The sequence below is a fragment of the Symsagittifera roscoffensis genome, chromosome 4, assembly GCF_963678635.1.
Source record: "Symsagittifera roscoffensis chromosome 4, txSymRosc1.1, whole genome shotgun sequence".
Classification (NCBI taxonomy): Eukaryota; Metazoa; Xenacoelomorpha; order Acoela; family Convolutidae; genus Symsagittifera; species Symsagittifera roscoffensis.
In genome coordinates, this window is record NC_087065.1 from 61,914,683 (window position 1) to 61,975,630 (window position 60,948).

The 60,948-nt window shown below is 34.7% G+C and overlaps 3 protein-coding genes across 5 annotated transcripts; 1 reads left to right on the forward strand and 2 right to left on the reverse strand.

The window, feature by feature from the left end:
- Positions 1-2,171: 2,171 nt before the first annotated feature.
- On the forward strand, positions 2,172-34,003 carry LOC134845205 (uncharacterized). Of its 3 annotated transcripts, XM_063862103.1 has the most exons (10): positions 2,172-2,355; positions 14,310-14,372; positions 18,080-18,184; positions 18,299-21,389; positions 21,697-21,720; positions 22,607-22,684; positions 23,008-23,082; positions 23,400-23,624; positions 27,684-28,047; positions 32,582-34,003. In XM_063862103.1, exons 1-10 carry the CDS (start codon positions 2,284-2,286, stop codon positions 33,312-33,314), a joined length of 4,830 nt encoding a protein of 1,609 aa, XP_063718173.1. In that variant the 5' UTR covers positions 2,172-2,283; the 3' UTR covers positions 33,315-34,003. The 3 variants fall into 3 exon arrangements, with proteins under 3 accessions (XP_063718173.1, XP_063718174.1, XP_063718175.1); XM_063862104.1 differs by lacking the exon at positions 21,697-21,720; XM_063862105.1 differs by lacking the exon at positions 14,310-14,372.
- A 3,796-nt stretch (positions 34,004-37,799) lies between these two features.
- Positions 37,800-43,480, reverse strand: LOC134844020 (uncharacterized). Its single transcript, XM_063860470.1, has 4 exons — positions 42,627-43,480; positions 41,906-42,556; positions 41,388-41,519; positions 37,800-38,169 (listed from the first exon to the last, which is right to left on the reverse strand). Exons 1-4 carry the CDS (start codon positions 42,948-42,950, stop codon positions 37,942-37,944), a joined length of 1,335 nt encoding a protein of 444 aa, XP_063716540.1. The 5' UTR covers positions 42,951-43,480; the 3' UTR covers positions 37,800-37,941.
- Positions 43,481-45,361: 1,881 nt separating this feature from the next.
- Positions 45,362-47,393, reverse strand: LOC134844978 (uncharacterized). Its single transcript, XM_063861804.1, has 3 exons — positions 46,625-47,393; positions 45,904-46,554; positions 45,362-45,517 (listed from the first exon to the last, which is right to left on the reverse strand). The coding sequence occupies exons 1-3, from the start codon at positions 46,946-46,948 to the stop codon at positions 45,362-45,364; spliced, it is 1,131 nt and encodes a 376-aa protein (XP_063717874.1). The 5' UTR covers positions 46,949-47,393.
- Positions 47,394-60,948: the final 13,555 nt, after the last annotated feature.

Below are 60,948 nucleotides of genomic sequence, written 5' to 3' on the forward strand. Positions count from 1 at the left end.
TGAAAACAGCCAGACAGTAATGGAAATGACAGCCCAAATGCTGAGCTTCGGGTAAAAAATCGGGAACTGCTGCAGTAAGTTTCTTTTGTAATCATTCGAAAAAATTGGTGAGAATCGTTTTACAGTTTTTTCGCATTTCAGTGCAAGAACACTCAATAAGAATTTGTAAGATTCTTTGGACTTGTTTGAAAGGAATGCTAGAACCACAGGAATTTTTTTGGTTTTCAAATCATCCAAGACTCGTATAAATCTGAATGAATGACTCTGGCGCAGTTTTGAAAGTTCTATCGGCTGAACCTGTATCGCATTCAGCATGATTTTCAATAAAAATCTGGTTGACATGACAACTGCCTCAAATTCTACTTTTTTTTCAGAAGAAACTGCTTTCCGGATAAAGTTTTGCCTCAACAACTGAACTAAATTATATCTGACACTTTTGCGGTATCTCAGGTATGAAATTGTAAAAAATTTCGAATGTGCCGAAAGTTTTGTAGGGGATTTTGGTCAATTTCAAGAATTTTTTGGACCACATCTTCATAAATTTCGGACATGTTTTTTAAGGGCTCATGTTCGACAGCTGACCAAATTTTTAGGCAAATTTTCGCAGATTTTAGCTAATCGTCGACCGCGGGATGGTTGTGAATAGCTGGACAAAGAGTAAACTTGCTCAAATTAAAATCAAAGACGGTTGTTGCCTGACAATTTTTCTCTACACAAATGTAAAAAAATTTTTCCCGAAACGATAGCCCGCAATTTCTAAATTTTGGGAACCAGTTTTTTTGAAGGAACAAATTTGAACATATTAAGTGAGGCAAGATAAATTAAACGGCTTTCAATTACAATCTCAAGTGAAAACTTTTTAGAATTTTGAATCAGAAAATTTGCCAGCTAGACTTTGCCGCCAAAATAATTGTTTAATTTGCAGTTGCAAAAATTTTGGTGCCAAAATTGAAATGATTTTCTTTGTTAATTAGCGTCAGTTTTTTCCCGCTTTTGGAAAATGCGTTTAAGCTTTTCTGAAACTTTCCAGCCTTTTTCGGCACTGTTGAACGCGCCGCCCCCACTGAATTCAAATTTCTGAAAATGTTTATACGACTGTTCCTGTACATCTTTTCATCCATATAAACAGTTGACCCGAAGCTTCCAAGTTCATTTTTACACAAGCATAGCAAGCATGTTATAGTATGAGCTTTCTTTTTTCCCAAACAAAGTCGCAAATATTGTTGCGATGCAATTGTTGCGACAAAATGTGTTCATTTTGAAAGTGTTCATTATTATCCAGCTATTAAGTACAGCCAATGCTAAGGATATTAACACAGACTATTATATTACAAATAGCACTTTAGCTTCAAGGTATCATGGTTCTGTAGCGTAGAGGTAGGAAAGGAGACCAGCAGCAAAATGAGAGGGTTCGAACCTGGGCACGGTCGGATGTTTTTAATGAACTTTTTCGTATATCAGTTGAAATGCGTCCTCTCTATAAATTGAGGCATGTTATTTGGTAAATTTCTTTTTAAATTGACTGGTACTGTTAATGCATCAATTGGCTTGCGTCACTTAGGAGTTATGGAGATTCATATTTGGCGTGCTTCACTTAAAAAATTTAGTAGACTCAAAGTTTTACTCATTCAGTTTTTCCCAGTAGCGTTGTCGGTCATTTTTTTTGCTTGTGTTTGTGAAGTACAACTTCGCCTCTGTGTAGGTTTTTGTTTCATACATCTTTTGGAGCGCGTATGCTTTAGCTCTAAAGTATTGTCCATTTATGGCACCGCAAAATTTTGAAAACTTTATTGCTTGGATGGTTTTGAAGGATTTGTTTTGGTTTCAATAAGGCTTATTATTTTGAAATATTTCTTCTTCATTGCCATTATAAAAATGTTTTAAAGACATATTATTATTTGAGGCTTAATTGAATTGATCGAAAAAGCTATCTAGTGGACTATGTCTTTAGTGGGCAAATACCTCCAAGAGGCTTTTGTCCTTATCTTGTAATGTTCTATTCATTCTTGACACTTTGTTTGTTCCTTTCAATCAAGCTTCTCTCCTTTTGAGTTACCGCTTGTTATTTACCTTTAGAGAGATTATTGTTTACAATCGAAATGAACTTCGCATTTTGTCCACTTGCTGATCTCTTGTTGCTCATTTTAAATACACTTTAACTATTTTAGTTTTCAGATAGCATGTTTGTTTTTGGAAATTGAGTTTCTATCTCTAAACGGAGAGAGGCGGAGACCTGTTGAAGACCCGAACAGACAAGAGGTAGGAGAATCTGTGGAAAGGACAATGCCCCCCTCTTCTCCTGTTCAAAGACGATCAATCGGCAGTTCCGAGATACAGTTTATTGACCTTACTCAGGTCAGTGCAGTTTACCTCCGAAGGCCTTCAGCAAGGAATTACGGTTCCATTACTATTCCGATAAATGTTCAGATTTTTTCAATCATGGTTTCTGGTTTCGTTCTGTGGTTAAATCTGTCCAATTAGTTTCAATGTTATTTTCAAAAAATAGGAGCTTTTCAACTGTTGCTCCGAATAGTTACAGGAAGCACAAAAGGAAATTTCCACAGTAACTACGTGTTACTTTGATAGTAGCAAATGAACATGAACACAGCTCAGATGCGGATTTGCGTCAAATATATCATCCTTTTTACTTACTGTTTCCACAATATATAATGAGATTGTGTATTTCTTGAGCTTTAGTAAATGATGCAAAATAGTTCCTTTAAAATCTAGGCATAACAATATGTTACTGACTTGTGGCTGACGCATTCCTATGAGTAAATTGCTTGGAAGTGCAATACTAGAATTGCATTGCAGAAAACAATGTAATCCATAGGCACTGCAACTGATTTTGTTCATCTCTTCATGTTAAGTAATGTGGCATGCCGTGCTTTTATTAACAGCGCTTAAAAACAAGATTGAATTGCCTTTAATCAAAAATATATTGTAATTTTGAGCTGAAGTCTATTTTGAACAATGTTTTTTTGTTAAAGCTTCTTAATTTTTCATCGGTTCGAACTAGCGGGCCGCAAGGGCTATTGTGCAATAGTAGTTTTTATCACGCGCATGTTCGGTTGTAATAATTAACAGAAAAAAAGTTAATAACGAAAATGTATGGAGCTTTATATTCGAACAGCTCGTATCAAAACGAAGCCATGAATGTTTTGACAACCCCATCATTTGTCTCAGTCTTTGTTGGAAACAATGAGGATTACTCGTGCCAGGGCTAAATTCTGAATGTCTGAATATTCTAACTGCCCTTTAACGTCTATTAAAAAGCTATTTTGTTTTTTTGAGCCCCCTTATAACGTAAACCCCACACTCAGACAAAAATAGTATCGTTTTAATATGGCTAAATAGCTCGCCTCAAATAATAATACGAAGATTTACTTTCTCGTTGTTATATCAAGTCATAATTAAGCAAATAGAATAAAAACGATTTTGAATGATTTCTGAGTCGGATTAAATTGTCTCTCACCCATTAATAAATCGAAATATATCGAGCATTAATTTCGTTTTTTTTCGAATAGGTGAAATAGTTGTTTGAATTCGAGCCCAGGACATTGATCGACTAAAGATTAAGTTTTAAAAAATCGAAATTTGACTGCAGAAATAAAAACCAGTACAACACAAAAATTACGGCACTTTTTTCTAAAGTCTGAACAATAATTGGGAACAATTAGATGGCTTCTGTTACTTCTGGAGGTGCCGCTACATGGCCGCTAACTCATTAGGCACTATAGAAAAATGGACGTAACTGGTCAAGTTTTAAACTTCTGTTAATTTGCAATAAATAAGACTGCTCGGACATTCATTCGTTAAAATTTTGTAAAAGAAATTTTACCTCTTGCCTGAGAAATTTGAGTTTTGAAAATTATAATGTCAAGTAAAAAAAATGATATAATACGCGCCTAGTAGTGCAATATTTGAAGCTTTTAGCTTAATTATATTTAATTTGGAATGATGTCTAAGCCTTTTTATTTCGCCGCATACACTAAGCGTCAATAGAAAGTTGAAAATTTCCCTCTTATTTATCTCAAATTTGCCGAACTGGAATTTTTTTAAACAATCAAGAGCAGTGCAAAACTTCGGGGTATACCAGCAATAATAGCAGGTTTTCTTTGTTTCTAGTTATCATATTGATTTGATTTATTACACAAGCCGAGAACTATGTTTTTTTTTCCAGCGCATGTTTTGCATGTGACTAGTTGGTGATAGGTTACAATAGGTAATAATTTTGCTTATAGTGCTTGTACTAAATTTGAGAACTATACTGCATTGTATAGTCATTTCATTTTACTATATAGTCATTTACAACATAATCATTTCAATTGTACTACTATTAAGCTAGTTTTGTTAATACTTTACTCTGCCAGATGAAATGCTATTCAAAAACTAAAATTTTACACTTTTGCCAACCTTTGACATAGTGTTCGAGGTCTAACAAAAAGCGATCCAGCTATTTAAATTGAACCTACTACCTATTGTCATATATCACCGACAAGCTTTGTGATGTAGACTTATGAGACGAAAAATTTGCGATAATTGTATTGAGGTCAATCATATTGGAATAATTTACTTTACTCAAACATGATAAATTTTCCCTTTAAATAAGTTTGAAAACTTAACAAAACATCCAAGTTTTCATTTTAATTCATCTCAATAACGTTTAACTGTGACTTTTTGTAGATTGCATTTTTTTCAATTTCGAATGAATTCTGAGAGAGATTAATTCAATGATTACGTGCAGGGTCGGATAAAACTCAGGTCAAAAAGTGTTGCGAAAAATGATGGGCTAAATTTTTGAGTGAAGAGATTCCCCATCTTGTTTTTGCACACGTGAGCTTGCAAGCGAAGTATTATCTGTTCAGTTTATTCCAACCGTATTTGCAAGTTTCGTGGTAAATTTTTGTCGAAATCATGTTTTATGGGAGGCATTTTTGTAGCCTTTTTGACATATGGGCGCTCTCGGCTTGTAAAAAGATGTTAGGCTTGTAATGATTTCGTACAGTTTTGGTAGTTTAAAATTGGGAACTGATCAATATGCCGAATGCGCGTCCCAATAGTTTCCGTACCAGAGTCAAATTTCAATTGTTCTTAAGTTTTTTTATAAAGCATGAGTTTTTGGCGCTTTGAAAACTAATTGGACGTTTTTGGCTTCTTTTTGCGAATGTATCATCGCCTCTCCGAGATCAAGTTTTTTAGAAAGTTATCTTTGAGTTAAAGCCGTATAGTTTTTTTCTGGTGAATTGGTTATTTATTCGCGCTTTAATTTGACTTTGAATTTATTGAGTGTCAAGTAACTAAGTAAAGACACTTATTTCTGGCGTGTTTTTTTTTCCTGAAAAAGTCTTGAGAATTTTCACGTTCAGATTCGATTCTTTTCATGGTTTGCCTTTTTGATTTCAATTTAAGTTGAAATCATTTTCATTTGCAAAATTGAAGAAAGGTCACGCTCTCCAATTACGAAATGCAAATGGCGCGATGAATCGTCTCACTTCTAAGTTCTGGGGTGGATTGTAGCCTTAAGGTTAATTAGCCGAAAAATGACTATATATTGCGTTGTATAGTCATTTCATTTTACTATATAGTCATTTACAACATAATCATTTCAATTGTACTACTATTAAGCTAGTTTTTTTTAATACTTTACTCTGCCAGATGAAATGCTATTCAAAAACTAAAATTTTACACTTTTGCCAACCTTTGACATAGTGTTCGAGGTCTAACAAAAAGCGATCCAGCTATTTAAATTGAACCTACTACCTATTGTCATATATCACCGACAAGCTTTGTGATGTAGACTTATGAGACGAAAAAATTTGCGATAATTGTATTGAGGTCAATCATATTGGAATAATTTACTTGACTCAAACATGATAAATTTTCCCTTTAAATAAGTTTGAAAACTTAACAAAACATCCAAGTTTTCATTTTAATTCATCTCAATAACGTTATACTGTGACTTTTTGTAGATTGCATTTTTTTCAATTTCGAATGAATTCTGAGAGAGATTAATTCAATGATTACGTGCAGGGTCGGATAAAACTCAGGTCAAAAAGTGTTGCAAAAAATGGTGGGCTAAATTTTTGAGTGAAGAGATTTCCCATGTTGTTTTTGCACACGTGAGCTTGCAAGCGAAGTATTATCCGTTCAGTTTATTCCAACCGTATTTGCAAGTTTCGTGGTAAATTTTTGTCGAAATCATGTTTTATGGGAGGCATTTTTGTAGCCTTTTTTGACATATTGGCGCTCTCGGCTTGTAAAAAGATGTTAGATTTGTAATGATTTCGTACAGTTTTGGTAGTTTAAAATTGGGAACTCATCAATTTGCCGAATGCGGGTCCCAATAGTTTCCGTACCAGAGTCAAATTTCAATTGTTCTTAAGTTTTTTTTATAAGGCATGATTTTTTGGCGCTTTGAAAACTAATTGGACGTTTTTGGCTTCTTTTTGCGAATGTATCATCGCTTCTCCGAGATCAAGTTTTTTAGAAAGTTATCTTTGAGTTAAAGCCGTATATTTTTTTTCAGGTGAATTGGTCATTTATTCGCGCTTTAATTTGACTTTGAATTTATTGAGTGTCAAGTAACTAAGTAAAGACATTTATTTCTGGCGTGTTTTTTTTTCCTGAAAAAGTCTTTAGAGTTTTCACGCTCAGATTCGATTCTTTTCATGGTTTGCCTTTTTGATTTCAATTTAAGTTGAAATTAAATTCATTTGCTAAATTGAAGACAGGTTACGCTCTCCAATTACGAAATGCTAATGGCGCGATAAATCGTCTCACTTCTAAGTTCTGGAGTGGATTGTAGCCTTAAGGTTACCCAGCCGAAGAAAATTATCTATCGACCCATTTTTCTCTAATTGGGTTTGATTGACGAAAAACTCAGTCGTTTACTGATTTCAAAGAGCTTACGTTATTGGCGTTTTCTTCGAAGATTGATAATTTTCAGTAGTTGCTCATTGCTAATTTTTTTTGAAAGTTTTTTTGTTGCACTGGTCCTGTTTATTTGCTGAATAGAGAAAAAATGCTCTCCGATTACAAGTTTTAGAATGCTGTGAAAATTGGTGCTTTAGACTTTGTTTCAAAAGGCAATTTTACTTCAAAGGTTTCCCAGATTTCGAATGATGATTTGAAATAACATTGATCCTGTTTCTCTAATTGTGTTCATTTGGATAGAAGTTCCTATAAAAAAGATTCAAGGAGTTTTAACTTTTTCCTTGAAAGTTGATAAATTGTCAACAAAAAGATAAACTGTCAAAAAAAGAAAGAAATGTATTTCGTCGAAAGCTGATAGGTTCTCAAAAAAAAATCAGTCGGCGATTTGGTTCCTTGTGTTCATTGACAATTTTCCAGCTGTCTCTTGGCTAAGTTTATTGAAGGTTTGGTTAGATCTAAAAATTGCCTGTGCCCAAAAATTAACGATTGTTCAGTCAAATATTGCGTTTGACCGAAAAATTTATGTTTCGTCGCGACCTGGCCGTTTCATCTCCATGCTACTGGCTTCAGCGATGACCCGAATTGTCGCTCAACTCAATTGGTCAAATGGTTTGTAGACTTCAGCCAAATCAATTCCTAGTTAAATTCCAAGGAGAGAATGCTTACTGATGTAAGAAAGAGTGACCAGTTGCCGTGAAAGTAGCACAGAATTTCCAATATCTTACAGAGGTAACTCATATTAACTGTGTTAGAGTTTTTAAATTTAATTACTACTAGGAATTCTTAGAAAAGTGCACTTTTGGGCAAAGTTTCCTGCAGGCATAATGATTAGGTTGGTACATTTAGGTTGGCTTTCTGTTTTAACCAGCTGTACTTGATAGTTGAAAGTTTAGTGCCACAAAAGATTAAATCTATCAGAAATGAAATATTTTTTTATCAAGCAATTTGTTCACTGCGTTTTTTGAACGAAGTACTTTTGATAATTAATGTGTTGCTATACTAGGGTTGAGCCAACTTGATTTGGTCCATTCTGATCAGTTCACCGTTACCAATGGAAGACACTATTCTGTGTCTAATCGGTCGTTGATTTATGAACTAGGTGATAAAATAAAGGCGAGTGACCTTCAGCTTGACTTGAGTTTGGAGCTTCGAATGCCGCCATTTCATTGCTTATGAATTGCTGAGTCTATCATACCATGCGACTGACTGCGTTTAAATTGGATACATGTTAAAAACTTGAAGCGCCTTCAGCCTCAGGATATTGAAAGGCCTCCCAGTTTGTTCAAAACCAATGAGTGAGGAGCCTTCTAATTCAATCTGAAACCAAGTTGACATAAGTAACTGCTTATGGAGCTGAGTCATGCCTTGAACCAGTCTAATTCACTTTTGCTGAACAGCTGAGCCGCCTTTGAGAAACCCCGACGCAGTCTTAAAAGAAATGGCTATTTTCATTTATATGGCAGTTTAAAAAAGCTACCCAAAATATACTTTGCTGTAGTAAAAGATAATTGCAAACCAATCCAAAAATATCTTTTATGATATAAAACAAACAAATTCGTAACATATAACAGAAAGGAACCAGATAAAGTATCTGGAATACATGGTAAAAGTATTTGTTGAAGTAAGATAAGCTCCAAGCATAAAAGGTCACTTTTGACAAGAAGTCAAAATTTCTCTGATTTTTCCTACTCGATGAACTGAATTTTAAACCGTCATGAAACTCGTTCACTTCATAAACATTTTTAAATGAGCTAAATTGCCCTTGTAAGTACACATACTCGCAATGTATTAACATTTATTGATCCAAGTTTTCAAATATATTGAGCCTTCGTTAATCGAATTCTCTTCTTGACATTTGCAATAAACAGTTCATATATTCTTCTAAGCTAGCTAGCTACTTAACTCAACATATATTCATTACTTCGATTATTGTTCCGACTTTCGATACGAAAGTAACGGAATATTTGTGCTCAGGGTGGGTTTTTTTTCTTCAGACAAATTTCGACTTTTTAACTAGCCACTTTTGACGGAATTTTTTTATATCATTCAAAAAGTATTGTTGTCTTGAGCTTAAATTTGAAAAGATATTTTACCTGTGATAGTTTTTCGTAAAGTTATGGGGGTTTAAAGATTGGACAATTAACGCGCGATATATTTCGCGCTATTAACGCGTAAGCGGAGATTTAATCTGTCTTAGAAATCGCTCCAAATTGGTTGAACGAAGCTTATTTGCCCTAATTGATTTGTTACAAGGAGCGAAATCTATCCTTTTGTACTTTATATGGCGTGTGGGGGGATGATTTTTGTAAAAAAAAAATCAAATTTTAGAAAAAAAAATTTCATTTTATTTTATTACATTTTATTTTTTTTAGGTTATTACTGTTCCTTAAACGTTCAAAGGCAGTCGGAACATTCAGGGCTTCACCCTGATACGAGCAGTCTTGTTATGTTCTGAATTGAAATCAGAAACACAATTCTTAAATTTTTACCATATGCTATCTTGAAGTTGTGTGTTTGCTCGGTTGATAAAATATCACCAAAAGCAAACATTACGACATATGTTGTCTCTTTCTGATTGGTTTAACCAACAGATGGAATGTTGAAAATATGAAAAAGTACGGTATATAAGCCAAGCGAAAATATACCAAACGATCCCCATCACCATTACTATTACTATCATGTTCTATATTTGATGTGTGTCTCCTATATTTAAAATAATAAACTTATTTACGAGTGAAAGAAACTTTGTCTGCTGAATATGAATAGGAAATTCTTAACAACATTCAGAAAGACCCCTTATTCTAACTAGCTGCGATTTGGTCGATCGCCATAAGTTAAGTTAAGTTAGTTTGGAATAATTAATAGTTCTCTTGAAGTCCTTACCTTTTTAAATAATCTTGGTTCAAATGCAATTCGAGAGACTGGAACGAATATTGCAATACACATCTCTTTATTCGATGGACTTCAACATTGATCCGTAATGTAGCTGAACGTATTATTGTAGGTGTTGAAGTTAGTTTGTCGATCAACATTTATCTTAAGTAAACATCAGAGTTTGGCAGGGGTCCAAAGATTCGAATTGAAGGTAGCTGATTGCTGTTTTGTTTATTTGGTGACTTTAGTGGATGAACTTCACAGCTAGTCACAAGACAGAACATCGTTATGTATGATTTTAAATCAATGGATTTAATCAAGCAACGATAATGCTTTTTCATGGACTGTTAAGCAAAGTTTGGGTTAGTGCTAATGCTTGAAATTCAAGCATGATATAGATAGTCGGTAAAAATCATTTATAAACACTTGCTTAAAAACCATTGGAGTATGTTTTCTGGCCAAACATTGCTATGATGAAGAACGATTCATGTCTTCCCGGCACTCGAAAAAATAGCGGAATGCAAGGGCTTGGGTAAATTTGAGTAATCGAAACAATAGACTTAGCCGTAAGTTTTATGCATTATGGAGAATTGTGATGCCCTGAGTAAAACCAAAAAAGTTTCAGGGATTTTCAGTGTTATGGGAAATTTTACAATTGGCCAATTATTTTTATAACTTTTGAAGAAAATAACGGATTATATATAATTGTGAAGGTTTTTTATTCTGACCAAAGTTTCAACGAAAAGTTTTGCACCGATAAAAGTATGAACCGTTGAATTCATGTAAAAATGTTTTTATTACCTGGAATCAATCTTCAAGTTCTGAGGAAATTGTCAATTAGTCCACTTTCGGGATTGGTTTATGCGCGCTTTTAAGGAGTTATCTATGATGATGAAAACATAAGCGCAATTTTTTCGAAATTGATTTTCGTCAAGCTAATTGTCCTTACTTTCGAAAAAAGTGACCAAATATTTGTGCTTGGAATGGTTTTTTCTTCGTCAGACAAACTTCTACTATTTAACTAGCAATTTTTGACGGGATATAGCTCTTTTTCATCCCCCCACCTGCAATTTGATAAGATTAAAATGTTTGTTCACATTATCCCATGGTTTCAAAACTTGGCATGCTGACTATTTAGGCCATGGCAAACTTAAGTGGTCCTCATGTTTTTTCCTCATGTGGTCCTCATGTTTTTACGCCTAGTTACACCAAAAAGATGACGCTTATGTGAGGTGAGAATAAAGGCAAATTTTTTTCATCTGAAATCTATTGAAATCCTAAGCTCAAATGTAAAAAAGATGAATCACTTTTCAGCATTTTTGTTAAAGTTATGAGGGTTTGATAATTGCCAGTTTAGCCAATTTGGGATAATTAACGCTCGAAATATTCCGTGCTTTTACCCTGTGAGCAGCGGTTTAATCTGGCTCAAAATACAATCCAACTGCATTTGAGGCTAGCTATTTAGAACTACTAAAATGTTAGTATTTTACTTAGCGTGAGGGGGAGTAATTTCAAAAAATCTGAAAAATCAATTATTTTTTGTTTTCGAAATTTTTGAGTTTACTTAGAAGATGACTCAACCAGCGGACCATAAGTGGTAGTCAAAACACTCAGGGGTTTTTATTGGCATGAGCTTTTTAATACTGTTTAATTTTGGCTGTTTGGGGAAGAAAATTTTTTTTTTTTTTTCGAGTTGCCGTTGTAAAAATGTCTACATCCTAATTCGTTAATACTACAATTACCACTCAACAACAATTACCAACAAAAATCACGATTCATACAATCATGAACCGCCCTCAAAGACGTCGATTATGTGAACTCATACCCTCAACATCCCCACAACTAACACCACCACTCAAAATTGCGCGCATTACTCTATCATCCCATTACTCCTCAAACAGTCTTCGGTTATTACAATGGAATTTCATTGTTATCGGTGGTAAGGCGCCTGAGTTTTTTCTCTAACTAGATACAAATAAGATCTACATTGCTTTTCTGGAAAAGTCTCCGTGGCTTACTTCTACATACCTCCGGAATCCTCATACCCTCAAGGCTCTCTAGGGTCTATAAACATCAACTACTGGGCTCAAAAGAACAACACTTGGTGATGTTAACGCTCACAGCATTCTCTGAAGTTCCAAATAACCAGAAGACTTAGAGCACTTTCGATATAAAACGAAATTATGACTTCGATCTATTACCGGCTTAACTTGAAAGAAAAAATCGGTTCACCCACTTGCAACAAACCTTGTCCCGTGACTTTTGTTCTTTCTTGCCGTCGGGAGCCACAAATTTGTCTAAGCTCGGATCAACTACTCGTCTTTTTTTCAGTTGACGCTATTCCTCCGCTCTTAGTTTTCCGATACAAAGCTCCATAAACGCACTACTTACGCTGCAGCCGAAGCCAATTCCCGGAAACATGCGCTCCAGACGAAGCCGAAGACTTTATTAACTAGATTCACTGACCCCACCGACCCTTAGGTTACTGACCTCAATATTTTTTTTCAGCCGAAGAACTAAGGTAAACAAATACTGGAAACTAGTTTTCTCCTTAATCAGTTCACGACCCAAAAAATTCAAACCACAATGTATTTTCCAAGTCCCTCGCACACCCATGTCAATTTAAAACGCTTTTATTGTTCGACTCACCCTCGTCACTGCTATCAAAACTTTCAAAACGGAATTGTAAAATTGTGAGAACTGCTCAACAGCTCTCACTAACAAATGCGCCTGTTTTATAGTGAAAAAGTAGAGAAACGCAAAAATAGCACGTCAATCTTGAGCTTTTGTTACTGTAGATTAACAATATTTCATTTAAAACATCTCAAGGAAACTGCCCTAGAGTACCCTATTTAACTCAACAACGTTTGTGTACACGCTTCGCATTTTCCATTCATTTGGAAACCTTCCCCTTGTCAAGCAGCTAAGAGACCTTACTCTTTCCAATTTTCTTTTTCCACCTGTTTGCCGACTTATTTTATCGAATTTTTCCCTCTACTCAACGAACCAAAAACTCGAAAGGCACCAACACGACTTCCGCGCCTTGCATTTGACCAAAAATATTTGAACTTCCCTCGTGTCAATGAAAAAGGACCCTCAAACAGAACCGTTCTCGAATCCCTAGATCTATCAAAAGCATTCGATTGCGTGAACCATTCTTCAGTGATACAACTTTATCGTTACACTGACGAACCCTTTTCCCCCGATCCTATCAGTTGCTGGCTAAGCAACCAGCTGAACGGTAGATAGACCAGAACCCCATACAGATATCATCTCTCCCCAACACTTTGCCAATATTTTGTCTGCAATTTTCCTTCCCACTCGACATCAAATCCAAAATATCTTGCGCGGAAAATTGAATTGTCAACAATCAAAGCACCTATATCAAAATTTTATCTTCCGCTCTCTACATTTAACTAGACTATTTACCTTCTCTTCTACTTTTAATTTTTTTTAGTCCTCTCATCCAAATGGTCACTAACCCTATTCTTGATTAGACTCAAAAGACTAAAAAACTCACCCAAGCTAAATTTTTAAACTTTTTTTATTAGCTGAATTTTCCAAAATTCAAGGACTCAACTTAAACCCATTCCTGGGATAATCCGTACGCTGCAAGACTCAGGCTATTTGTATCAAAACGCGAAATACATTATAAGAAAAGGCTTCTAATAATGTATAGAGCGTTGGTTAAACATGTCTTAGAATACGCTACCCTAACCTGGTCACACACAGCAAGCTCTACCTCCATCCAAAGACTACTCTCATTTAATACTACGAAAGTTACCATCTATGCAATCGCCTTGTTAGCGACCCCATCTCCAGCCAAATAAACCCTCACTGCAACGACACAAGCGGCCTCCTGTCTGTCTTTGTTGACCCTAACGAGTACACCGAGAATGGAGCCAAAACCAGTATTCTTTAAGTACTCCACAAACGAGTTTGTTCGAACTACATTGGAATAGTCCCTATAATCAAATTACTTGCCAAAAACACCCCTCTAGTATCTCTAACGGAACTATCTCTCAGTCGAAAAACTCCTTATAGCCTCACCCAACTACGCTCAGGCTTCTGCCTAATTCCTACTTGGTGCTTAAATTTCCCGAGTTCTCAAACGCGCCACGCGATACACATCTTTCAAAGTGTCCTCAAAATTTTACTACACCACTACTTTCAATTTTTGGTCCAATCCAGTCAAGGTTTCCTCTGTTTGGAGCAGCCCTCAAGCACATCCGTCAAGCTGGGTGGGGGTGGGGGTAGGGGGACGGGACATTTGGTGCAGTCGAATATTAGTAAAGTGACACTTTGGAATTTATTTACGTCCCTCGCTTAAATAAACAAAACATTTCTAGCTCTTGGTAAACAATTTAATCAGAGAAGGTGCCACTTTTTACCGAGGGATTTAGCGTTAGCCTTACTATACTACTGTGATCATAATTGATGCGATACGATCATTGGCTCTTTGCCAGGTTCAAATGCATGATGTGTCAGTTGTGTTTCAGTCGAGTGACGAGGAAAGTGAGTGTTCTCTTGATGCGCCCACAACGGCCTACCTTAGCGAAGATGTAAGTTAATATACTAAAAAATATACGGAGCATATGTGGTTACCATTTGCGAGATGGTTCTCCATGTATAAAGTGAGACAAAAAAAATTGCTTTCTCCCATGTATCAAGATAGGCTATAATTCTATTGGAACATATGTAGTTCCAGGCGATAATTCTATAGGAACATATGTAGTTCCCCATTGGGAGCAAGTAATTTTTGAGATCGTACCTCTTTGATTGCTTCCGGATAAACTGCCAGTAATTAAGGCAACATCATGAAGGGGAGTAGATTTTGGATATCAAGAAAGTGGGGAATGTAAATGCTCGGGTTTCTTTTTTTATCTGAAATTTTCAGAAGAATTTTTTTCTCTCGGGGGTCCATCTATGGACGTGCGCCTTCTCGCACCACTGTGTTGATCCAACACGACTTTAGTTAGACTGCTCGTTCTATGTAACGCGCTTTGTTTTTGCGTGGTGACTTACCCCGCACTACAAATTGGTGGCAGGACAATCTACTCTTTTCCAAACTACCCTATACTATTCTACCCTATGGCATTATATACCCTATACTAATCTGCGCTACATACCAATCCACACGCCGGATTGTGTCGATTTGCCGCATTACTAATGTAATCTTTCAAGGTGGTAATAAGAATCGAAATGATATCAGCACGTGTTATTTCATTTGAGTCCAAATTTTTAGACTCAAATTGAGTCTTTCACTTAAGCAAATTGTTCCAAAAATTTCAATTGCAGTGTTAGCCTCAAATTCTGAAATTTGTCTCATTTAACAGGTTACAATCCCACTTTTTCAATATAAAGTACAAAAATTAAACAAAAACTAAACTAACTCATTATGTCAATTTTATTTGGATTAACAATTACCAAAATTAGTCAGATTTCTTGGGGTCTAACCCAACAAATGCGGAAATCGCCTGTTACTGATGACCATGAGTGTTCCAAGACACAGTAATCAAAGATATGGAACATTCACTGGAATTATTCGAGGTGGGCTCCCATAAATGCAAAAGAACAGCAATATTAAGTTTTTTCTGGTCGTTTAGCTGCAAGGCTTCTCGTGCAAAAATTGAAACAGGAAATTTGATTAAGTACCAGCCAATAACAGCTTTATAGCAAACTGCCTGCGATCTGTCTCCGAAGAAAAAGCCGTTCAGTTTGCTCTGCCTTGTCGGTCGGCGATTAACCTGGCCCTCAATCGACTCAAGGTAAATGAGAGATCACAGTGCTTCCAAGTGTCGACAGAGTGTTTAAGATACCGAAACAACACGAAGATTTTTGCGTCTTCGATAGCAACATTGAAGATCTACTTTTTGCGTTAGTATCCAGAATCTAAGATTACATCAAGATGTTGGGCTGTGTGACAGAACCTTCAAAGTTTGCCCCATTCAGTTTCATCAATTTTACACCGTCCACGTTAAACTGGCCTGATTTCCCCCTGCACTTATGCACTGTTGCCAAACAAAAGAGAGCACCACCTATACAAAAAGCTTTTAAGGGCTTATCAGTCCTCATCAAAAACACCAAGCCTCGCCACTTTCGATCTCGACGAGAACGAGAACTTTTTGATCTCGACGTTAACATCGTCCAAAAACTTTATGAGGTAGCATCATACTTCCAACGCACCTACATCAAAGGCGAAACCATTGAAAGGAAATTCTCGCAAGCCTGTTTTCGAGTAAACCTCTGGAAAGCTGCCATCAATTTACACCTTATTGGAGCACATTAAATTGTATACTGCTCATCAAAAATTCAATTTATAGAACGGAAATGGGGAAACGCAACCCCTAGCCGCAAGAAATACAGGGAACTGAATGAGAATATGAAAAGCATTTGCAAATTTTTTTTTAAATATTCTATTTAAGTATATTTGTTTTCTCTCGCGCTATAAAAGTCATTCCTAATTGTGCTTGTTTTATTGAGTTTTTTCTAAATTTTTCAAAAATTTATTTGATTTCCCAGAAAACATTCTTTTTTTTGAGATTGCCATGGTCATAGAGGGCTTTTATTTCGGGAAGTGATACAGGCCAATATCGAAATAAGATTTCCCTCTCCCTCAAACTGCCCCCAGTACCGCCTTTTCGGAACGTCCTACCGTCTATAGTTTTTTCGGAATTTTTAAACAATTGACTTCGTTGTAAATTTTAAACCTAGCATATAAAAGCACATGCATTATCCATTAAATTAAATCTTCATGGCTTTTCTTGACGTTTGCTTGTTTAAAAAGTAGCCGCAAACTCATTTAGGGTAATTTGGTCTTAACATTTTTTGAGTGTATCGAATCAAATCAAAGGACTTACTTCTCCAAGCATTAAAGTCCGACGATCACTGAGCACGGGCCATTTTTGAGTTAAACAATTTAAAATGAAGCAACAAGTTTGTAAAGAAATGCAGAAAAAAGATCAAGCAGATTATGGAAATAAGATGCTTTCAAATCGGAACTCTGGACCAATTTACAAGTATTCCGGCAGTCTCCGGAGCGAAAGAGTGATTTCTTTTGTTCAAAAGATTTAGAACCCATTGAATACATGCTCGCTCACAATTTTATGTCTGTGTGACCCTTATAGAATGAACGTTTGATCAACTATTAAATTGCTGATTTTGAAACCAGGTACAAATTCCTATGCTTTTGCATAAATTCATTAAAAAATAATAATAATAATAATAAACAAGACTGCTCGTATCAGGGCAAAGCCCTGAATGTTCCAACTGCCCATTTATTGGTCTCGAATAGTTTTTGGTATATGAAATATTGACAAACATCAAATTTTAGGCTGATAATATCAATATCAAACTTAAATTTTGAGTCGTTTATAGAATTAATGAGACAAATTAGCTTGCCTCAATTCAATTTGGATCAGTTATGAGTGCGGTTAATTTGCCACGCATAAAAAGTTCGCGCATTGATACAAATTTTCAAAGTATTATTCCAGCAGCAAAGCCGCAATTTAGTCTAGTGCAAGCATACTTGCTCAGCAATCCGCTGATTTCCAGATCGATGCCCATACGCTGTCAAATTTGCTAAAATAATGGGCCTGAATATAACAAAAATCACCCTGAAACGCACGTTTATGCATGTCTCAGGCCGGTCGTATATATTCTCGCTGTCTTCGAGAGTCGAAACAAAAAGTCAAAATTTGTCTTGAGAAAAAACCACTCGAGCACAAAAAGTCCGTCGCTTTTTTCGAAAATTGAAGAAAAAATGGAATTATTGAAACAGTTTAAAATTTCATGTGTGAAAATAATTACCCCACGCCACTTTTCTCCGCTGGAAGTAATTAAAGCCAGAGACGAATTAAAAGATTAATGAAACAGCTGGAAAGTCCAAAAAAATCTATGACTCAAAGACAACTCCCCTTGGTGTCTCAATCAGACGGTGTCTCAATTACTGGCAATTCATACGGAAGAAATCAGTGCAGAACAAAATCAATAATTACCTGACTCCAATTGGGAACCACAAGTGCTCCGTCTTCATTTCTTCTATGATCTTTACGCCTCCGACTTCGATTCTATCTGAGCAATTTTTCACATTTGAGAGCTTGTAGAGAATTGGAAGTATAGGCTCGATTCAGTGGTTTTATCAATCAGTTTTACGCTCAAACATTGACGTATGAGTGATTTTTTTCTAATGTTTTCCATGTCTTATTAGTTTTCATTACAGGCTTGATATTAGTATGGGGTGAATTTTGATGGCCTGGTTGTATTGCAGGAGTCGCAGGCCAATGTCATTCTCAGTAAGACACGAAGATACCCTGGATTGCAGCTTCAAGCAGAGACCTCTGAGACTAGCCACATGCGCATGCCACTGTTCAATGTAAGACATACAGTTCATCTTCTTGCCGTTTTTTTAATGAATCTCTTTCAAAAAGTTTCTGCAAGCGATTTCGCCGCGAATAGTTCTCAATAATTGAAGTGAAGTATATTTCAGGCTCAAGTTTACCTCGGAAGCTCAACATCAACACAATCTTCGTCAACAACGACATCTGAAGCAACTAGACAAGGACGACAAATCGCTAGAAAGACAACAAGGCGTGCTCATCCAGAGACTAATTCGGAATTATCACTGCCAGGAACTCTTGAGTCAGTTCAGCCGCAAGCATCAATTAGTGCATCAATCGTTCGCAGTGCAAATTCGATCGCAGTATCCACTGCAGCTTCAGTTTCAGGTGCACAAAGCTCAGACCTCAGTTCGTCAATTATGGCTAAAAAATTTAAATGTGCAAAATGTCATCGCGAGTATATCCACAAAGCCAGGCTGCTGAGGCATTATAAAGCTTCCCCATCTTGTAATGTTCTGAACCCAGCTTCGCAAATCCAGACACGAGATCCAGGGTACTTTGATACAAAACAGTGCCGATGGTGTGGAGCTGCGGATTTTTTCTTTGGAACTGTAGAAGAAACCAGGAGACATTACAGGGAACAGCACCCTATTACGTGTATCGAATGCGCGCTGAGATGCTCCGATGAAAGAGACAGAGAAGTGCACGAAAGAGAACACCATGGAATTTCGTACAGCTTGGAAGACGGCGAAGATGAGGAGCAGGAGCTTCCGGCTGTCGAAAGCCGACTGGCAGCTACTGAAGCTCCCGTGAGGCCTCTTTCCCAATCACCGTCTCTCAATTTACCCTCTGCCATGGACGCTTTGATAGAATCTACATCCGTTACAGGCGAAAATTTAAGTGATCAGCATTCTTTGGTCGTATCATTTCGACTTTATGAGACAATACCGATCAAGCCTCGCATCAGTGTGAAGAAAGCTTACTTCTCAGAAAACAAACTGCCGACGTTTTTCAAGCCACCCACTAAGCTTGAAACGAATTCGAGTAGTTTGATCGCAGAAAATTGCTGCGTGTCGGAATCTACAGACGGTTTAATTAAAGGATATGGTTTAATTTCAACCATGGAGACAATTCAGCAGAAAAGTACTCTTTTTAGAGCATCAGCGGAGGAAAAGCAAGTGCTCAATTTGCCCACCGCTGTCGCTCTTGATGAGCTATATTATGAACAGGTTGAAGAAATAACTGCAGTGGAGAACAAGCCAAAGTTTGTGAACGTGGCAAAAGCGAGAACCCTTCGGCCAATGACAGAGCGAGTCAGACTCAAATTGATCAAGTTTGAGAGTCCCACAGTGGAAGACACGGTCGAAACGCCAGAACTTGAAATAGCAGAAGAAATGCCAAACCCTTACCCACACTCAGCAAATTGCATTGTAGAAGTTGTTGAGCGCAGTGAGCTGGCCCGTGCGAGTTTGTCTGCGCCTGTTGAAGTTAAGAGGAATGCAAAGAAAACAAAGCTAAACGTCGCTGCGTTAAAGTTGATCAAACTGAAAAAGTCCGAAAGTGGAAGGGTGTCCAATAATTCTTCATCAGTTAGTGAAGTGTCAACTGCACCACAGAAGGAGGTATCAGTCGTAGATGTAGTTCTGAAACAGGACAAAGTTGAACGGACAGTTGAGAGTCAGAAGGCTGTTGCTTCTAAAAGTGAGAAAGCCAGTGATGCCTCGTCGGTGGAATTAGTGAAAATGCGGGCCCGCAAAACAGTTCGTTCTAGCAAACGAAGAAAAGAAGGTGAAAGTTACTGCAGTGCAGTTTCAGATGCTTCCGCCGCATCTGATGATTCTGACGAAATTGCAGCAAAGAGAAAGAAAGTGAAAACTTCAAGTGATACTACTGCGGCTTCAGAAGCACTGTCAGAGAAACTGAGCACAGAAAAGACTTTGCCCGGTAGCGAAATTAATCCAGTTTCGACCGGAGCTCAGAATCAAAATATAAAGGTCGATAAACCTTATAATGGAGCTGCAAAGCTTCATAATCTATCAAATTCTGAGAAACAGATATCTAGCTCTGCTTTGTTACCTAAACCATCAGTTGTGCTTAGTTCATCCGCTAGTTCAACAAAGGCAACTAAGTCACCGGAACAACTTAAAACTGTTCCAGACAGTACAGCTGTCTGTCTGCCAGTTCAGAGACCAGCTTTTTTTGTCGCAGTAACAGCAAGTTCTTCTGAAAAATTGTCCGCTGCAATTCTGAGCAAACCGAGTCTCGCGATTCCCAAGAAATCGTCAGTTGCTGTTCTCGGCAAACCGAGTCACGCGATGCCCGAGAAATCGGCCACTGCGTTTCCCGAGAAAACGATCGCTGAAATTCCCCAGAAACCAAGTACTGTAATTTCTAAGAAATCAAACGCCCCAATTCCTGAGAAAGTCACTGCTACGATTTGGTCTGAGAAAATGAAAACTTTGGTTTCAAGTCCCAAGGTCATACCACTCGTCTCCAAAGAGGTCGCAAGATGTTCTAAAACACCATTAGCAATATCAACGGCAGATATGGACGCGGGAAAGGACGTTCCCCTTATGGCGACAGACGTTCAAGAATCGATGTCATGTGTACCATTGTCAAATTCGTTTTCATTCGAGCCGCGGAAACGGGTGCAACATACTCGGAAAGAGCTGGCGGATTCACAATCACTCGGCCCATCAAACTCTTTTTCCAATAAGAGCCCTGAAGTAGTGCCATACTTTTTCTTGAGTAACGCTGCCACAAAAAGACCAGCACATGTGGCTCTCAATGATTCTGCGATGTCAAGATCGCCTCCTAAAGTTGCCAAACCTGCATTGCCGACTTCAAACAAGGGGACCGACAGAGAGAGCCGTACTAAAGCTTATGAAAGATCTCCTGAAAAGACGACAAGTACGGTGATATTACCATCAATGAAACAAACAGAGTGCTATTCTTTACCTCAACGAATAGACGGCAGGAACAGAAAGCAATCAGAGGCAATAAATAACCCAAGGAGCTCTAACATTTCTGGATATGGAAGTCATCGAAAGCATACCGAAAAACGATCTAACGAGTCGAATTCAAGATGTGCTTTTATGAGCTCTGAAAAGCTATCAAAAGAAGTAAAATCAAGCGGTGTTCCAACGAGTTCAGAAAATAGATCTAAGCATTCAAAATCAACCGGTGCTCAAACGAATTCAGAAAATCGAAACAGGGATTCAAAATCAGGCACGACAGTTTGTAAGTTAATTTCACGCGTATCTCATTAGGTTTTCTCGAAGCTAATTGCGAAAAAAAGTTAGAATCTGGTTCGGAATTTGATCATTCACCAAAAATAAGAAACAAAAGATCAAAAGAAAAGAACACACATGTTGAAGTCAGTTTTCTTCAGCTAAAGTCTCGCTCAATTTTGTCGTTAGATGATTTTGCTATTTGAAGTTCGCTGTCCAGTTCTGTTTTCCAAGTGGAGCTTTTATGTGCTCCACTATAACTCAAAATCGAAATAGCCCGAAAATTCACTCCCTTTTTTATTGGACTGCCTTTTCAGCCCCATCATCTTACGAGGAAGCAGGTATGAGTTTGAATAATATATAAACAAATTGCATCGGTAGCCTCGAGGAGGCAGTTTATTGCACGCTCATCATTCATTTTTGCTGGATGATAAGTTAATACATACACATTGTTTCACCGAAATGCATAAAAGCTGCGTCAAAAACTCATGATTTTGTTCATTCAACCGAATTGCTTTGTCATTGTCTAGTCCTAGTGCTGTTTCTACTCAGTTTGTAAATGTCATGCGATTTCGGCACTTATTGAAAAAACTATCAAGAATAACTAACTGCTGCTGGCAACCTGATTGGAACGTCTTTTATGTTCAGCTTCTAGCTTTTGTTTTGTTTTATCTTTTCATATAGGAGTTATGCTTTAGAATAATATTGGTACTGCCGTACCAAATTAACATTCTCCCCCTCAAAAAATCCATCTAGGATGGAGGATGCTAACATGGCTTTGAGTTGAATTTTTAGAACTGCGCATTTAACACGCAGCGCTTTAGCAAATTTAATCCAAAAATAAACACGGGGGTGGAGGATTTTAACTTTGGCCTATCTGGGAAGGGAACTTTATTTGACTTCATCCATACCCCCAATCATGGTACATTTACTAAACCTTGAATGCAGATTGAAAACTGATCAGTTTATGTGGTCACATAACGTTAATGACTGATTGGAGTAAAGTTGATCTCAATATTAACCTAGCAAAATTAGTGTTTCTACACAATTATTGAGAATAAGAAATTCAAGAGTAATTATGATGACTAAGACTTCAAATTAGACCAAGGAGTTGCACGAACCTATCCGGTCGAGAGTAGAAAACTTGATGAACAGATGTTGTATAGACAGAAAGTACTCTACTTGAGTTAGCACTCGCAAACTGGTCTCACTACTCTGACTGTTTAGGGGGTCAACTTAGTCAGCCGTACAAGGAAGCAGGCACTAAGTTCCGACGACTTTGGAAGGTATCTGTTCCGACTGCAAGTAAGAATATCCCCGATATATACAGCATAAAATGGACCAGATTGAACCGAGATTGCATAGACATTATCTTTTTCGGGTGATCTGATTGATTGAGACAGCATCTTTCGAGTATTCTTCTAAATGATTTTTTTAAGTTGAAAACTTTATTTAAAAGTAATCATATCCAGAAAAGAAGATGTAAACATCAATGTAGTCCAAAAAAAACGAGGTTTGAGCATCGGAGGTCCAAAATTACTTCCTGCTTTGAAAAGAGTTTAAGTTCATGTTAAGAATCAGTTCTGTTTTCATCGCGGGATTAATAATTGTAGTGATATGTACTTCAGGGACGCCAGGATCCAGGAGATACTATGAAAAGTTAGCATCAACAGATCCAACTGCTATTTGCAAACATCTTCCCTGTAAGTGCTGAGATTCAAACTGAACTGCTAAATCTATATTTTGGGTTGGGTATTTCGACAGTCTCTCGCAAAATGCATCGAAAAAAACTAATAATGTAAATGTACAGCTCTACAATGTTCTAAGTTGATCTACTAATTACTTACAAAATTGTGTGTTGTTAACTAAGTTATAGTATGTTAAAATTAAGTAATTTGTAATATTTTCTGTAGCATTAACTGCCATAATGTGTATCTGGGTTTATGCTGGCTTATCAGATTAAAATTTAAAAACCTGGAACAGTTACCATGTTTACCGATCGAACGTTTTGCTTTTACAGACTCGAAACCATGCAAAAGAAAAGAGCTCTTTCGATCGGGGTCTCCGGAGGAACCCGCAGAAGAAGTTTCCAAGCTGGCGACTTCCGTCGCTGCCAACATTTCGGATCCTTTGTTGGAACAGGTTTCGTACATATTAAACCAGATGCCGATATCCGAAACAATTTCCTCCAATCAGCAAGCATCTCTTGAGCCAAAGCAGATACCTCTGGAACCCATCTTAAAGAGTCAGTACTTTTTCAAAAAAAAATCAAGTATAATGGTTATCTATGTCTAGCTCTATGTACGGATAGCGTTAGATAATTTCGCGAAGTCAAATTGGTTGCTATGAAATTTGATTTTTTCCACAGAACAGGAAAAATTTTCCGATTATTCATGGCTTTTTTTGTTTTGTTCTTTGAGGAGCGATGATTTTGCGCTTAATCTTGAACTTGTCGAAAACGTTTTCAATTGTTCAAATGATTTATTGTTTTTTTAAATATCCAATTATGAGCGTTGCTTTTTTAATAATATGCTTTTTTAAGAGGCAATCAACGTAATGAAGTTTCTTTTATAGGTCTTGAAATGAAGTTTCTTATATAGTTCTTGATGATTTTTTTTTGAATATATTTTTTTCAGGAAAAATTTGTTAGTTTAAGTACGCTGAAATTTGATTTTCTGCTCAACTTTGAATTGTTCATTTCCTTTGTTAAAGGCAAACGCTAATAACGAACAGCAAACTTGTAAAGGTCACGATAAACGTGATTGAATTTTAGGTTCGAAAGTGGGTTTTATTTTTCAGATTTCCCAGCGGAATAAACAAATTCACCGATTTATTTCTTTTTCAAATTGAGTTAATTTTATCAAAAAAGTGTCAAGAACAAATGTTTCTTCAAATTCAAAAAGTTTTATGGGCATGTTTTTTTTCTATGAAATTCGAAAGATGAAAAACATGGCTTTTGTTGTTTCCCTGCGTTAATTAACTTTCTCTCTTTGCTTTGTTCAAATTTCCATGGAAATAATTTGAAGAGGCGATGGACGTAGTTCAGACTCTTATATAGGTCGTGAAGTTTTTTTTAAGGAAAAGTCTCAAAATTTGTTCAGGTTCAAATTGACGTTTTGAAGTTCGAGTTATGGTTATTTTTCAAGTTCCATTAATCTCATTTGTTCAAAGAAAGGCAAACTCCACTATTGAACAGCAAAAGTATAAAAGTCACGAAAAACATGATCGATTTCTACTTGAGAAAATGGGATTTTTTTCAGGTTTTCTAACAAAGTAGAGATTTATCTATCGACCCAGTTTTCTCCAATTGGGCTGATTTTATTGAAAAAATCTCCATCATAAATAAGTCTAGAATTTCAAATAGATATTGTTGTTGAGATATTAAAAAAAAGAACAAGACAGTTTTTTTTCTGCTTACTTTCGTCTTTTGACTCTTTTTCCACCCGTCTACTGGAAATGTTTGGTTTTCTTGATCTCCTAGATTAACTTATTTTCATGTGCTGAAGGTAGTTCAAACAATGTTCTTGAAAAGGAAAAATGCGAAATGACGAAACTTGACTTTTTTTTTTAACTTAAGTGTATTAGAAACCTTTTTGGAGTAATGAATATACACTAGTATCCCTATATATACAAAATTTTTAATCTTGAAAAGTTTTTGGATTCTTAAAGCTTATAGGATTTAAATTTGATTTGAAGTTCGAAAATTAATTTGGTTTCAATAATATCAGTTGTTTTTTTGCACTTATTGTTTTTTATTTGATGCTCAGAGTTGTGGTTATTTAATTGATAGGTTAATCAAAAAGTCTTTTTCAAACAAAAAAAGAGTTTGTTTGTATATCTTTTTTTTTGAATTTTATGATCTTTCTTCTGTATATATGAAAAAATGATAAGAGTTTTTTGAATTAATTTTAGAATAAAACTTTCCAGTTGTAAAAATACGTTTTTCGCTGCACCTATCATGTATTTCAAGTGAAAACGTGGTAATTGAGCCCCAATTTTGAATTAAGCCACACCATTGAGCCTTTTTTTTCGTTTTACAAATAGCTTTGAATAATAACACTGTCGAATAAAACATTTTTGCTTGATCACTCGATGTACTCGATTTAAGTAATGGGCGAAACGTTTTTCAGCTCGTATTTGCTTAGAATTTTATAAAAACAATTTCAATTGAGTGCGTTTGCATTGAAAAAAAAACTAAAAACAACTTGAAAAGTGCAAATCAAAACGTAAAATTAGCAAAAATTTCAAAAAGTGATTTTTGAATTTTTTCAATTAAAGTTTATTTTGTTGGATTAAGGTTTTAAAAGCTTTAAACGTCCTATTTTACTAGTTTTCGTACAGTCATTTTAACTTGCACAAAATTGGACTAGAAATTGAAATGTTCAAGACATTTCCTGTCACTGAGCAGTGTTTCAAAAATTTAACGTTCGAAACTCAACTTAAAGGGCTTCAATCTGATTTATTGCTCGAACCGTTTTGATGGCTTTTTATGGCACCTAGATTTTTTTGAGAAAATTAGAAAAGCTAAATCTTACCTGGAGACAGAGTTTGGCCTCAGCTCGAAACCCTAGCGTAAAGAAAAAAATTTTGATAAACCTGATTAAACATTTATAAAATGACGTTCTTTTAAAAATTCATTTTGTTTTCTCTTTTTTTTTCGTTTGTGCTCAGTCTGATTTTTGAAGTCCTAGTTCAAATCACAATTGTTCGATAATTAAACTGCAAATACAATTTTCAATAAAAAAATGCACTTTTCCATCATCAATGAAGCTGGGCTTCGTTTCAAAAATAGAGTTTTTCAAGTTGTAAGGTAAAAGTGTAATCTAATAGTGTTCATCATATAACTTCTTAAAATTATTAGAAGTTTTTGATGTAGTTTTTTGAAGGTTCTTCATACATAAAATGTTTCATCTTAATTTATGCAGCCATTTTTGTCAAGTTTCTATTAGTGACCTTTATTCGTTCATATTAGTTGGTGTCCAATTTAACCAAAAATTTTAACCGAATTAGCGGGTACAGTGATATGTACAAATCGTATCCTGATGGTCGAACAAATGTTTTTTATTATTCTGCTCGCTAGTTCTATTGAAAGATGTCAAATTTTCTATTATAATTTTTTATTTAACAAATTGAACTCAAGTCAACAACTAAGGTATGGCCTATCAGTTTTTAAATTGCAGTTTTTTTCAATTTTTGTGTTAAGAACCGGCTCCTGAGAAGAAGTCCGACTCGATAGATGCCAAACGTTTTAGGATCAAATCAGCGATCAAAGTATGACCTATAAGGATTTGAAGTGATAATTTTTCACTCATTGGTGTTTTGAATCCGCTTTAATGGGTCAAGTCTAAAATTTTTAAAGAACCAAACTGTGCTATTTTTGCGCTCTTTTGGTTTCGATCTAGTTTTGGGGAATCAGAGCTGGCAAAGAAAACAATTTTTTTTTTAAATGTTGATTTGACGACTCTTTGACTGCTTCCACTCAAAAGCGGGATGCAAACGCAGGCATAATTAATTCATCAATATTAGTGAACATTTTAAGTTCTAAACGCATCCCACTTATTTCGCAGATGTTTGTTGAGGTAAATTCTGTTCGATGATTGCCTTCTACAACCTTTCACCATTAAGTTTTAAGTTAGTTGTATGGTTGCTAGAAATTTTGAATCCCGGATCTCTAACCAATTCTCTGTTGAAACCATTAAATGGATTTAATCAGCATCACGGTTTTGTGGTGTAGATGTGCCTCAATTTGGATAGCTCCTCTTGGATATGACGCATTTTTGTTCACGTTGTATAGCTCCCCTGTCTTATCGTGTTCATCTAAGTTTTCATAGATTCAATATCCAGATTAACGCTCTGCCTTGTCCTGTCCCGTCCAAAGAAAGTGACAATCATTCATATTCCCTTTCGATTTAACCGTAGTGGTGATTGAGCCGGTCGCAAATGCAGAAAACTGACATAGCCTTGATCTGATAATAAATAAAATGATAGTAATCGAAACATGCCTGAAGAACTGCCAATTCAAAATACTCTGTTTTTGTTTGATGGGAAACTATCAAAAAATCCAATTAATTATCAATTAAGTTTATATAACTAGTTTCCAGCCATCTACTTGTTCGATTTACGATAAAAATTTATCTTTCGTTCTTTCAGGTATTGCTTGCTTTCGGCAGCTATCAATTTTATGCTTTTGGTGTAGGATTTGAATACTATGTTTTTTTTAGCAAAGCAAGTTCTATTTATCGGATAGAACTTAAAGATACTATTTATACTGCTATTTGCTATTTTGGCTGGCTTGCTGTTTCAGGTATACGAACAAAGCCTAATTCTTCCTTCCCTTGCACCTCGGAATTACCAACTAAACAACAGTCAAAAACCACAGTGATACCTTTGGTACGGACTCAATTAGCTGAGGCGAGTGACTGTAGCTCGAACGCAGTCTCAGCAGAAGTCTGTGAGGCTCCTTCGTCATCGGCATGTTCCTCCTCAGTTTCTAGAGTTCCATCAGTTCCTTTGACAAATCAAAAGGCTCTCTCATCGCCGGCAGTTCCTCCAACAACTCATAGGTTTTCGTCATTATCGACAGATACTGACGAAGATGAGCCGCCGCCGTTGAAACCCGTTAAACCCTTTGAGACCCATAACTGCCACAATGCCAACATATCTGCAAGGTAAGTTGGAGATCAGTTCAGCGAAGTTTAACGACGAGTAGTAAACATCCATTTATAGTTTTTTGTTCCGAGCATTGAAAATGGGGGGGGGGGGGGGGGGGGTGCTTTATATTCGGGTGTTTTAGTTTTTTCTTTTCCCCACAAGGTTAGGTACGACAAATAATCATCGGAAAGGGTCTCAAAAAATTGCGTCGAAATAATTTGTTTGAAGTTTCAGTCTATTTTCGAGCGATTGAATATTATTTAATAACATTGTGTTACTCCAGGAAACTTAGTTTTGGCATTAAAGTTTTAGGCGTTCGTTGAGTTCTCCCATCTCTTCAAACCAAGAACAAACATCGATATTAATTTGAGGAATGAAAAACCTTTTATTAATTTTTTTTATGAATATGGTCGGAACATTCTATGCAACTTGCACAGCAACCGGCTATCCTTGAGTAGGTTGCGTTCAGTCGCTTACCTTTGAGTAGCAAATCTATTCAACTAATGAATTGGTTAAATGTCACTTATTGAAGTGAAGTCACGTATTTAGGTCGCGTGATTTTTTTTAAGTAGTATCAAAAATTGTTCACGCTCAAGTTGGAATTTTTGGAGTTTGATTTTTTTTTCTGTTTGAGTCCACTTCAATATAATTTGCTGAGTGGAGGGTAAATTATTTGCAACACCGACGCGCGCGTAGCGCTCCTAATGCCTCGAGGGGGAGAATTGTTTTGATCTTTAGTATGCTAAGCGAAACAAATGTATGCTAAGAGGTTAAAAATAGGGAAGAAACGTGCGGGTGACGAAATGTACGAAAAATTAATAGCAGAACCTGTAAGAGGCTAAACGTGCCACACTCGTGACAAAACATCAGAGTGTTTAAAAAGTGGATTTTAGTTTTAAGAATTTCAAGCGGAACAAAATGCTCTTCGATCCAGTTTTATCAAAAAATGTTTATAAAATTCAAAAAGCTTGAAGGTGATATATAATGTTTTCATAAAATTCGAGAGGTGAAAATTTTTCAAAATAAAGTCCGTCGTTTTTCTGTTTCATCGAGCTTAAGCAATTTTCCAACTGTCAGTTGGCTATCTCCTTGTTTCCGGCTTCCGAAGAAATTTACCTAATATTTGTGCTCAGCGTGGGTTTTTCTTTGACAAATTTACAAGCCATTTTTACAAAAGTTTTTTCAGACAAGTTTACCAGTCACTTTGATGAATTTATTTATTTTCTAAAAGATATCAATATCCTGAGCTTTACTTTAAAAAATTCTGTGATCTTTTAAGAGTCGATGAACGTGGTTCAGACTCTTATATAGGTCGTGATTTTTCAATTTGATTTTCGTGGTTTGATTTTTTTTTGTAAGTTCAGTTTAATTTCTTGGTTAACAGAAGTCAAACTCCAAATTCGAGCAGAGAGACTAAGGACCACGAAAAACGTGATCAATACTAATTTAGAAAGTGGATTTTAATTTTCAGATTTCCCAAGGGAATAAAAACTTTTACTGGTTAGAGTTCATTTTATCAATAAAGTGCAATAATAGAATGTTTTTAAAATTCATCGAGTTTTAAGATCATATAATTTGAATTTCAAAAGTTGAAATTTTTCGAACAACAAGTCAATTGTTCTCTGTTTTCTTGCGTTCATTGACTCTTTTCCTACTGTCTGTTGGTTATGTTTGAAATTATGGGGTTTTTAAATTACCAATTTGTGATAATTAGCGCGTGATATGTTTCCTACAATAAACGCGTGACCGGAGGTTTACTTCGGCTCAGAAATCATTACTGTTTTGAAAGAAACGGAATATTTAGGCTCGGGCGGTTTTTTCTTCAGAGAAATGTCAACTTTTTAACTAGCCATTTTTGACGGAATTTGTTTTATATAATTCAAAAAATTTGTTGTCCTGAGCTTAGATTTCAGCTTTGAAAAATATTTCACCTGTGATCTTTTTTTGGCAAGTAATGGGAGTTTAAAGTTTGCCATTTTGGCCAATTCGGGACAATCAACGTGTGATATATTTCGCGCTATTAACGCGTAAGCGGAGATTTAATCCGTCTTGGAAATCGTTCCAAATTGGTTGAAGGAGGCTTATTTGCCATAATTGATTTGTTATTAAGAGCGAAATCTATCACCCTATACTTAATATGGCGAGTGGGGGGATGATTTTCACAAAAAAAATCTCAAATAAAAAAAAATCATTTATTTTACTACATTTAATTTTTTCATGTTTTTGCTGCTCCATAGACCTTAAAAGGCAGTCGGAACATTCTGGGCTTCGCTCTGATGCGATCAGTCATGTTTGGTTTAAAAAACGTTGTTAGACACTAAATACAGCACATTTCTTAACATAACATTTGTGGAAGGAATATTTTGGAAAACAAAATCTAAAAAAAAAATTAAAAACTGTTTCATACACGATAAAGGGCAAACAGAACATTTAGGGCTGTGCCCTGCTACGAGCAGTCTTGTTCACTTGAGATGAGAAATAATGGAAGGTTGTGATGAATGCGCCTTAGCAATGTGGCTCCTTTGTTCATGGACGCTGAGCAATATATGATAATGTCACTAAAGAGTTCACGTGACATGAAACAAAAAGAACACTTGTCGGTAGTAGTTTTGGCCGCGTAGCTCGGAATTTTTATCACAAAAATCGTGATATTTTGCCGATAATAGAAAATTTTTGGAAAAGCGAACACAAAAAAAGTTTTCCTTAAAAAATTGAAAAAGGGCATTTCATTGGAAACACTGCTTTGAAGTTCGTGGAAACACTGCACTGAAGAGCTCTAGGTTAAAAACAAATTGAAATTCGTTATTCGAAGTTTGAACGCCGTAATCCATCAGTGCGCCCACTCATTTTTATAATCAGTTAAACTATATTTTTGTTTCCAGTTTACAGAAGCGAAAGGTTGGTTTTCATTTTAGAAAAAAAATTATCTTCATTTTCAACTGAATTTCATAATTTATTCGTCAACTTTGATCTGTGATTTTCAAGAATGCTGGATAAGGCAAAAAGGCTGAGTCCTCGAGATCTGAAATTATTCCTCCAGTGGGAGGTTACATACTCTTTTTGAAATACTTATCAAAGAAGTTAATTTTCACCTATTCAGGTGGTGTGGTTTTTTGTTTCACAAAAAATTAGATCACACCCGTTTTTTTGCGGCGTGACTTTTAATTTTTTTTCGAAATTTTGTTATGAAGTTCAATACTAGATTGTAAACTACGCTTTTCAATTGCGAATGTGAAAATGGTGCTAAAAACGAGAATGATTCAAGTTCCAAAAGTGGATTTTAATTTTGCTCAAAACTTTATAAGAGTTTGTTTTCAAAAGTGGATTTTAATTTTCAGAATTAACATAAAAATATCCTGACGACCCAATTTGTCTAAGTGGGTTAGTTTTCTAAAAACAAAAAATGCCAGTCATGAAAGGTTTTCGAAATTCGAAGAGATATATTTTAGCTGATATATTTTTCTTTCTGATGGTTACGTTGAATGATGTAAAAATTGTATTTTTTTCGGTAGTCTTTTCATTGGCACTTTTTCAAGGTGCTAGAGATCTTAGCCAACCGGTTTTTTAGCAGACCAATCTGTTAGCACACTCAGAACAATTAGCAAATCAGAACGATGGCTTCAAAAGCAGCCTTTTAGATTAGGGACCGCTTGCTCCGCTGCGCTTCCATTCGCCACGAGTGTTATTGTGCGCGTAATTTTTTGTTTTGCCGCTAATTTAGACTAATGTTTTTGAAGTTGATAGTTTTGTTGTCAAAATTGTGAGATAATTGTCTAATTTAGACTATTGTTTTTGAAGTTGATAGTTTTTTTGTCAAAATTGTGAGATAATTGGGAAACTCGACCCACGACTCAGCTTGCATCTTTTTTTTTTTTACGTTGGGCTGCTAAACGACTAATTTTTGACATTTTATGCTGAAAGATTGGTCTGCTAAACGATCGGTCCCCCTTTTTCAACTACCAGTTGGCTAGGTTTTTAACAAAAGGTTTGTTCTGTTTTTTTTTCAGATTGGTGGTTTGAATTTTTGAAGCGCGCTTTTAAAAGTAATTTTCCAAGTGAAGCTCGAGTTACGCTTTTGAGAACGCAAGTAGGAATGACGCGAAATGGACTTTAATTTCAATTGTTGATTCAAAATCAAAATTCACGAGGAGGAAAAAAGTATCGCATTGGTCAGGTCTAAATATGATCACATGTATCAAAAAAAGTTAAGTATAAATTAGTTTGATATTTAAAGAGATTTAGGATGATGCGTTTTGTTAATGAAAAAAAAAATCAATTAAAAACGGGAAAAAATGATTTTTTTTCCTGATTTGGCATTGATTATGTTTTCCTAGGTGTCCAGGAGTTCATCAATGCTTATCAAACTTTCTGTTAGCAATGTATTTTCAGTACGTGAAACCCTTTTCAGATTGGCTGCTCAGCGTTCAACCTTCGCCGTTAAGCTTTTAATATAAATTATTCCTTGACTTCAATGCTCTGTGTCTCTTTTAGAGTTGCTTTAGTTTAACATATCAATTAAATATTTTTCATTCATCGTTCCATTCTGCTTAGATCTGGGACAGTTTCAACCGGCCTATCACCCGGAGTCCTTATCAATATCAGTTCCGATGAGGATGACCTAGGTGACGATATATTCACAGATGACGTCGGATGCGCTAATCAGACGCCACAAAGTAGAAAAGTCGAACGGAAAGACGACATAAATTTCTCTATCTATGTGGAAAATAGTAACCGCTCCACGGCTATATCAGATAATGCAATCCAAGATCTATCTACCGCAAACACAGCAAGCTTTCCCACTGCAAATTCAAATTCACCCAGCTCGAAGCAATACAATTGGAAAAGTTCTAGTACCAGTAGTGATGCTAGTTCGAAAGTATCGCCATCTTCAAATAAAGTTTTGAAAGAAAGTGGAAAACATATCGCATCGAAGAAATTTTGCGAGTTGTGCAAAAGGAGTTTCTGTGAGTTGGAAAAGCATTTTGACAAATTTCACTCGCCGAAGCCCTCGATAGAACCGGTACCTGGATGCCAAAAGTGTGCGGATTGCGGTCTGTACTTTGGCAAAAGCGTATACTCGAAGCACCGGATTCGGTATCACGAGAGACTTGGTAGCAAACACATTTGCTACAGGTGTGGCCTAGAATTCCAGTGCAATGGGTATTTGATAGATCACCTGAAATTCGAACATAGGGAGCAGTCAAAGCAGATTGTTGACTTGTCATCAACAGAAGACAAATACAGATACCGTTTAGCCCGAAGCGGAGCAGAATCAATCGAATGACTCATTCGTAGATGCTTGTTTGTATGCTGATGTGCGTTAGCGTTCCAAAAACTCTAGATACATAAACTTTGTCGCGGCAAGCAGGGTTTCAGTTTTGCCACAAGTATTTCAGGACTATTTCTTGTTCGGTGCTACTTAGCGATGCCCATGGGCTTGGTTTATGTGCTGTGGATTTTACACATTTCAATAGGTTGAAAATTTCTCGCAAATTGAAAAATCAAAGAATGGAAGCTTGCATATTTTTTTTGCTCACACGCACTCACGTTCAGTTTCACCTAAGTATGCTCAGCTCATTTCATTGTTTTGGCTACACAGAAGAGGGACTGATAGAATTGAATTGACCCCAAAAAGAATATTTTCATACTTGAAAAATCGGGAAGACTTTTACTATAAGAAATACTGTTTTCTGAAATACTTCGTGAAATTTTATGCGAGTTTATACGAGATTAGTTTATACGAAATTATACGAGAAATGTTTATACGAGATTAGGCTAGGGCAAAAATCGAAAAATAAATTTTTGAGAATTGAATTTTGTTCAGTAGCAGTTTTCCAACACCTCTGTCGGTCCTGTTCATATTTTACACTTGAACATAGACCAAATTTGTAAAATGTTATATATCAAATACATGTATCTGTTAGTTTTGTTTAGATTTATACAAATTGCCAACAAGAGTTTATTTTTCTCTAATACAGTTTTCTTCCCAGGCCTTTCAGCTAGATTTTGAACTGGATCATATTGCCAGAAGGCGAGAAATTTGGTTTTTATTGCATATTGACTATTGCTGGTTTAACTGAAGGGGTTTGTCATTTAAATTTGGTTATCGCACAGCAAGGGTTAGCAGGATTGCTCAACTGTGAGCGAAGCCCTGAAAAAACGGACTGCACATAAAATTAACCCATTAGTTTGGTAAAAACAAGTTTGGTAGATTTATGAATAAACCAAAAGTTGTATAAGAAAAGAATGTTCATTTATTTAGGTCCTATAGTTTTTTTCTAAATGTCCTTTTGTGAATTGTCTTTCGATTTCTTTTTAACCTCAAATCAAATTTGATTTCATGTAAACATTGGATTGCGCTTTTTATAAACAAAAGAACTGACTCAGGTACATTTTTTCAAGTTGAATGATTTTTATAGATTTTTGAAATTATTTTACTAGAGGAATTCAAAACAGCGAAGGGAATGCTTTGTGTATTTCACAACAGTCTTTTTGATCTTCATTCCCCTTTTTAATCCGACTTTCGAAGAAAGTGAGGAATATATAAGCTCGGGGTGGTTTTTTATGCAGACCAATTTTAGAAAACTCTGGTCCCTCGGCTGATCGATGGTACCAAGTTAACGTCCCCCCAAGCCGTTTAGGGGGGGGGGGATTTTTACTTGGTTTTGAGTTCAAATTTTCAGCCAATAAATATATAGCATATTTCACGCAGCGCTTAGAAAATTTAATTTAAAGTCAACGCTGGGGTGGAGGATCTTAACTTGGTTTATTTTTGGCGGGGGTAGGGGGTTGGGCTTGAGGGAAAGTTAATTTCAGCCGATCGATCGCTTGATCTGCATTGGCCCACCTTGATGTGCAAATTTTATGCTGACCTGCAACATTTGATGCTTAAAGCGCAACGCAAATTATTTATGCGTGGCGAATTATCCCACCTTACAAAATCGTTTCTTATTAATTTGAAACAACTAATTGGTCTTATTAATTCCATACTCGTCTCAATTTTTAACACTTAAAATTTGATATAATCAGCCTAAATGTATAGTTTTGCGAGCTTTCAAATTACTAAAAACTATTGGAGACCAATTAAGGAGCAGTCTGAACATTCAGGGCTTTGCCCTGATACGAGTAGTCTTGTTGTTCCGACTTTCGAAGAAAGTTAGAACATGTGTGCTGGTGTTTTTTTTTTCGTTCAGACCAATTCTCAACAAAATTTCCCTCGGGGGATTGATCCATGGATCTTCGTAGTGCCAGTATGGGCGAGCTCACGTCTAGACTATCCTGCGTTAAAGATTGCTGTGAAACGCTCAACGATAGACTAACGTGCCTAAAAGAGCGCTGTGATACTTTGATGTTGAAATTTTAACGCACATTATTTAATGGGGGGTAAAGTTAACTTGCCGACGATCGATCTGTTGATCTGCTATGTCCCAGCCTGGTGTGCAAACCTTTATAGTAACCTGCAACGAGTCTGTCTAACCTGCTCGTTTTATAGTTTGATGCTTGAAGTGCAAGACAAAATTTTAATGTGAGGCGATTGATCCCGCAGCACAAAGTCGTTCCGAATTCAATTGAGACAGACTATTTGGTCTAATTAATTCAATACACGATTAGGAACAGTCGGAAAATTCAGAGCTTTTCCTTAATACGAGCAGTTTTGTTTTGATATGTATGGGAAGCAACTGTCTTATAAATTAAATAATGAAACGGAATCGACGAAGTATTTGGCGACAAATATTCAAGTTCTCTAGTCTGTAGTTCACTGCGTTTTGATGTGAAGTTTTAATTTTTCGAATCTAATGTTGAACCCGATTCCACTAAATAATAAAAAAAAAACAATGCAAGAGCATGTAAAAACCGGTTGCTTTTAAAAAAGTTGTGTCATTTTTGCTCACGGTGTGATGAAAGGAACTAGATTGGAAAAATGAAATTAGAAAAATGTCTCACAAACTTCATTTTTTAGAGAACATCCAATTTAAAAAAACTATTGCCAAAAAAGTGCTAAATAAAATTTTGAAAACTAAAATTTCCTACTCGGTCCCTTTACGCGCTCAAAATCAGACTAACAAGCAAAAAAAATTGAATCGGTTTTTCTCGACAACGAGAAATTTTATGGGTAAATTTTCATAAATTTCAAAGTACGACTAAAGATTCTCATAAATGATAGATCATTTGACCTAAGTTGGTCATTTTTTGGAGTACCTGGTTTCGCTTGAAAAAAAGTAGAAAAACTAAAAGACCAGAACAACAAAGATGTAAAATGCCTTTAAAAAGCAGCAAGTAACAAATTTACTTGATAGTCAAAATCGCATCAAAATCATCCCTTTCAATGAGAATCAGCCCAACTAATCTGCTGTGGCGTGCTCGGGAGTTTTTTTGAAAACATTTTTATGCCTATTTTTTAGTTTTGCAATTCAAATTGTTCAGTTCTGGGACACAGCCAAATTTTTTAAAAAAAGCTGGTTTAAATGACGTTTTGGGTTTTAATCGGAAAATTTATATCAATAATTTCTGACACAAATAGTTATCGAAAAAAATTCTGTAAAATTTTTGTCGAAAGGTCACCTTTTGTAAAAATTGTCCATCAGTAGAAAGGCGCAGGGGGTGCTAAATGTAAATATGAAATAAACACAGAGGCAAAACTGAAGATTCCAAAAACAGATAAAAGCTGGGGTAACCGGTTGCTGTGCAAGTAGCCCAAAAATTTCCGAGCACGTTCATCAAAAAACTACACAAAATCTGTTTTTAGCGGCGTTTTTTTGTGCGTGATGGGATGAAAGGACTATAATAACGCTTAAACGTTAGTGAATTAGATACTAGATAGTCGACAACAGTTTTTGTTTTTTTCGCAAAACACTTATTCTATTTTTGTACAAAAACTTTTTTTATCAAAGAAACACTAAAAAACTTCCAAATCTAGTTTTGCTGGAGTAAAACTAAAATTTTCATTTCTTAAATTGCTTTATTCTCACTCGAAATTAAACTAAAACACAAGAAGTCAAAGTCGCTCAAATCATTACTGAAAAGGCTTGAATATTATGTATTGCGCACCCATTCTGGTAATATTTTTCATTCCTGAATTTGCGTTAAAAAAATTTTAAACTCACGCGTAGACAAAGGCATTACCCATTTTCAATGGCCAAATGAGTTATAAAATTGCAGTAACATATCTGAATTTTAAGCATTCGGCTTGTATACAATCTATTTTTAAGTTTGTACAAGATTCACTTTTATATACCAGTAGGTTTCAGAACTCGGGTGAAATGCGAACTATTTTGAGCGCTTCTTTGTGCGAGTTTGATCGGAAAAATGGTACCCGTATAATCACAATTAAGCGTAGTTACGTTCATTAATTTTCTTTACTTAAGTTATTTAAGTTGTCTGAAAATTGTACTGGAATTACTTTCCTGTTTCAGTATTGCCCTGCATCCCATTATGATACTACTAAATAACCTCTTGAAGAATTTGCTATTTTTTCCAGATTTTTTTGTTAGTCCATAAAAAACTTGATGCAAGTTAAAAAATCCAAACAACTTAATTTTTAAAATTATTTCGAACTTTCATTCAACCCTGATTTGGCTTGCAGACAACAACGAAAGCCATATGCTATCTGAAACGAGCTGTAGAAAGCCCGCGAAGCTCAGCTATGTCCTGAAATCAGGCAATTTTAGATCGCAGATTGACAAGACATTGAAATATCTAATCCTACCTGTTTAATCACCTATGTACATCTGTCGCCAAGCTTGATTTTTATCATATAATTTAACTCAGCTGACAATTCTTCAACGTTTTTGTACAATGATATAAAAATTACACCAAAACAAAGGCACTTAAAATTGCATGTGGACATTTGAAGTTTTATTAAATTTTCTAATAATTTTGGAAAATGTGGTTTAATGTTTTCTGTTAGGATTCTATTTTTGAGTCCATTTTTGAGCCAATTGGTAGTACTTAACGAGTGCAGTCACACAGTGTTGCACATTGTCTATTCTGATATCGAGTTCTCTTGAGTCTTTGCTTTCCATCACTTGGCGTCTGAAGCCGCCTTTGAATTCCCCTGATATCTCTTGGTTATCGATGACAAATTTGATTCCATTTTCAACAGTGTCCAGCATTCCTTCGGGTAATTTCGAGAATTCAACCTGTAATATGTATATTTTTCACAGTCAAATAACATGCTTCCGGGGGCAGATTTAGGGAGAGGATTTAAAAAGGGGACTCGACACACTGACTACCCAAAGGATTCCCTTTGGTTCTATTTTACATCTACTTTTGGTTGTCAAACCCTAAAAGTTTCAAAAGGTATTTTTGGCAATCGTATATACTAATTTTGAGGGGCGAGGTCCAAAACATTTCAAAAGTGCGCAAAACTTTGTTTTTCTGCTGTTTTTCTTTTCAAAAAAATTATCTGCGGCGTAGAATTTTTTAAAATAAAGTTAGGGTTTTTTTTACTGTTTTGGTAGAGCTCGGAACGGTTGACAAGTTTTTTGAAAATCCATCCTCGAGAAAATTTTAGATCCGCCACTATGCATCAGAGGTTGAAACAAAATAATGAAGAAGGTTACAATCAGTTTTGTAACATTAGAAAACTTCTATTCTCAAAGAAATTTACCACAAAGGCGCGGAGCAGAGCTTCGCATTACTTTTGCAGCAGAAATATATGCTTTCAGAAATTTTATAGCTGAATTCTTTTTGAACTCACGTATCTGTACCATTTAAAAAAAACAAATGGAAATGACTTTCAATTAGCTGGAATCAGAAAAAAGTGCATGCTGTTGAAGCTAAACTGACAAAAATTAAGCAAACAAACGATAATCTGACAATTAAATTTCTCAAACGAAAAACTTTCAATTAGCAAGAAATGGCGATCCATGTCTGGTTCAAACCTAGGACCGTTGTCGTCAAAAGCATGTGCGTTACTTATACACCAAACGGTACCACTTCGTAACTGGAGTTCAAGATACTAATAACTAAGCTGATGAACAAATGCAAATGCGTGATTGCAATACTTTACAATTCACAAAGGTAAAACATAGTCAAGAGACAGTTGGAAAATATTCAATGAACGCAAGTAAGAAAAACAAGGCTGCTAGTATATCAGGGCGAAGCCCTGGACGCCCCGACTGCACTTTAAGACCATTGAACGCTCCCCCGCACGCGCTAATGTACACTACAAAGGGATGCATTTAGAGACTTGTATCTTAACAATACGACAAATTGACTTGGTTCAATTCAATTGAAATGACTTGCCACAATAGTTTATAAGTGGTATAGGAACGCAATAAATCACGCGTTTATTATCCCAAATAGGCCAAATTAGCAATTTTCAGAACTTTAGCAATAACTTTACGAAAAGGATCACAGATGAAATATTTGTTTAATTTTGAGCTCAAAAAAACAATATCTGTTAGATAGTTTTGAAAAATTCTGTCAAAAAGACTTAATTGAAAAGCTAGCACACCAAGCAAAAATATTTCGCAGTGATATCACTAGAATTCATAGCAAGAAAACCAAGGTCGTAATTAACGAATTTTTTGGTGAACAAAAAACAGTGTGTGAGAAAAGACGAAAAAACTGAAAGACCGAAACAAAGTTCACAAGTTGCCCAGGCACTGTTTTAAAATTGATTTATTAATGTCTTCATTTTGCGTTCATTGAGTTCTGCTTTTAAATACCGAAATTAATGGCAGTTCGTTATTCTTTGTTGACTTGTAATTTCCGATAATTACGGTAAAATTAAGTAAGAAGTGAAATCTTGTCAATCAACCAGCTAGAACAAAATTTGTTTGAAATTTCAAAAAAAATATATCCCAATTTGAGAAAACTGGATCAATATATAAAATTTTTATTTCGCTGAGAAATCTAACAAGACTGCTCGTATCAGGGCGAAGCCCTGAATGTTCCGACTGCCTTTTAAGGTTTATGGAGCAGCAGTAATAACATAAAAAATGAAATGAAATAAAATAAAAGGAAAATTTTTTTTTCTAAAATTGAAAATTTTTCATGAAAATCATCCCCCCAAACGCCATATAAAGTACAAAAAGATAGATTTCGTTCCTTGTAACAAATCAATTATGGCAAATAAGCTTCGTTCAACCAATTTGAAACGATTTATAAGACGGATCTCCGCTTACGCGTTAATAGCGCGAATTATATCACGCGTTAATTGTCCCAAATTGGTCAAAATGGCCAAAACGGCAATCTTTAAACCCTCATAACTTTACGATCACAGGTGAAATGATCACAGGTGAAATATCTTTTCGAATTTAAGCGCAGGACAACAATGGCTTTCGAATGATATAAAAAAATTCCGTCAAAAATGGCTAGTTAAAAAGTCGAAATTTGTCTGAAGAAAAAAAAACCCACCCCGAGCACAAATATTCCGTTACTTTCGTATCGAAAGTCGGAACAATAATTGAGATCGGTTTTCGAAATTGGAAATCGATCACGTTTTTTGTAACTCTTACACTTTTATTTGTGATGGAAAATCTGATCAATGAAATATAGCTTCGAAATTAGAAGTTGATCACGTTTTTTGTTTGATAGGATGTTAATTACGTTTGATAGGAGGTTGATTTTGTTTGATCACATTTTTTGTTACACTTTCGCTGTTTGATTATGTCTGCTTTTCGTTCAACAAAGGAAATGAATTTGCTGAAAAAGAAAATGAAGCTCAAAATAAACCGCAAAAAATTAATTTGAGTCCAAACTGTTCCTCGAAAAAAAACTAACAAAAGTTATCAAGACTAATATGAGACTCTAAACTAAGTTCATAGACTCTTAAAGATTACTTCAAGACAGATTTTTTTTGGCAAGCTAAGCGTAAAGGGCAACTAAAATGCTATCTAGCTCTGAATGATTGCTTTTGACTAGCTTTAGGCAGATTGAAACCAAACATAAATTTTCCATCTTTATACCTTTGCGATTAACAATGTCCTTGCAACGGGGTCATAGATTTTGTCTCATTTTTATTCACATGACTTTTCTGGACTCACAGTTTACTTTATGAGCATATCAATTTCAGTTCGTTTTACGAGCTATCAATGTTTCTCGCGTCGCAAAGATATTGTCCTTTGGACCACAAAGGTAAGTTGCTCGAGTCTTGCCGGGACCTGCACTTTTTGCCAAACTGGAAATATTCTGCTTGTAAAATCAGTTTTTCGCATGATCGTGATTTTACTGGCTAATTTTTGCTAACATTTCAGCAATTTAATATATTTTAGAATGTCATATTTGATGTTTATAATGTGGATTGATTTTGCACGTAATCACAAGAAATCAAGGAATGTCAATGAAATCAAATGTGTAATTTTATATTCACTCTATACTGATATCTTCAAAAATAAATTATCAACGCCACCTGATGCATGATAGCGAGGAGACCTTCGAGACGTGTGCAGGTGGGACTGAGGCCTCCATTGGAGTCGAACGAGAACTTCACCCTCCCTTCCCCAGGCATCCTTTTCTGCTCCGATATCAGTTTAGTCGATACCTACAAATTCCAAATTGCACATACCAAAGTAGAGTTGTTTTTCTTTTCATAATTTTCTGACATTTGCATAGACATAGAACGTATAGATAGTTATAAATAAAACTTTCGAAAAACAAAGTAATTTTCTGAGTTCGCTCGAAAAACCAAAAAAACTTATATTGATGACAAATTGTTCTCTCCCACCCCCTGAATTAGCCCCTGATCGTTTCAAACTCCAATCCAAATCAAAGGCCTCAAGGGATTTAAGGAAACAAACTTGATCACCAACGAACGAACTTGCTTAGAAGTACCCGAAACCGCAAGAAAAGAAAAAATCCTAAGCCGTAGTTCTTTCCCACACTTTGACGGTGGCTAGAGAACAAAAACAAATTCGTCTGAAGCCTCACCTTGAGTGCATGTTTAATCAGCATATCTCGGTCCATGGGTCTTAGTAGATCGGACTTGAGCAGTTCTCGGGTCGCAATAAGAGCCCAATGGTCTGGCAACACCTCACCCACTGCTTGACTCTCCCGCTGCGACGCCAGATACTTCATGGCCTTCAGGGCCACTGTGAACCATTTTTCCTCGCGAGTCAACTGGTGAAACATCGTCAAACCCAAACACGCCTCTCCTGGGTAATACAACGAGATGAAACTCGTTACGGCTGAGTTTTTATCCAACTTTGAACTAAACTGTCCGCTCGGTTTTTGCATAGATTCAATAAAAGCTGCTATTTTTTCCATAGTTTCAACAGAAATTAAACTTTGGGATATTTTTTGGGCTTTCGTAAAGGCAACCAGAGACAACCCGGCTCCTCCCAATTTGGCCTCCTGGTCGTCCATTTTAGTCTCGGGGTACTTAGACCACACGGCCAGTACGTTGTCATTGTTTTTCACTGGCTCCAAACGGGAGATGAGCCAAGAGGCAGTCTTGGTGATTGCATCTTCTAATGAAGTACTGGGGAACTCTTCGTTGATTGTTGCTAGCGAGTAGATTGTCCCTGCGTGACGTAATAAGTTATAGCTCTCAGAGATATGCACATTTTTGTTCATGTTGACCTGGTCAAAACCCAAAAAAATGTCAGTATTACTACAAATTGAACTTGAAATTTAAAAGTAACGCACATACTCTGTATATGAAACTATTGTCTGATTTGATTTGCCTTAAGATGTAATCTCTCGACATCTGGATTCTCTCTGGCAGCGTGAACAGCCCAAAATCTGTCCTTATATGACCTCTACCCTTCTTTTCACCGTCACCAGGACCGTTTTCAATGTTTTTGTAAACATTGTCCTCTGATGGGTTCTGGTTGTGCTTAATCGTCTGTCCATATTTCAAGCCTTTTTTAATTTTGATATTTTTCAAGTGGTAAATCAAGTAAAAAAGGAGACAAAACAAAATAGCAAATTGAATTGCGGTTGCGTTCTTGCGGCAAAACCTACGCGTGTTCATAGTAATTTTTAAGTCTCCATTTATGCAACAGTAGCATTAGATGAATCAGAAGAAACAAAATAAAGACAAGTGGTAAAAAAAGAGCACCAACATAAATTTTAACAAGTGTTCTAAGAAGTAAAAAAGCAGCGTTTTCGTTGCGTAACTGATAAATCAAATGTCAGCTGATGACTTCAGCTTTTGGATTAGTTCCACTTCACTCGTGTTGTTCCAGCCGAATGACCGACATTTAAAACACATAAACTGGTTGGTTCAACGTTTTTTCACTCTAACATATTGAAAAAAAAAATGAATAAAAGGACAAAAAGAATGTAAGGCCTGGTATGCTTTAGTTTACTTACAAGCTAGCAAATGTGTGCTTCTTAAAAATATAAATGATGCGAAGAATAAATAGTGCTTGCATAACTAATGCTGAAATGGTTTAACTTCAAATTGTTGAGCGACGCTATAATAAAAATTGAACATAACAAATATTGCGAATCTTAATTAAACAATTTGGTGTAAAATAAGGTATAAAATTTCTCTATTGTATACGAGTTGAATAGTTTTTCTACAGATAATGTTTTGAAATGTTCTTAAGCTATTAGATTGGGTCATTCTTTAATCGTTTGAGTTGAACAAAACGTATACAGGTTGAATTGAAACGCTCTAACGTATTTTGCTAATGTTGGTGTTCTTTGCTTTGAACTAATCTTCTTAATCTATTCTATTTTCACACTTTCAATGCAACATTAAGCTCTGTTTTCATTTATGCTGGAATGGTTTACAATTTTTTTTGTGAAAAAAATGATCTTTCCAATCATCTTCAATAAATTCCGAGGCGTGCTAGTTGTCGACAAAAATTATAAAGTTTTTGTTGAGTGTCCCGAAAAATATTCCTACCTAACAGGCAGGCCCATTGAATCATTTCAATTAAAAAGCAAAACACATCTTTTTAAGGGATACAACAGACTGTTTTTAAGGGATAATCAGTTCGAACTATGCGCGTTGAATCATCAGATATTTTTTTATTTTCATTCCGACTTTCCAAGAAAGCAATGTAAATATAAGCTTTGGGTTTTTTATTCAGACCAATTTCGTAAAAAAATTCCATTTGGCGGGTCAATTCCTGGATCTTTGTGAGCCCCGCCGGCGCGCACACCACTTAACTAATCTGACACTGTGGTCGCTCTAAACCAATTTGAAACGATTTATAAGACGGATCTCCGCTTACGCGTTAATAGCGCGAATTATATCACGCGTTAATTGTCCCAAATTGGTCAAAATGGCCAAAACGGCAATCTTTAAACCCTCATAACTTTACGATCACAGGTGAAATGATCACAGGTGAAATATCTTTTCGAATTTAAGCGCAGGACAACAATGGCTTTCGAATGATATAAAAAAATTCCGTCAAAAATGGCTAGTTAAAAAGTCGAAATTTGTCTGAAGAAAAAAAAAACCCACCCCGAGCACAAATATTCCGTTACTTTCGTATCGAAAGTCGGAACAATAATTGAGATCGGTTTTCGAAATTGGAAATCGATCACGTTTTTTGTAACTCTTACACTTTTATTTGTGATGGAAAATCTGATCAATGAAATATAGCTTCAAAATTAGAAGTTGATCACGTTTTTTGTTTGATAGGATGTTAATTACGTTTGATAGGAGGTTGATTTTGTTTGATCACATTTTTTGTTACACTTTTGCTGTTTGATTATGTCTGCTTTTCGTTCAACAAAGGAAATGAATTTGCTGAAAAAGAAAAAGAAGCTCAAAATAAACCGCAAAAAATTAATTTGAGTCCAAACTGTTCCTCGAAAAAAAACTAACAAAAGTTATCAAGACTAATATGAGACTCTAAACTAAGTTCATAGACTCTTAAAGATTACTTCAAGACAGATTTTTTTTGGCAAGCTCAGCGTAAAGGGCAACTAAAATGCTATCTAGCTCTGAATGATTGCTTTTGACTAGCTTTAGGCAGATTGAAACCAAACATAAATTTTCCATCTTTATACCGTTGCGATTAACAATGTCCTTGCAACGGGGTCATAGATTTTGTCTCATTTTTATTCACATGACTTTTCTGGACTCACAGTTTACTTTATGAGCATATCAATTTCAGTTCGTTTTACGAGCTATCAATGTTTCTCGCGTCGCAAAGGTATTGTCCTTTGGACCACAAAGGTAAGTTGCTCGAGTCTTGCCGGGACCTGCACTTTTTGCCAAACTGGAAATATTCTGCTTGTAAAATCAGTTTTTCGCATGATCGTGATTTTACTGGCTAATTTTTGCTAACATTTCAGCAATTTAATATATTTTAGAATGTCATATTTGATGTTTATTGATTGATTTTGCACGTAATCACAAGAAATCAAGGAATGTCAATGAAATCAAATGTGTAATTTTATATTCACTCTATACTGATATCTTCAAAAATAAATTATCAACGCCACCTGATGCATGATAGCGAGGAGACCTTCGAGACGTGTGCAGGTGGGACTGAGGCCTCCATTGGAGTCGAACGAGAACTTCACCCTCCCTTCCCCAGGCATCCTTTTCTGCTCCGATATCAGTTTAGTCGATACCTACAAATTCCAAATTGCACATACCAAAGTAGAGTTGTTTTTCTTTTCATAATTTTCTGACATTTGCATAGACATAGAACGTATAGATAGTTATAAATAAAACTTTCGAAAAACAAAGTAATTTTCTGAGTTCGCTCGAAAAACCAAAAAAACTTATATTGATGACAAATTGTTCTCTCCCACCCCCTGAATTAGCCCCTGATCGTTTCAAACTCCAATCCAAATCAAAGGCCTCAAGGGATTTAAGGAAACAAACTTGATCACCAACGAACGAACTTGCTTAGAAGTACCCGAAACCGCAAGAAAAGAAAAAATCCTAAGCCGTAGTTCTTTCCCACACTTTGACGGTGGCTAGAGAACAAAAACAAATTCGTCTGAAGCCTCACCTTGAGTGCATGTTTAATCAGCATATCTCGGTCCACGGGTCTTAGTAGATCGGACTTGAGCAGTTCTCTGGTCGCAATAAGAGCCCAATGGTCTGGCAACACCTCACCCACTGCTTGACTCTCCCGCTGCGACGCCAGATACTTCATGGCCTTCAGGGCCACTGTGAACCATTTTTCCTCGCGAGTCAACTGGTGAAACATCGTCAAACCCAAACACGCCTCTCCTGGGTAATACAACGAGATGAAACTCGTTACGGCTGAGTTTTTATCCAACTTTGAACTAAACTGTCCGCTCGGTTTTTGCATAGATTCAATAAAAGCTGCTATTTTTTCCATAGTTTCAACAGAAATTAAACTTTGGGATATTTTTTGGGCTTTCGTAAAGGCAACCAGAGACAACCCGGCTCCTCCCAATTTGGCCTCCTGGTCGTCCATTTTAGTCTCGGGGTACTTAGACCACACGGCCAGTACGTTGTCATTGTTTTTCACTGGCTCCAAACGGGAGATGAGCCAAGAGGCAGTCTTGGTGATTGCATCTTCTAATGAAGTACTGGGGAACTCTTCGTTGATTGTTGCTAGCGAGTAGATTGTCCCTGCGTGACGTAATAAGTTATAGCTCTCAGAGATATGCACATTTTTGTTCATGTTGACCTGGTCAAAACCCAAAAAAATGTCAGTATTACTACAAATTGAACTTGAAATTTAAAAGTAACGCACATACTCTGTATATGAAACTATTGTCTGATTTGATTTGCCTTAAGATGTAATCTGTCGACATCTGGATTCTCTCTGGCAGCGTGAACAGCCCAAAATCTGTCCTTATATGACCTCTACCCTTCTTTTCACCGTCACCAGGACCGTTTTCAATGTTTTTGTAAACATTGTCCTCTGATGGGTTCTGGTTGTGCTTAATCGTCTGTCCATATTTCAAGTCTTTTTTAATTTTGATATTTTTCAAGTGGTAAATCAAGTAAAAAAGGAGACAAAACAAAATAGCAAATTGAATTGCGGTTGCGTTCTTGCGGCAAAACCTACGCGTGTTCATAGTAATTTTTAAGTCTCCATTTATGCAACAGTAGCATTAGATGAATCAGAAGAAACAAAATAAAGACAAGTGGTAAAAAAAGAGCACCAACATAAATTTTAACAAGTGTTCTAAGAAGTAAAAAAGCAGCGTTTTCGTTGCGTAACTGATAAATCAAATGTCAGCTGATGACTTCGGCTTTTGGATTAATTCCACTTCACTCGTGTTGTTCCAGCCGAATGACCGACATTTAAAACACATAAACTGGTTGGTTCAACGTTTTTTCACTCTAACATATTGAAAAAAAAAATGAATAAAAGGACAAAAAGAATGTAAGGCCTGGTATGCTTTAGTTTACTTACAAGCTAGCAAATCTCTGCTTCTTAAAAATATAAATGATGCGAAGAATAAATAGTGCTTGCATAACTAATGCTGAAATGGTTTAACTTCAAATTGTTGAGCGACGCTATAATAAAAATTGAACATAACAAATATTGCGAATCTTAATTAAACAATTTGGTGTAAAATAAGGTATAAAATTTCTCTATTGTATACGAGTTGAATAGTTTTTCTACAGATAATGTTTTGAAATGTTCTTAAGCTATTAGATTGGGTCATTCTTTAATCGTTTGAGTTGAACAAAACGTATACAGGTTGAATTGAAACGCTCTAACGTATTTTGCTAATGTTGGTGTTCTTTGCTTTGAACTAATCTTCTTAATCTATTCTATTTTCACACTTTCAATGCAACATTAAGCTCTGTTTTCATTTATGCTGGAATGGTTTACAATTTTTTTTGTGAAAAAAATGATCTTTCCAATCATCTTCAATAAATTCCGAGGCGTGCTAGTTGTCGACAAAAATTATAAAGTTTTTGTTGAGTGTCCCGAAAAATATTCCTACCTAACAGGCAGGCCCATTGAATCATTTCAATTAAAAAGCAAAACACATCTTTTTAAGGGATACAACAGACTGTTTTTAAGGGATAATCAGTTCGAACTATGCGCGTTGAATCATCAGATATTTTTTTATTTTCATTCCGACTTTCCAAGAAAGCAATGTAAATATAAGCTTTGGGTTTTTTATTCAGACCAATTTCGTAAAAAAATTCCATTTGGCGGGTCAATTCCTGGATCTTTGTGAGCCCCGCCGGCGCGCACACCACTTAACTAATCTGACACTGTGGTCGCTCTAAAACGAGTCTAATTTAACTACTACTTTAGATCTTACAAGCTGAATTGCTGTTGCGCATTTTGTATGCGTGTCAAAAAATACGACACTCCACAATCGTTCCAAATAGGTTTGCGGCAAGCCAATGGATTGTATAATTTACTTATACGAAACAATTTTAAGCATTTCAAAATTGGATATTATCAGCCTAAAGTTCATAGTTTGTCTAAATTGATCTTGTTATACTTTATGTCAAAATTATTTTTAAAAAATATCAAAAACAATCAGTAGAAAATAATAGCGAGTTCCGGCGACTATGAAAAATGCACAACATGTTCAATCCAAGATTTTACAACAAAAAAAATGAAACGATCTGTTTATTATAATATATCTACTACACAATTTTTCTATGAGTAATCTTTGTAATCATTTAAAATTCTTGAGCTAATATTTTGGGTCGTATTCAAAAGCTTGCGTTGAATAAAAACCATTTAATTTGAGTTGAAAGCTCTGAGACACTTTACCAATGACACTCTTTACTGTTTGAGTTATAATGTTCTTTTTTGTTTTTGTTCCGGTTTTCGAAAAAATGCTAAATTATTTATTTTGGTTTTTTTTTCTATTCAGAACAGTTTTTTAAAAAAATAAATTTTCCAATTGGGTGATTAGTTTCTATATCTCCATAAGCCAGCCACGCGAGCTAATCTGACGCTATGGTCACTCTAAAATGAGTTTACTAACCTGCTCGATTAATACTTAGATGCTAAATTGCTGCAAAGCTATTCATTTATGCGTCTCGAAATATATCGCACTACGAAATCATTTCAACTTGAATTGAGTAAGCTAATTAGTGGTATCAGTTACATATACGAAACAACTTTCAACACTTTGATTTTATAAGCCAAAAATAATACTTTGTCAAAATTGATTTAACGAAAACCGATTGAAGACCAAAATAAAGTGCAGTCGGAACATTCGGAGCCTTGCCCAATAAGAGCAGGCCTATTAAATTTTAATCAATGTTTTTTCCGTTTTTCACTAAACTATTGATAAAAGCCTGGAAAACTTTTTAGCTGGTTTCTACGGAAAAGCACAGAAAAGCTTGATCACTAATAATAAATCAAAATATAAAAAAACTGCAAATTATAACTTATGTTATTACTATTATGATTCTATATTTAATTTTTTAAAATTTTTTAAGATGTTATATTGGGTGATTCTTTAAGATTTTTAATTGAACAAAATTTATGATTTTTGAATTGGTTAGCGCTATATGCATTTTTTTTTGTTTTGTCTATCTTATTCGAATTATTACATGCTCAATGCAATGCTAAGCTCTGTTTTCACGGAAAGTAGAATAGTTGAAAAAAAATTTTTAACGAAAAACAGTCTTAGATTCCGCTAAAAATCAGTAGATTTAACATTGTCGACGGGTATCCCGAGAAAATAATCCTACCCAACAGGCAGGCCAAATCAATCGTTTCAATTTAAAAACAACTCACATCTTCTCAAGGAATACAAAAAATCCAAAATAAGTTAAATCTTTGCGGGTTCAATTATTATGACTGTCAAAGAAAACTATGAAAACATCTGATTCGGTTTTTCTATTCAAACTAATTTTTCCTTTGGGAAATTCATTAATTTATCACCGTGAGCCTGGCAGGCGCGCTCACCAGTATTCTAACCTAACGCTATGGCTGCTCTGTAAGTGTTTAACTAAAAGGCTTGATTATTACTATGATATTGAAATATTGTACGGCAGTTTGTTTATGCGAGTCGAAAAATGGGCGCGCTCACCACTATTCTAACCTAATGCTATAGTTGCTCTGTGAAGTATCTAAAAAAATTGCTTGCTTACTACTTAGATGCTCAAATGTTATACGAAAATTTGAATATGCGTGTCGAAAAATGTCAACATTCAAAACTGTTCAAAATTGAATTGAGGAAAATTAATGTTTCGTCTTATTAATATTTACGAAACAAAATTTATTTTTTTAAATTTGTTATTATTACCCTAAACAGGTAGTTTGTCAATATTGACCTTGAGAAAAATTATTGGAGACCAGTTAAAGGACAGTCGGATTATTCAGAACTTTGCCTCAATGAGAGCAGTCGTGTCGTTCTTTGTCTCAGTGTTATTGCGACTAAAACTTTGATAAGAATCTTCAAAAAATTAACCCGCAAATTTCAAAAAACTACTGACATTATTTTTTAAAGTAGTGTTTTAAGACCTTTTCACCTATTATATTGCGTAATTTGTTAAATCGTTTGAACTGAACAAAACATACAAACTTGCTTTGAAACGCTCTAACGTTTTTTTTTCTAATGGTACGCTTTGCATGGTTTATATCTTAAACTGTAATACTCTTTCATTGTCACGCCAAGGAAGTTTAATAAATTGTTTTAGTAGATTTTTTTAAATAGCTCCATTAAATACTGTGGCATCTAGTTTTTGACAAAAATCAGTAGAGTTCACAATGTTGATGGTTGTTCTGAGAAGTATTTCTACCAGACAGGCAGGCTCAAAAAATCAATTCAATTCAAAAGCAACTCACAGTTTTTAAGGAAACTAAAAGATTAATTTTAAGGGATACAAGAAATTGCAAAATCAAATTAAAATAGACGGTTTGAATTTTCATGTTCTGTTCAATTTTGTTACACTTTCGGAAAAAGTTATGAATATAAAAGATTATTGTTTTTTTTTAAAAATACCAGTTTCGAAAAGAGCACTTTCAATATCGGAGGATTCTTGTATTTTGAATTGAAACGCTCTAACGCATATTGTTTATATCATTTTCCCCTTTTCTCTCTTCTAAACATTAAGACACTTTCAATGCAAAGCTATGCTCTATCTTCACGCATTGTAAAAAGGTTTAAAAATTTATCTTTGTGGAAAAATTTGTATTTCCATCATCAATAAAATCAAGGCATCCTGAGTTTCGACAGTAACCAATAGAGATTTACTTTTGTTACTGGTTGTCCCGAGAAGATATTCCTACTAACCAGGCAGGTGAAGCAACGCGCAGCTTTTTAAAAGTTACAAACAAATGCTTTTGGAGGATACAAAATCATCAAAATTAGCTCAAACTTTGCTGTTTGAATTATCAAGTTTTATTTGTCTTATTCCAGTTTTCAAAAAGTAATAATTAATTTATATGGTTTGGTTTCTTTCTATTCAGGTCAATTTTAAAAAGATTATTTTTCTAATGGGGTAACGATTTTTACATCTACAGAAACCAGACAGGCGCGCAAAGCATTATACTAAGCTGACGCTATGGTTGCCTTAAAATAAGTTTAACTACACTGCTAGTTTGATACCTAGAACTATATGCTGAATTGCTGCAACGCTATTCATTTAAACTTGTTGAATCATCGTGCACTACAAAATGTTTCAACTTGAATTGCGTAAGTTTCTTGATCCTATAATTTATATATACGAAACAAGTTCCAGCACTTCAAAGTTTGATATTATCAGTCTAAAACTATTAATTTGCCAAAATTGATTTGACCAAAAACTATTGGAGACCAGATAAAGGACAATTCTCAATAAGAGCAGTCCTGTCATACTTAATTTCATTCTAAATTAATTTATAATATTAAATATTATAATATATTAAATTAATGATACGAATCTGGAAAATTATATAGCCGAATTCTATGGAAAAAGCACAGAATAGTTTGAGCATAAACAATAATTCAAAAAAGAAAAGAAAACCGCTGGTTGTAAGATACCTTCCTTTAGCATTATTGTTTTATAATTCTTGTTTTATAATATGTTTGAAGAGAAGAAAACTTGATTATTTTGAATTTATTATCTATAACGCATTTCGGTTCTGATTTTTTTTTGCTTTTTCTATCTTCTTCAGACTAACAAACTTTCTAGGCTATGCTACGCTCTCTTTTCACGTAAAACGGAATGGTTGAAAAGATATGGACAACAATTAGTCTTAGATTTCAACAAAAAATCATTAGATAAAACATTGTTAATGAATGTCCCGAGAAAAAATTCCTGCATAATAGAAAAGCCTAATAAATCATTTCAATATATGTGAAACGCACAGCTTCTTAGGTGATAAAAAAAATTGTTCAAATCATGCGGGTTGCAAAATCATGTATGATTCGTTTTTTTCTTCGACTTTTGAAAAAAATGATGCGCGTATATGCTTTCAGCTTTTTTATTTGGGTTGTTTGGGAACCTATTCCGATGAGTCCCACCGAGCGTGCACACCACTATTTTTTTCTGACACTATAATTTCTATGAAACGAGTCTAATTAAAATGCTCGATCAAAATTAAGATGCTATATTCTATGGAAAAAGCTCAGAATAGTTTGACCATAAACAATATTTCAAAAATGAAAAGAAAAACCGCTGGTTGTAAGATACCTTCTTTTAGCATTATTGTTTTATAATATTTTATAATTTATGTTCCGATTTTCGAAAAAAAATGATGAAGTTGTGTATTTTCTTTTTTTTTCTATTCAGATCAATTTTGAAAATAGTGGGATCGATTTCTTTGCTTTCGTAAACCAGCCAGCCGCGCACACCATATATCAGCCAAGTTAATAGTTTGTCAAAATTGATTTGACCAAAACCAATTGGAGACCAAATAAAGGGCAGTCGAAACATTCAACGTGTTACCCCAATAAGAGCAGGCTTGTTATATATTTTAATTCAATGGTTTTTTCGCTAAACTATTGATAAAAGTCTGAAAAAAAGACCATAATAAATACAACAAGATATAGAAAAAAAGCTGCTGATTACGATTATTTTACTAACATTATGATTATATAATTAAAATGTTAGTTTCATTAAGCGAAACAAATTTAACTACACTGCTAGTTTGATACCTAGAACTATATGCTGAATTGCTGCAACGCTATTCATTTAAACTTGTTGAATCATCGTGCACTACAAAATGTTTAAACTTGAATTGCGAAAGCTCTTGATCCTATAATTTATAAATACGAAACAAGTTCCAGCACTTCAAAGTTTGATATTATCAGTCTAAAACTATTAATTTGCCAAAATTGATTTGACCAAAAACTATTGGAGACCAGATAAAGGACAATTCTCAATAAGAGCAGTCCTGTCATACTTAATTTCATTCTATTTTAATTTATAATATTAAATATTATAATATATTAAATTATTGATACGAATCTGGAAAATTATATAGCCGAATTCTATTGAAAAAACACAGAATAGTTTGACCATAAACAATATTTCAAAAATGAAAAGAAAAATCGCTGGTTGTAAGATACCTTCTTTTAGCATTGTTGTTTTATAATTCTTGTTTTATAATATTTTATAATTTATGTTCCGATTTTCGAAAAAAAATGATGAAGTTGTGTATTTTCTTTTTTTTTCTATTCAGATCAATTTTGAAAATTGTGGGATCGATTTCTTTGCTTTCTTAAACCAGCCAGCCGCGCACACCATATATATCAGCCAAGTTAATAGTTTGTCAAAATTGGTTTGACCAAAACCAATTGGAGACCAAATAAAGGGCAGTCAAAACATTCAACGTTTTACCCCAATAAGGGCAGGCTTGTTATATGTTTTAATTCAATGGTTTTTTCATTAAACCATTGATAAGAGTCTGAAAAAAGACCATAAATAACACAACAAAATATTTAGAAAAAAAGCTGCTGATTACGATTATTTTACTAACATTATGATTATATAATTAAAATGTTAGTTTCATTAAGCAAAACAAATTTAACTACACTGCTAGTTTGATACCTAGAACTATATTCTGAATTGCTGCAACGCTATTCATTTAAACTTGTTGAATCATCGTGCACTACAAAATGTTTAAACTTGAATTGCGAAAGCTCTTGATCCTATAACTTATAAATACGAAACAAGTTCCAGCACTTCAAAGTTTGATATTATCAATCTAAAACTATTAATTTGCCAAAATTGATTTGACCAAAAACTATTGGAGACCAGATAAAGGACAATTCTCAATAAGAGCAGTCCTGTCATACTTAATTTCATTCTATTTTAATTTATAATATTAAATATTATAATATATTAAATTATTGATACGAATCTGGAAAATTATATAGCCGAATTCTATGGAAAAAACACAGAATAATTTGACCATAAACAATAATTCAAAAATGAAAAAAAAAATGCTGGTTGTAAGATACCTTCTTTTAGCATTATTGTTTTATAATTCTTGTTTTATAATATGTTTGAAGAGAAGAAAACTTGATTATTTTGAATTTATTATCTATAACGCATTTCGGTTCTGATTTTTTTTTGCTTTTTCTATCTTCTTCAGACTAACAAACTTTCTAGGCTATGCTACGCTCTCTTTTCACGTAAAACGGAATGGTTGAAAAGATATGGACAACAATTAGTCTTAGATTTCAACAAAAATCATTAGTTAAAACATTGTTAATGAATGTCCCGAGAAAAAATTCCTGCATAATAGAAAAGCCTAATAAGTCATTTCAATATATGTGAAACGCACAGCTTCTTAGGTGATAAAAAAAATTGTTCAAATGATGCGGGTTGCAAAATCATGTATGATTCATTTTTTTTTCTTCGACTTTTGAAAAAAATGATGCGTGTATATGCTTTCAGCTTTTTTATTTGGGTTGTTTGGGAACCTATTCCAATGAGTCCCACCGAGCGTGCACACCACAATTTTTTTCTGACACTATAGTTTCTCTGAAACGAGTCTAATTAAAATGCTCGATCAAAATTAAGATGCTATATTGCTGTAACGCAAGTTTTTATGTGTTCTAAAAATTGGAAACCTATTCCGATGAGTCCCACCGAGCGCGGTCAGCACTATATTATTCTGACACTGTGGTTTCTCTAAAACGAGTCTAATTAAAACGCTTGATCAAAATTCAGATGCTACATTGCTGTAACGCAAGTTGTTCATGTGTTCCAAAAATTGCCGCACTACAAAAATGATCTGTATCTTGGTGAAAAACAACCATTCATCATTTATAAAACTCATGGCGTCCTGGATTTCGACATAAATCAATAGATTTAGTTTTGATACAAGATGTCCGGAGAAAACTTTTTTACTAACCAGGCACGCCCAAAAACAATCCAATGTAGAAGTAACGCACAGCTTTTTAAGGGTTACAAATTACAAAGGAAAATTTTTAAGGGATGCAAAAATCTTCAAAACTAGTGCAAACTTTGCTGTTTGAACTATAAAAAAAACCTTTCGTTTTTGTTCCGATTTTCGAAAAAAAATGATGAAGTTGTGTATTTTCTTTTTTTTTCTATTCAGATCAATTTTGAAAATAGTGGGATCGATTTCTTTGCTTTCGTAAACCAGCCAGCCGCGCACACCATATATCAGCCAAGTTAATAGTTTGTCAAAATTGGTTTGACCAAAACCAATTGGAGACCAAATAAAGGGCAGTCAAAACATTCAACGTTTTACCCCAATAAGGGCAGGCTTGTTATATGTTTTAATTCAATGGTTTTTTCATTAAACTATTGATAAGAGTCTGAAAAAAGACCATAAGTAACACAACAAAATATTTAGAAAAAAAGCTGCTGATTACGATTATTTTACTAACATTATGATTATATAATTAAAATGTTAGTTTCATTAAGCGAAACAAATTTAACTACACTGCTAGTTTGATACCTAGAACTATATGCTGAATTGCTGCAACGCTATTCATTTAAACTTGTTGAATCATCGTGCACTACAAAATGTTTAAACTTGAATTGCGAAAGCTCTTGATCCTATAATTTATAAATACGAAACAAGTTCCAGCACTTCAAAGTTTGATATTATCAGTCTAAAACTATTAATTTGCCAAAATTGATTTGACCAAAAACTATTGGAGACCAGATAAAGGACAATTCTCAATAAGAGCAGTCCTGTCATACTTAATTTCATTCTATTTTAATTTATAATATTAAATATTATAATATATTAAATTATTGATACGAATCTGGAAAATTATATAGCCGAATTCTATGGAAAAAACACAGAATAATTTGACCATAAACAATAATTCAAAAATGAAAAAAAAATGCTGGTTGTAAGATACCTTCTTTTAGCAGTATTGTTTTATAATTCTTGTTTTATAATATGTTTGAAGAGAAGAAAACTTGATTATTTTGAATTTATTATCTATAACGCATTTCGGTTCTGATTTTTTTTTGCTTTTTCTATCTTCTTCAGACTAACAAACTTTCTAGGCTATGCTACGCTCTCTTTTCACGTAAAACGGAATGGTTGAAAAGATATGGACAACAATTAGTCTTAGATTTCAACAAAAATCATTAGTTAAAACATTGTTAATGAATGTCCCGAGAAAAAATTCCTGCATAATAGAAAAGCCTAATAAGTCATTTCAATATATGTGAAACGCACAGCTTCTTAGGTGATAAAAAAAATTGTTCAAATGATGCGGGTTGCAAAATCATGTATGATTCATTTTTTTTTCTTCGACTTTTGAAAAAAATGATGCGTGTATATGCTTTCAGCTTTTTTATTTGGGTTGTTTGGGAACCTATTCCAATGAGTCCCACCGAGCGTGCACACCACAATTTTTTTCTGACACTATAGTTTCTCTGAAACGAGTCTAATTAAAATGCTCGATCAAAATTAAGATGCGATATTGCTGTAACGCAAGTTTTTATGTGTTCTAAAAATTGGGAACCTATTCCGATGAGTCCCACCGAGCGCGGTCAGCACTATATTATTCTGACACTGTGGTTTCTCTAAAACGAGTCTAATTAAAACGCTTGATCAAAATTCAGATGCTACATTGCTGTAACGCAAGTTGTTCATGTGTTCCAAAAATTGCCGCACTACAAAAATGATCTGTATCTTGGTGAAAAACAATCATTCATCATTTATAAAACTCATGGCGTCCTGGATTTCGACATAAATCAATAGATTTACTTTTGATACAAGATGTCCGGAGAAAACTTTTTTACTAACCAGGCACGCCCAAAAACAATCCAATGTAGAAGTAACGCACAGCTTTTTAAGGGTTACAAATTACAAAGGAAAATTTTTAAGGGATGCAAAAATCTTCAAAACTAGTGCAAACTTTGCTGTTTGAACTATAAAAAAAACCTTTCGTTTTTGTTCCGATTTTCGAAAAAAAATGATGAAGTTGTGTATTTTCTTTTTTTTTCTATTCAGATCAATTTTGAAAATAGTGGGATCGATTTCTTTGCTTTCGTAAACCAGCCAGCCGCGCACACCATATATCAGCCAAGTTAATAGTTTGTCAAAATTGGTTTGACCAAAACCAATTGGAGACCAAATAAAGGGCAGCCGAAACATTCAACTTTTTACCCCAAAAAGAGCAGGCTTGTTATATATTTTAATTCAATGGTTTTTTCGCTAAACTTTTGACAAAGGTCTGAAAAAAGACCATAAAGAATACAGAAGAAATAGAAAAAAAGCTGCTGATTACGATTATTTTACTAACATTATGATTATATAATTAAAATGTTAGTTTCATTAAGCAAAACAAATTTAACTACACTGCTAGTTTGATACCTAGAACTATATGCTGAATTGCTGCAACGCCATTCATTTAAAATTGTTGAATCATCGTGCACTACAAAATGTTTCAACTTGAATTGCGTAAATTTCTTGATCCTATAATTTATATATACGAAACAAGTTCCAGCATTTCAAAGTTTGATATTATCAGTCTAAAACTATTAATTTGCCAAAATTGATTTGACCAAAAACTGTTGGAGACCAGATAAAGGACAATTCTCAATAAGAGCAGTCCTGTCATACTTAATTTCATTCTATATTAATTTATAATTTTAAAAATTATAATATTTTAAATTATTGATACGAATCTGGAAAATTATATAGCCGAATTCTATGGAAAAAGCACAGAATAGTTTGACCATAAACAATATTTCACAAATGAAAGGAAAAACCGCTGGTTGTAAGATACCTTCTTTTAGCATTATTGCTTTATAATTCTTGTTTTATAATATTTTATAATTTATGTTCCGATTTTCGAAAAAAAATGATGAAGTTGTGTATTTTCTTTTTTTTCTATTCAGATCAATTTTGAAAATAGTGGGATCGATTTCTTTGCTTTCGTAAACCAGCCAGCCGCGCACACCTTATATCAGCCAAGTTAATAGTTTGGCAAAATTGGTTTGACCAAAACCAATTGGAGACCAAATAAAGGGCAGCCGAAACATTCAACGTTATACCCCAATAAGAACAGGCTTGTTATATATTTTAATTCAATGGTTTTTTCGCTAAACTATTGATAAAAGTCTGAAAAAAGACCATAAATAATACAACAAGATATAGAAAAAAAAGCTGCTGATTACGATTATTTTACTAACATTATGATTATATAATTGAAATGTTAGTTTCTTTAAGCAAAACAAATTTAACTACACTGCTAGTTTGATAACTAGATATATATGCTGAATTGCTGCAACGCTATTCATTTAATTTTGTTGAATCATCGTGCACTACAAAATGTTTCAACTTGAATTGCGTAAATTTCTTGATCCTATAATTTATTATATACGAAACAAGTTCCAGCACTTCAAAGTTTAATATTATCAGTCTAAAACTAATAATTTGCCAAAATTGATTTGACCAAAAACTGTTGGAGACCAGATAAAGGACAATTCTCAATAAGAGCAGTCCTGTCATACTTAATTTCATTCTTTATTAATTTATAATATTAAATATTATAATATATTAAATTATTGATACGAATCTGGAAAATTATATAGCCGAATTCTATAGAAAAAACACAGAATAGTTTGACCATAAACAATAATTCAAAAATGAAAAGAAAAACCGCTGGTTGTAAGATACCTTCTTTTAGCATTATTGTTTTATAATTCTTGTTTTATAATATGTTTGAACAGAAAAAAAATTGAATATTTTGAATTTTTTATCTATAACGCATTTCGGTTCTGATTTTTTTTGCTTTTTCTATCTTCTTCAGACTAACAAACTTTCTAGGCTATGCTACGCTCTCTTTTCACGTAAAACGGAATGGTTGAAAAGATATGGACAACAATTAGTCTTAGATTTCAACAAAAATCATTAGATAAAACATTGTTAATGAATATCCCGAAAAAAAATTCCTGTATAATAGAAAAGCCTAATAAGTCATTTCAATATATGTGAAACGCACAGCTTCTTTGGCGATAAAAAAAATTATTCAAATCATGCGGGTTGCAAAATCTTGTATGATTCGTTTTTTTTGGTTTGAAAAAAATGCTGCGTGTATATGCTTTCAGCTTTTTTATTCGGGTTGTTTGGGAACCTATTCCAATGAGTCCCGCCGAGCGTGCTTATCACTATTTTTTTCTGACACTATAGTTTCTCTGAAACGAGTCTAATTAAAATGCTCGATCAAAATTGAGATGCTATATTGCTGTAACGCAAGTTTTTTATGTGTTCAAAAAATTGGGAACCTATTCCGATGAATCCCACCGAGCGCGGTCAGCACTATATTATTCTGACACTGTGGTTTCTCTAAAACGAGTCTAATTAAAACGCTTGATCAAAATTCAGATGCTACATTGCTGTAACGCAAGTTGTTCCTGTGTTCCAAAAATTGCCGCACTAGAAAAATGATCTGTATCTTGGTGAAAAACTTCCATTCATCTTTTATAAAACTCATGGCGTCCTGGATTTTGACATAAATCAATAGGTTTACTTTTGAAACAAGATGTCCGGAGAAAACTTTTTTACTAACCAGGCAGGCCCAAAAACAATCCAATGTAGAAGCAACGCACAGCTTTTTAAGGGTTACAAAGGAAAACTTTTAAGGGATGCAAAAATTTTCAAAACTAGTGCAAACTTTGCTGTTTGAACTATAAAAAAAAAACGTTCGTTTTTGTTCCGATTTTCGAAAAAAAATGATGAAGTTGTGTATTTTCTTTTTTTTTCTATTCAGATCAATTTTGAAAATTGTGGGATCAATTTCTTTGCTTTCGTAAACCAGCCAGCCACGCACACCATACATCAGCCAAGTTAATAGTTTGTCAAAATTGGTTTGACCAAAACCAATTGGAGACCAAATAAAGGGCAGTCGAAACATTCAACGTTTTACCCCAATAAGAGCAGGCTTGTTATATATTTTAATTCAATGGTTTTTTCATTAAACTATTGATAAGAGTCTGAAAAAAGACCATAAGTAACACAACAAAATATTTAGAAAAAAAGCTGCTGATTACGATTATTTTACTAACATTATGATTATATAATTAAAATGTTAGTTTCATTAAGCGAAACAAATTTAACTACACTGCTAGTTTGATAACTAGAACTATATGCTGAATTGCTGCAACGCTATTCATTTAAACTTGTTGAATCATCGTGCACTACAAAATGTTTAAACTTGAATTGCGAAAGCTCTTGATCCTATAATTTATAAATACAAAACAAGTTCCAGCACTTCAAAGTTTGATATTATCAGTCTAAAACTATTAATTTGCCAAAACTGATTTGACCAAAAACTATTGGAGACCAGATAAAGGACAATTCTCAATAAGAGCAGTCCTGTCATACTTAATTTCATTCTATTTTAATTTATAATATTAAATTTTATAATATATTAAATTATTGATACGAATCTGGAAAATTATATAGCCGAATTCTATTGAAAAAGCACAGAATAGTTTGACCATAAACAATATTTCAAAAATGAAAAGAAAAATCGCTGGTTGTAAGATACCTTCTTTTAGCATTGTTGTTTTATAATTCTTGTTTTACAATATTTTATAATTTATGTTCCGATTTTCGAAAAAAAATGATGAAGTTGTGTATTTTCTTTTTTTTTCTATTCAGATCAATTTTGAAAATTGTGGGATCGATTTCTTTGCTTTCGTAAACCAG

Excerpts from the sequence above, each read along its gene's own strand:
- LOC134845205 (XM_063862103.1), top strand. The coding sequence starts at position 2,284 with ATGCCCCCCTCTTCTCCTGTTCAAAGACGATCAATCGGCAGTTCCGAG. Across the intron at positions 2,356-14,309 it reads AGTTTATTGACCTTACTCAG|TCGAGTGACGAGGAAAGTGA; the intron begins GTCAGTGCAGTT and ends GTTGTGTTTCAG. Across the intron at positions 23,625-27,683 it reads TCTGGAACCCATCTTAAAGA|GTATACGAACAAAGCCTAAT; the intron begins GTCAGTACTTTT and ends TTGCTGTTTCAG.
- LOC134844020 (XM_063860470.1), bottom strand. The coding sequence starts at position 42,950 with ATGAACACGCGTAGGTTTTGCCGCAAGAACGCAACCGCAATTCAATTT. Across the intron at positions 42,557-42,626 it reads ACAATAGTTTCATATACAGA|GTCAACATGAACAAAAATGT; the intron begins GTATGTGCGTTA and ends GGTTTTGACCAG. Across the intron at positions 41,520-41,905 it reads TGATTAAACATGCACTCAAG|GTATCGACTAAACTGATATC; the intron begins GTGAGGCTTCAG and ends TGGAATTTGTAG.
- LOC134844978 (XM_063861804.1), bottom strand. The coding sequence starts at position 46,948 with ATGAACACGCGTAGGTTTTGCCGCAAGAACGCAACCGCAATTCAATTT. Across the intron at positions 46,555-46,624 it reads ACAATAGTTTCATATACAGA|GTCAACATGAACAAAAATGT; the intron begins GTATGTGCGTTA and ends GGTTTTGACCAG. Across the intron at positions 45,518-45,903 it reads TGATTAAACATGCACTCAAG|GTATCGACTAAACTGATATC; the intron begins GTGAGGCTTCAG and ends TGGAATTTGTAG.